General features: G+C 32.5%; 2 protein-coding genes, 3 non-coding genes and 2 pseudogenes across 7 annotated transcripts; 6 read left to right on the top strand and 1 right to left on the bottom strand.

Moving 5' to 3' along the window:
• Positions 1–6,825: 6,825 nt before the first annotated feature.
• LOC114181481 lies at positions 6,826–10,038 on the top strand (annotated as a pseudogene).
• Positions 10,039–14,013: 3,975 nt separating this feature from the next.
• LOC114165421 lies at positions 14,014–14,093 on the top strand. The gene has a single exon (XR_003599705.1). It is a non-coding gene; the product is annotated as a small nucleolar RNA snoR116 (small nucleolar RNA).
• A 4,204-nt stretch (positions 14,094–18,297) lies between these two features.
• Positions 18,298–25,553, bottom strand: LOC114176685 (ent-kaur-16-ene synthase, chloroplastic-like). Of its 3 annotated transcripts, XM_028061910.1 has the most exons (16): positions 25,380–25,553; positions 25,078–25,267; positions 23,660–23,741; positions 23,054–23,106; positions 22,347–22,632; positions 22,095–22,275; positions 21,797–22,014; positions 21,590–21,710; positions 21,225–21,322; positions 20,911–21,134; positions 20,696–20,808; positions 20,497–20,595; positions 19,710–19,925; positions 19,465–19,606; positions 19,005–19,250; positions 18,298–18,922 (listed from the first exon to the last, which is right to left on the bottom strand). In XM_028061910.1, the coding sequence occupies exons 3-16, from the start codon at positions 23,709–23,711 to the stop codon at positions 18,614–18,616; spliced, it is 2,358 nt and encodes a 785-aa protein (XP_027917711.1). In that variant the 5' UTR covers positions 23,712–23,741; positions 25,078–25,267; positions 25,380–25,553; the 3' UTR covers positions 18,298–18,613. The 3 variants fall into 3 exon arrangements, with proteins under 3 accessions (XP_027917711.1, XP_027917639.1, XP_027917791.1); XM_028061838.1 differs by having other exon boundaries at positions 25,078–25,553; XM_028061990.1 differs by lacking the exons at positions 23,660–23,741; positions 25,380–25,553 and having other exon boundaries at positions 25,078–25,369.
• Positions 25,554–28,951: 3,398 nt separating this feature from the next.
• LOC114165408 lies at positions 28,952–29,031 on the top strand. Its single transcript, XR_003599703.1, has one exon. It is a non-coding gene; the product is annotated as a small nucleolar RNA snoR116 (small nucleolar RNA).
• A 7,125-nt stretch (positions 29,032–36,156) lies between these two features.
• On the top strand, positions 36,157–39,368 carry LOC114177184 (annotated as a pseudogene).
• A 5,556-nt stretch (positions 39,369–44,924) lies between these two features.
• Positions 44,925–45,004, top strand: LOC114165414. Its single transcript, XR_003599704.1, has one exon. It is a non-coding gene; the product is annotated as a small nucleolar RNA snoR116 (small nucleolar RNA).
• Positions 45,005–66,766: 21,762 nt separating this feature from the next.
• LOC114177203 lies at positions 66,767–68,633 on the top strand. The gene is made up of 2 exons (XM_028062464.1): positions 66,767–67,271; positions 67,977–68,633. The coding sequence occupies exons 1-2, from the start codon at positions 66,979–66,981 to the stop codon at positions 68,455–68,457; spliced, it is 774 nt and encodes a 257-aa protein (XP_027918265.1). The 5' UTR covers positions 66,767–66,978; the 3' UTR covers positions 68,458–68,633.
• The last annotated feature ends 3,456 nt before the right edge of the window (positions 68,634–72,089 follow it).

Here is a 72,089-nt window from a genome sequence, read left to right on the forward strand (position 1 = left end):
ATAAATCATTTCTGGCTCCATATACCCAATTGCCAACATCTTTTTCTCAAAGATTTGTGAGATCAAGCTTGCAACAAATTATTGGGTTAAATCTCCTGAGACAACCATTCAAAATATGGCAATACAAATGTTAAAGAAATTTGAAAGTTATTAGAGTGTTATTCATGATATATTGGCAATTGCTTTAGTTTTAGATTCAAGGTACAAGATGGACATGTTAGAATATTATTTTTATAAATTGTATGATATTGATTTTGATCTAAAGCTTAGTAGGATTCGTCAAATGTGCCATGATTTGGTTTTGTAATATCAATAAAAAAGAATGAAACTTCTTCTTATAGAGCTACATCGTTGGAGTTGGGAAATGTTGTTGATAATGATGTGAATAAATTTTTAGAGTTTATGGCAAAAAAGAAAAAATCTAGAACTACAGTTATGCAAATAGAGTTGGATTATTACTTGGAAGAAGATAATTTGCCAGTTACATAAGAATTTGATATCCTATCATGGTGAAAAACAAATGGGTTAAAGTTTCCAACCCTTTAAGCAATTGCAAGGGATGTTTTAGCTATTCCAATAACAATTGTAGCTTTTGAATATGCTTTTAGTACTAGTGGTCATATATTAACTTATCACCATAGTCGACTTCATCATATTACTATAAAGGTTTTGATATGTACAAGAAGTTGGCTATGGAACTCAAACTATCTAGGTAAGTTACTCAAATTTATTAATATTTATTGTTAGTATTTTTTTATGAATTCTCATTTAATATTCTACATTTGGTGTTTTTAGGTGTTAAAAAATTAAAAGAAAAATATGTTCTCATGAGTGAAAATGGATCTTATGAAGAAGGTACATTATATTATAGTAATTAAAATTTTCAATTTCAATTATTATATCATATCTAATTTTTCATTCTTTTTATATGTGTATGTGGATCGAATGCAAATGAAACCACTGATCGTTTGTAAAATTAATAAATATTTTGGTTATTATATTGGTGGGATCTGGGACCGTATTTGGGTTCTCTGGTGCAGTGCTTGTATGCGTAAAACAGTATCAGAACCTGCAATTCTCGCTCTGGCGGGAGGCACTCGCCTAGGCGAGACATGCAAGGACTCAAATTACTACTCTACTCGAGGTTCTCACTCAGGCGAATAGGATTGGGTTTGAGCGACTCAGACACTCGCTCAGGTGATTGAGGTTCGCCTAAGCGAGATAATGATGAGGTTGCGCGTATTGAGCGCGACTTCTCGTCCAGGCAAGGGTTTTGTGGGTTTTGAGCGAACCAGGGTCTCGCTCAGGCGAGACAGCCTCGCCTAAGTGAGATGTCGTGGTCATGTGTGATGCCTTGTTTGCATTTTTAGCCCAAGCGAGTTTGAAATGGGTGTTTGGGCGAGAGATGATCTCGCCTAGGCGAGAGGATCTCGCCTAAGCGAGATAATGTGATGTGGTCACTGTTTATAGCTCGCTCAAGCGAGGTGGGTTAGCCTAAGCGAGGCTGAGGGCTTAGCTTGGGCGAGAAGTCCCTAGCTTAAGCGAGTTTATGCGAGTTAATATGTTTCTATGTGCTTGTGAGTGTGTTTTGGCTGTTTATCCTAAGGATAGGATGTATGTGCATGTGGTGTAGTGTTTGGGCTTGAAGGACTAAGTCCAATAGGGGTCTAGGATGTGCTTGGTGGTTGGACACATGATGGGCATAGAACTGGTTGAGTTCCCGTCGGCTACTAACAAGCGAGGAGTCCTTAGTATGGTGATTGCATGTGTCGGGCGCACGATTGGCAAGGAACTGTTATGTTCCCGTCGGCTACTATTGGGCGAGGAGTCCATAGTATGGTGATTGCATGTGTCGCAAGGGTCCAAGTGAGAAGACTTGGATGATTTACAAAAGACGAGGAGTTTGTAGGGCAGGACTATGAGCGGGACATGCTCATAGGGTTGGACCACGAATGAGTTAGATTCGTGGAAGCACAGTGAAGTCCCAAGATCTAGTTCATGCATATGACTCATGAAGGACTATAAGGTCATGGGTGGATGATTTGAAAAGTATGAGAATTTAGTAATGTTATTTTGGGTTGGGAAATATATTTATATTCATGTTTTGTTTATATATATTGTGTATAGCTCATCCTTTCTGTGTGTGTGTGGCAATGATCGGATAACTTGTTATCCGGGAGCAGATGATGTGACATGTAGGCCAAGAGATGCTTAGACTCGGAGCGAGGGCTAGCAGGGGATATTTTTGTATATACATATAGTTTATGTTTCTTATTTTAGCTTTGAGAATATTATGTAAACTTGTTGGGAGCCATTGACTTTTATTTCAGTTTTATGAATTATGGACTCCTGGTTTTGTGGCTTTATATATTAAAGTTTTAAATTTCCCGTGTTTTGGGAAATAGTTTATATTAAATGCGGCATTTATTGTATTTCAAATTTTATTTATTTAATATCAGTAATATTCCTTAGGGATGTTACACAGAACACACGAGGGTCCAGGACTTTCCTCCTGCTAGAGTGTCCACGTAAAGTTTGATTATGAAATAATGAAGATGATAATAATGATTATGACAATTTTCAAATACATATTCATACCCAAGTTGAGTGACATCATTGAAAACCTACAAATCAAAATAGAAAACAAACTTATAACACTAACACTCATAAATATATATTTGTGTACCTTTCCGAAGTGTGAGGATGAGACAAAAATTTTGTACCTATTGAATTTGGATAAGAGGATGAGGATATTTTTTTTTTCAAAAGAATAAGTATGGATAACGAAATTCGTCCTAGCCCGTTGCCATCCTCTTCAATAGTATCATTTATTTTCTCAATCTTTATTAAAATCTTTTTTTTTATTTCTCAAATTGTATTGGAATTAACATCATTAATTTAATTAATTAACCATAATATATAAAATATAGTGTATGTACTTAATAAATAGAAAATTCCTAAACAAAATTAAAAACTACAATCTTATTTTAAATTTTTTGAATAAACAAAACAACATATTTTTAAATATAAAAGTGAAAAAGTTGTAAAATAGAAAAAAATAAAGAATGTGCTTCTAAGAACTATTTAAAAAAAAATACAAATAAAGATATACTTTGAAACACAGTTTCATTATCAAGGAAAAAAACATGTTTACAAGCATGATTAAAAAATTCGTACTTGAAACTGAAAAAAAAAAACATCTCAATGGGACTCCCTCCTGTTTGAAAACATGACTTTTTTTAAATTTAGGCTTAAATAGTCATTTGGTCCTAGTTTTGGTCGATTTTTTTCACTTTGGTCCTACTTTTTAAATTGTTTTCAATTTGGTCCTACTTTTCGTTATATTTTTTCAATCAACTCCTTTCCGTTAACTTCGTCTAAATCATTAACGGATGTGAACAGTAACTGCCACGTGTCATTTTGTGATTTTTTTGATTTTTTTTAAAATTTTTTTAACTTTTTTTTAATTTTTTTTTAATTTTTTTATTTTAAAAAAAATGTACACGTGTCAAGCTCATATTATGCCACGTGTCATTTTTTTTATTTTGATTTTTTAATTTTTTTAATTAAAAAAAATCCACGTGTCAAGCTAATATCATACCACGTGTCAGAATTAGATTTTTATATTCAATTTGGTCCTATTATTCGTTATCTGTTTTCAATTTGGTCCTAGTTTTTTTAAAAAAATTTAGTATTTTTGTTCCTCTCCAAAGACAAAATATAATTTGTATATAAATGTTATATGAATATTCTTATTAAAATACATATTTTTATTAAATATTTTTAATTTAAAATTAGAGTTGGTTTAAAATTAAATATTTTTAACCTCTTAAAATTTTAAATTAATAGTGTTATTGCTTTTTTTCGTTTTAATTTTAAACTAAATTTAATTCTAAATTAAAATATTTAACAAAAATATGCATTTTAATATATACAAATTAAATTTTGTCTCAATTTGGAAAGGAACAAAAATGTTAAATTTTTTTAAAAAAATAGGACCAAATTGAAAACAGATAATGAATAATAGGACCAAATTGAATATAAAAATCTAATTGTGACACGTGGCATAATATGAGCTTGACACGTGTACATTTTTTTTTTAAATAAAAAAAATTTAAAAAATTTAAGAAAATTTAAAAAAAAATTAAAAAAAAAATCAAAAAAATCACAAAATGACACGTGGCAGTTACTGTTCACATCCGTTAACAATTTAGACGGAGTTAACGGAAAGGAGTTGATTGAAAAAGTATAACGAAAAGTAGGACCAAATTGAAAACAATTTAAAAAGTCGGACCAAAGTGAAAAAAGTCGACCAAAACTAGGACCAAATGACTATTTAAGCCTTAAATTTAAATTAGTAAATCTTTTAAAATAAGTTAAATATATTTTTGTCCTTCAACTTTTAATGAAAATTAAAATTAGTGTCTCTTGAAAATGTTGAACTCAATGGCAGATCATGACCAAAAGTGTTGAAGGTGCCAAAGTAATATAATTTTTAGATCATTAGTATAATGCTTCAAGATATATGAAGAAGTAGAATCTATTTTGTTTTCATCAATAATTTCCTTTTCATCACTTTTAAACAATGAATTCATTCTTTTATTCTTTATCAATATACCTTTTTTTATAAATAATATTAAAAAATAATTTATCATAATCTAATAAAAAAATTGAGACACATAATTATTAAAAGAAAAATATATTATAGTCAAGTCACAATTAAAAATCGGTTATGAAAAAGCACATAATACATTATTATTATTTTTTCTATATTCATAACAAAATAAATATACAAAAAGCTCATGAGATAAAAAAAAAATTAATTATCAAGTGAGACAAGACAAGAGACGGGAAAGGAAGAGGATAAATGAGAAATATAATGAGTTTGTGTCTAACTTTTTTTCTTTAAAAACAAAAAGAAAACATATGAGAGTGAGAGATTATTACAATTTGTGAAAAACTAAAAAGACAATGAAAAGGAAAATAAAGATTATGTTAATAAATATTTGGTTTAATTACTCTTTTAATTCATGTTTTCATTTAAAGATGTTAAGTAGGTCCTCCGGTCTTTATTAGTCTCAATTTGATCGATCCCGATTTTTTTAAAAATTGATGCAAGTTGCTCTTTAATGATCAATTTCGTTCAATTTCTTAAAACAGATCAATGATTCTTTCATTAAAATGTAAACTCTTAACAGGGATGATTTGCTTTGCTTTGTTAGTGTAATTAACATAATCTTAGTGTCAATTTTTAAACAAAAATAGAGACCAAAAGAAAAATTAAACCTAAATATTTTCATTCTTTGTTATATTTAATTTTATATTTTATTATCTATTAACATTAAATGTTGTGCTTATATAAAACAAATAAAAAGATACACAATTTAATTTTCATCAATTCCTAATATGTACTACCTAATTTAAAATTTTTAATAAATTTCAAATATATTTTTATATTACATATATATATATATATATATATAAATCAAATTTTGGAGGGGCCATGGCCCTCCCTACCCCTAAAGAGATTCGTCCATGCTTAAACAAATTTAGTCCTTTATCTTTAGAAATGTGTGAATTTAGTCTTTTAAATCAAATTTTTGTAAGTTTATTTGATGTTGCAAACACATTTATCAGCTAACATTGCAGCGAATATATGTTAAACGTCGCAAACAATCTAAAATACTATAATGAAATGTGTTTGAAATGTCAAATAAACTTAACAAAATTTGGTTAAAATGACTAAATTCACCCATTAAGAAAACTAATTTCAATTTTCACTAAAGATAAAAATATATTTAATGTATTAAAATGTGATGATAAAATGCGCCACTTATAAAAGAACCTTAATTGCGCAATAATTGTGGAGATCTTCAACGTTAACTAATTAACACTACTTTTTATAGAATTTTCAATAGAAAATTTTCTTACTTAGCATGTGAGTAGGCAAATTTCACAATTAAAACATGAAGGAATCTGTTCTGAGTATTGAAAGTGATGTCTTTTGATGACTTCTATATAAGAGAAAGCTATGATATCCATAAATTGCTTTAACTTATAAAAATGTATTTACTTTTTTTTTTTTTTTACATTTTTCTCTCGTGAAAGTTTTTCTAGAAATTTCCTTGGACTCAAACAACTAGTCTCTTTTTTTAACTAAAAAAGTTTTCATATTTCAACATCAATTTTGCATCTTCTTTCAGCTACCTATTTTCTTAGTTGAAGAATTAAAAGTAGTTCTAATAAACAATAAAATCATCGCTCACACTGACCCAGATGCAAACTGCTTTTTCTATTTGTTTTTCTTATCCAACCTTACTAAACCAATCATTTTCGAATCCAAATTATACTTGTGATGCATAATTTATTTATGCTATTATTCAGGTAAAGCCTGGGAACTTTCGTTGATAGTCCTATAAGAAACATTATTTAATAATTAAACAACTAATGAATAGTATTTCTTTGCTTTTGTTCAACATTTCTTACAAAAATAAATAAATTTTTCAGCGACTAAGTAATTGAAATAAAAATATGAATATATTTACGTTAATTCAAAATTAGTTCAATCTAAAATGTTTCATTTTAATTAATAATATATATTCTTATCTTTTTAAGTTCATCTAACTTTCTAAACTGAAAAGCTATACTTTTTTTTTTATCTTTCTTCAAATTTTATTATTCAAATGACATTTTAAGTCATGGTAGTTTTCGATCTTATCACTATTATTCTTATAGATTAAGTTATAGATTAAGTTAAAGTTGTCTCCTTTTTGTTAAAATGTTCAATGGAGTGTTTTAATTTAACAAGTTTATGTAACGTGGCTTATTCAGCTTCTACTCATAAAAAAGTAACCCACCTACTTGGAAGCTTGCCTACACTCCACAAACAGAGGGTCCCCCACAAGCTCTGTTCTTTTCCTCTTCCTGGATGACCCTGTAAACTACGAAAGGCCCTTAACCTTTCCTGTTTTGGACAACCACCATGACAGAGAGTGGCGGTGGAAACCGCCGCGGGGAACCGCTGCTGGAAATGCAGGAGAAAGAGCTTGCAAAAGCTCCATGGAGACTTAACGTGGAGGAGTTTCGTTTGCCAAACCAAACGCATGATCATCACCATCATCGTTTCTTCTCTTTTGGTGGACTTCTTCGCAAACCCAGTAAGATATCCTCTTTTTTCATTTTGTTCTGTTCAAACGCTTTATGTGGGTCTAAGAAGTGCCATTGTTGATGCCTTCAATGAGTCTTTTACTGGGTGCACAGTTTAATAAGGGAGTTATCGTAAGCCTTAAAAGTTGGCGTGTGGGATTTTAGGAAACCTGTGTTAGTGTGATTATGTTTTGTTTTTGGACCTTTTGTTGGGTCTAGTTTTGTTGTATCTTTGGGAGGTATGGTTGGTGTGTTGGTTTGTGCAAACCCAGTGTGCCTTTGTTTACTCTTTGATGCTAAAAGTGGTAATGCCTTTATTTCGTGTATTTGGCCTGTGTTGAAATCGGAGAATCCGGACTAACCTTGTACTTTGAAGTGTTTGATGGGTATTTGTTTTTCTCTTCGTGGTGATGCTTTGAGTTTTGAAAACTGAAGAAGTTGGAGAAGTGTTGTTATTGGTTTGTGTTATGTTTATCGTAGACCATGCTAGGAATCTTTGCATATAAGCAGAATTTTGTGTTGAATGCTGACCATTGGTGCTTGTATTTGATTGATTATGTGAATTTTCTTAATTTCTCTCTAATAGTCCCAATGCTATTTTGTGATTCAGGGAAGCAACGGAAAGTGGCAGAATATTACAAGCAGCAGGAGAGTCTACTTGAAGGATTTACTGAGATGGAGACTATGACTGAAACGGGTGGTTTCCCAGGAGCTCTCACCGAGGTTCATTGTTCTATGACCACGGATTAGAACTAACCAGTTTTGACAATAATCTCAGCCAAAGTTTATGACTTTACTTTCAACTTTATCATTTCAAACACGTGAAAAAAAAAATTGGTCAAATATAGTCTTAAAAATGAATTCTAAGTGTAACTTAATCTGATTTGTAAAATGAAATTTGCCCTTGATATAATTTGGTCATATTTCTAGTTTGTGTGAGATCTTCAACATGGGTTAGGCTTAAATCTACTTTCTAAGTTGGTATTGGAGTCTTAGACTACTGTGTTACTTATATTATCAGACCATCCATAAATATCAGATTTCATATTTAGATATCCAATCCTCGGTGTGGAGCATTGTGTTAGACATTTTACACTGAGACTAAATAAATATTTGATCAAGTTATAGTTACAAGTGAGTTTAAACCTTATCTTTTAAGATATAAAAATAGAACTCTACTAAATATACAAATGTTTATCAGGATGAAATGAAGCAACTACGAAGAGTGAGAGGATGGCTATGCACGTGTCAAATATATGTAACGTAGTGCTGTTTGCAGCAAAGGTTTATGCCTCAATTGCAAGCAGATCATTAGCAGTCATTGCCTCAACCATGGATTCTCTATTGGATCTCTTGTCAGGCTTCATATTATGGTTTACTGCACATGCCATGAAAAAGCCAAATCAATATCACTATCCAATTGGAAAGAAACGCATGCAACCAGTGGTAAGAAGTGATTTACACTGCTTTTTAGTGAATGCGATCTTTTAGATATAGTGCCATAATGCCCAGGTAGTGCAAATAGCAACAATTGTTTGTATAAGATAGTTGCAAAATAGTCATTGCATGATATGACTTCTGTGCAGGGTATCGTTGTTTTTGCATCAGTAATGGCAACCTTGGGATTACAGATTTTGATTGAATCTGCCCGGCAACTTATTTCCAAGGTAATTGGGATAAACTTTTGTTCTTGTTTGTTTCCATAATTATTATATCGACATAATTTAATTTCTTATATCGCACTTTCTTATTATAGTCTAAGCCTGACACGGATCCAACAAAACTCCACTGGATGATCGGGATTATGGTGGGTGTGACTATAGTGAAGTTCATTCTTACGGTCTACTGCCGAAGATTTAAAAATGAAATCGTTAGAGCGTATGCACAAGATCACTTTTTTGATGTCATTACTAATTTTGTTGGATTAGCTGCTGTTGTTTTAGCTGTTAAGTTCTACTGGTGGATTGATCCAACAGGAGCTATTATTGTGAGTTCATAACTACATCCTAATACTTCTCTTTAGTTTTCATGTTTTGTTTTCAGTTATTGGTACGTACGAACACGACTTTGCATTGCATTACACTTCTTTTTTAACGTCATTTTGTCTATGTAGAGGGACTAAATTCACATCATTTTGTTAAAGATAGATAATGTTAGATGATTGTTTGCTTGTTTCATCAAGCCCGTGAGGTTTTTTATGAGGAAAGATACGGAAAGGTACATTACCAATGAGTTGTAACACGAACTTACATAAGAGACTAGGACATCATTTTCGATAAAAAACCTTAAACGAGCTACTTCATTGAACTACTAATGATGATATCCTGAATGTGTAATGCAGATAGCATTGTATACCATTAATACATGGGCCAAGACTGTGATTGAAAATGTTGGTTCACTCATTGGAAGAACAGCACCACCTGATTTTCTGGCAAAGTTAACTTATCTCATATGGAATCACCATAAGCAGATCAAGCACATAGATACTGTTAAAGCATACACCTTAGGTGCAGATTACTTTGTGGAGGTCGACATTGTGTTGCCAGAAGACATGGTTCTCCACGAAGCACACAACATTGGTGAGACACTCCAAGAGAAGCTAGAGCAACTTCCCGAAGTTGAAAGGGCTTTTGTGCACATAGATTTTGAGTTCACTCACAAGCCAGAGCACAAGGCCACGGTGTGATATGCTGGCATAGCTTAGTTTTGCTAATTCTTCTCTTGTTTATTTTATGTAAGGCTAATAACGTAATGTTTCTTTCTGATGTTTGTAGTTTCTGATTCTTCTGAATGATATTTCCTATGTGGTTGATTTAGTGTAATGTGGGTTTAGTCCTACACTTAGTTGTCAAATTGCATTGTTTTGTTATGTCATGGGACAATGATTGCATACCTAACGTTGCTTTCTTCTTAGTTATTTTAAGTCAAAAATGGCATAAGATATTTGGATAATGATATTTCAACAAAAGTATGTGATAAGTTTTTGACAAAGGTGATGTGACGGTGGTTTTTTTAAATTTTTATTACGAAAAGGTTAGTTCACACGTACGGCAGAAAGAGAAAGGAAACTAAAATTAAATGTAAGTTAGAGAGAGAAAGTGAAGAAGATAAAAAGGGGGAAAGTGAGGCTGGGGGTTGCGAAGTGAGAAATCGGGAGAGAGAGGGAAGAAGTAAGGTCGTCGGAGTTTCTAGTTCAGTGAAAGCGAGATTCCGGCAAGCATTTCGCCATCGTTAGTGGAGGATCAGTGAAAGCGAGAAAGATAGAGAGAAAGAGGGATAAAGTGAGAACGAGAATGAGAGAGTGAGAGGAGTTAAGCATTGCAGATTAGTGGTGGATAATTGCAGTTATTGTCGCCGTTTGGGTGGGTTACTGGAGACAGGTCGTAGAAGAAGTCGTCGACGACAAGGAATTCGTCTTCCCGAGCGTACAATCGAACCTTTGCCGGAGCCCATTTAATTTATTTAACCTAGAGGTAATGTATTTCGTTTGTATTACGTAGAGGATGTGTTTGTAAAGTTGATCTCATTGGCTGTGGATGTGGTTGTTGGTGATTTTTGTTCTTTTGAGAGATATGGTTGGTGAATGAGCATTTTATGTCTGTGTTTGGTTGTCCGCTTCTAGCATTGACCATCATGTTATTGAATAACGAAGTCCAATCCAACAATTGTAACTGCATTACCTGAAGTATGTGGTCTTTGTTTCTGCACAATATTGTATAAACAAGTAACGCCGATGTGGGCAGTAACGCATGTGTATGTGGGGAGTTCAAGCACAGTTTTTTCATAACAGCTGCAGAAGATACCAAAAAACTTAACTTAAATTTACAAATCAGACAAGTATTCCTTTTCATGACCCAAGCCTGATCCAATTCCAATTCAATTATTTAAGTAGGAGTGTAGCCTCACAGTATCCCAAATAAAAACCTGTTACAAAAGACGGGAGTTAGTCGCACCTATGTGGGGACTACACTTAAACTTTTGCAATACTGCTTCCACATTGAATAAAAACTATTCTTAAGTCACTTTTTTCGAGCATTGACCATCATGTTACTCAATCACGAAGTGCAGTTGACCAATTAAAATTGAATGAAAGGAATTATGTGGTTTTTATATGTACACACAGTATAAACAGCTCACGCCGATGTGGGGAGTAAGGACGCTGTATGTGGGGAGTTGGAGCAAAGTTTTTTTAATAAAGCTGCAGGACAAGCCAAAAAACTTAATTAAAAGTGCTAAATACGTTATTCCTATTTCATTCCTTAATAAAAAAAATTACTTTGCATGACCCAAGCGTGATCCAATTCCAATTCAATTAATTTAGTGTGAGTGTAGCCTCACAGGACCCCAAGTAACAACCTGTTACAAAAGCGGGGAGTAAGTCGCAACTATGTGGGGAGTACACTTGAACTTTTCCAACACATTTGCCACATTGTATAAAACTTTGTTTAACTCTCGTTTTTGGAGCATTGACCATCATGTAACTCAATAACGAAGCCCAATGGACCAATTAAAATTGAATTAACTGAAGTATGTGGATTTTATATGTGCATTGAATTGTATAAACAGCTGACTCCGATGTGGGGAGTAAGGACGCTGTATGTGGGGAGTTGAACCAAAGTTTTTTGAACAAAGCTGCAGGACCACGCAATAAACATAATTTAAATGTGTGAAATTCGTTATTCCTATTTCATTCCTTAAGAAAAAAGTTACTAAACATGACCAAAACGTGATCCAATTCCAATTGAATTAATTAAGTGGGAGTGTGGCCTCACAGGATCCCAAGTATAAACCTGATGCAAAAGCGGGGAGTCAGTCACAAGTATGTGGGGAGTACACTTCAACTTTCCAATACTGCATCCACATTGTATAAAACTTTGTTTAACTCTCGTTTTTGGAGCATTGACCCTCATGTAACTCAATGACGAAGTCCAATAGACCAATTAAAATTGAATTAACTGAAGTATGTGGATTTTATATGTGCACTGAACTGTATAAATAGCTGACTCTGATGTGGGGAGTAAGGACGATGTATGTGGGGAGTTGAACCAAAGTTTTGTGAACAAAGCTGCAGGACAAGCCAAAAAACTTAATTTAAATATGGTAAAAACATTATTCCTATTTCATTTCTTAACAAAAATATTCCTTTGCATAAGCCAATTCCAATTCAATTAATTTAGTGGGAGTGTAGTCTCACAGGACCCCAAGTAACAACCTGTTACAAAAGCGGGGAGTAAGTCGCAACTATATGGGAGTTTAGTGTAATGTGGGTTTAGTGTAATGTGGGTTTAGTCCTACACTTAGTTGTCAAATAGCATTGTTTTGTTATGTCATGGGACAATGATTGCATACCTAACGTTGCTTTCTTCTTAGTTATTTTAAGCCAAAAATGGCATAAGATATTTATTTATACTTAGCTACCTCTGATAGATGCTTGCTATGTTATACTTCATTTTTTAATTGCCTCACAACAATTCCTTAGGTGGGTGCATGAGGGTAGGGTGTTAAAGGATGTAAATGTTAAAATGTAAAGTTCTTTAAAATAATTGCTCCTTTATGGAAAATGATATTTGATACCAATAAGAGGATGACATATTTAAGAAGAAAGTGGTAAATGTAAATAGTGGTTTGATGAGAAAGGAAGAGATGGATTTAAATATGTAAAATTAGGCTTTGATTTAAATTAGCTGTAGAGAAATTTTAGTCCTTATTTTCATATTTGTTTACTTTACCGCAATTTAGTACAAGGAATATCGAATATTGCATCCAAAATTAAATTATACGTGGAAGGAAATTCCCTTTTGATAACACAAGAACATGTACTTATGATTCGTGATACCATGGTAGAATGTAAACAGTGTTTATTAAGAAATTTGTTTAAAAAATTGAATCTCACCCACTCTTAATTGTCTAAAAATTTAAATATATTTCTTTGATAAATAACTTTTGTTAATATAATCTTGTATATATATATATATATATATATATATATATATATATATATATATATATATATATATATATATATATATATATATTCTTTTATATATAGTTAACCTATATCAAATAGATTTTGAAAATATATAATTATTCAACAGCTTGCACCTTCACAATTTCATTGTGCACCCAAATACATCTTAAAATTCTAATTTGATCCTCTTTTGCATTTTGAGATTTATAATGAACAATTCAAGAGCATTCCCCAATGTATAATTTAAAATACAAAAAATATATTTTAGAATTATATCATTGTAATATATATTTAATATTCCAGATTCTACCGAATACAAAATAAAAAATACATTCTGGATTGTACAATATAAAATATATATATTTTTATTTTTCACATGCCTATTGGTGCATAATAAATCCATGGAGGTGTAGGAAGAAATGTCGTTCAACACAATAGTCAAGTCTATTATTGTAAATTCTCAAAAAAGAAAAAAAACTACCTATAATGATAAAAAATCTTGATATATATATATATATATATATATATATATATATATATATATATATATATATAATTTTCATTCTATTTTTTAAATATTTAATAAATATGTTGATTTAGTCCTAATGTTTAGATTTTTATTTTTGAACGAATAAGTTGGTGAAGTGCAGCAAGTAATTACGTAGGGAGGCCGCAAAGAAGTGGGCCTATTATGTCATGGGCTATGCGGCCTAAAATATCGGAAGGACCCATCACACTAGAAATTAGGGTTTCGTCGTTATTCTCTGTTCCACACCCTCGCTACCTATTTAATCCCCCATTATCTTTCACTCTACGAGAGTTCAGGTCACAAGGTATTCCGAAATCCTTGCACTTTTCTCTTTCAAAGTTTTAATTGTTCGTTGATTTTATCAGTTCTGAGGCAGTGATGACTAAATTATTACCATCAAACTATAAAAGCTTATGGAGCTTGTTGATGCCATCTATTTTATCTGAGCCTTTTCTTCTTTAAATTTTGTTTTCATATTTGATTTTCGTTGCGTTGTTTACTGGTTTTGGTTTGAATTTTCAGAGGAAATCGAAGCAAGGCAACAAATTAGAGTCTCTGATTCGCCTATTCCATGGCCATGTCTCTCTCACGCCTCATCAATCCTCTCTGCTGCAGTTCTTCAACTTCAAGTTCCTCTCTCTTTTCTTCCAATAGAGCCATGCAAACTTTCTCTTTTTTGATGGAACCATTTTGTTTTCTTTTTTCGTGGTTTAATTTCGTGAGTTCGGTGAATTGAAGCTGCTGCATTGAATAAATATTTCTCAAGTTTTGGAATTGTAGTGGCAAACTTTCTCAAATGTGATTTGGGTCTGTAAATTGCTGGCTGGAACTGGAAAGTTTATTGCTTGCTTGGTTGATTCTTTGTTTGTTTTCTTCAATATGAAGAGGAAAATAGTTATATGAAGCTGTTGAATTAAAGAAAAGGCATAGATAGAAAAGTGAATTTCTTTGTTTTCTGTATACATACTCAAATGGAAATTGGGAAATGATATGAGAAAACCTAAAGGATTTGACTTTATATGTTTCCTTTCTGCTTATAACGAGTTGCAAATTAAATATTTGACTTGATGTTTTTCTCCTCTCTTTTTTTTATTTGTTTCAACGTTGGATGGCTCCTGTCTTATGTGCATACGGAACTATGCGCATCTCCTCTCTCTAATTTTTATTTCCTTTTCAACAGATTCTTTGGTGACTTCATCATATGTGAAGGAGAAAATGGAGAATACATCCTGGGTATGATATGCATGTACTTATGTTATATATTTACAGATAGAGAGAGAAAGAGAGGACACATAAGGTTAATCTAAGAGTAATTTCAAAAGAATCACTCCTTATCCTCACCTTTGATTTCTTTCAATCAAATAGTTCTATTGAGTAACTTATCTTTATCTGTTAGATTAAAAGAAATGAAAAGTGTAGTGTAAAGGAGTTACTCATGGATTGACTATGGAAGAATTACTTTTGGAATAACTTGTTCTGCAATTTTAGATTTCATTGTGATGAATAATATTGCCAAAAAATAAAATTGCAGTTGCAATAGTGGTCATGATACAGTTGAAAAGACAGCAAAAATCTTGACATTGTAACCACACTTGAAGTCTACATTGATGAAGGAAAGGAGATTTGATGATATCCATGGTGATCAAGGCTGGAATGTGTGCTCTCCATGTACTTACATCATTAAGAAAGTGTGCTTGTAGTTTGTAATTCATGTTATAGACCTTAAAGCATTAATTAGATGTAGATTGGTCTTTTGTGTGGTTTTAATCTGTTGAATGGTTTTTCAACAGGTTAAAATGTCTCTTTTAATCTGTTGAATGGCTTTTTAACAGGTTAAAAGGTTGGTTGCAGTAGTCTTAAACTACAACAAATTCAATCAGTTGATTTAGTTTTTAATGGACTGATTTCACTTAAGTCAAGTGAAATCAACCGATTGATTTGAAAATCAACCTGTTGAATTTCGTAACAGTTTGACTATAAAAGTTGTGATTTTCGAAAGAGAGGTCTGTTGATCATTTTAGAGCACGATTTGGTTCTGGAAACTTGTGGAAACTCTCTCCTTCGTGATCATAGGTGTTGCAGCTGTTGAAGATTGATCTTGGATCAATTCTTGAAGCTTTTGCCATGGTTTGAAGCTTGGAGAAAGTGGTTTGTGGTAGGCAAGGCTATGCTACCACTGAGGTTTGATCTTTCTCAAGCTTTGTGTGTGTGCCTGGTGGTTTTCCAGGTCTGCAAGAGGGTTCTTGCTGTGCTGGTGTGATTCTTGTGTGATTCAAGAGTCTTTTGTGGTGATTTTGCATATTTTGGAAGTGTAAGGGTGGATTCTTTGTAAAAATTTTAAAATAGTGCAAAGTCAAGCTCAGGTTGCCTTGACAAACTGGATGTAGCTCAGGTTTGAGTGAACCAGTGTAAAAATTTGTGGTGTCCTCTCTTCTCTAACCTTTCTCTCTTGCATTTTCATTTTAAAGTTTCAAGAACTTGTGCTTTAATCATCTTTTTCATGTTCTTGCATGTTTTCATAGCATCTGAAGCATTGAGCATGTTTGTATAATCATTTGGAACTGATCTTGATCATTCTTGAGCATTTTGTTTCTGGTTTAAAATTCAAATTCACATTTATGCATTTTTCCTAGTATTTCAGTCGACTATTTTTCAGTTTCAATCGATTGATTATACCATAACAGAATCTGTTTAGTAAAATCAATCTGTTAACTCTGTTTTTGATCGATTGAAAATGTATAGTTCAGTACTGTTTGTAAAAATAGCCTAAAGTATTAACTAGCCAATTCAACCCCCCCCCCTTCTTGGCTTTTCAACCATTTCAAAACTAACAATATGAAAAAACAAAGTTGCCCTCCTGCTTTCCAGGCCGATGGTAAACCCTACCTTTAGGGGTGCAGGAGACTATAAACTAAGGCTAACTCCACTAATAATGTATTTAACACTTAGCTCCAAAGTTGATTCCTTAAAATTTAAAAACAGTTCATCATTACATTCAATAATAAGAAAGTGAAACGGTGTTAATTGGATAAGCTCTTTTATCTAAAGCTTTGTGTGTAATTAATTTGTTTACGGAAGTATATAAAACTTATGAAGTAGCTCCTTTATTTGTTTATAAGAATTTTTTAGGTTAAAATACATTTTTGGTTCCAATTATCATCAAGTTTTTTCAAATAAGTCCTAATTTTGGTATTGTGTTCAAATAGGTCCTAATTTTCGTCAATTTTGTTCAATTGGATCATTTTTTGCTAACACCGTTTAAATCATTAACAACCATGAACAGTGACTGCGACGTGTCACTTCGTGGTTTTTTTGAATTTTTTTTGAATTTTTTTAAATGTACACGTGTCAACCCAATAGCGTGCCACGTATCACTTCGTGGTTTTTTTGAATTTTTTTGAATTTTCTTTTTGAAATTTTTTTTTAAATTTTTTTTTTAAATGTCCACGTGTCAGCCCAATAGTGTGTCACGTGTCAAAGTCAATGTTCTATATTCAATTTGGTCCCTATATTTGTTATTTTTGTTCAATTTAGTCCCAATTTTTGTTAACATTAACCAATTTGGTCCCTATAAAAAATGTGATCAAATTTAATTTTTATATCAAAGTTATAATGATGTGAATTTTAATATATTATATAAAAATATTTAATAAAAAATGTGAATTTTAATATAAAAATTGAATTTGGTTTCAATTTCGAGAGGGACCAAATTGGTTAATTTTAACAAAAATTGGGACTCAATTGAACAAAAATAACAAATATAGGGACCAAATTGAATATAGAACATTGACTTTACACGTGGCACGCTATTGGGTTGACACGTGGACATTTAAAAAAATTTAAAAAAAAATTCAAAAAAAATCACGAAGTGACACGTGGCACGCTATTGAGTTGACACGTGTACATTTAAAAAAAATTAAAAAAAATTTAAAAAAAAATTAAAAATTTAAAAAAACCACAAAATGACACGTGACAGTCACTGTTCATGGCCGTTAATGATTTAAACGGTGTTAACAAAAAAGACCCAATTGAACAAAATTGACGAAAATTGGAACCTATTTGAACACAAACCAAAATTAGAACTTATTTGAAAAAACTTGACGAAAATTATGATCAAAAAGGTATTTCAACCTATTTTTTAAATGTGGGACATGTTGGACAAATAAGTTTGTCGATTCTCACAAATCCATCTTCCATGACTCACAACTCAAGTCATATTCTGGTCTATCCACATAAATTTGTTTTTAATCTTGTATTCTTATACAAAACTCTGTCCAAATAATTTTTTTAATCTTGTATTATTGTACAGAACTGTTCATGTATTAAATATAACTATTTTTATTTAATCCTTCATTAATATAATATATTTATAGATATAAACCTAGTTTTTATTTCAAGATTTATTTTAATATTATTTTATAATATGTTTTGATGTCTACTTGTAGTATATAATACATTATGAATATAAATTTAAATTTCATTTTATGGTTTACTTTAATATTTTTCTATAATATGCTTCATTGTCTACATGTAACTAACTAATAAATAATTAATATTATGTTTTACTTATACTAAATCCTTATTTTTATAAGTTACTCAAATTAGGAATTAGAAATTGAAGAATTATAAAAACACATACAATAATTTTTCTTAATTTTTTTTTTCAAATTTATACTTTTCCGAACCACCCCAACTTTAATCACTATGCAGCTTCAAATCAAGGAGGTCAATACAAAGCAATCATAACATGATATTAAAGGGATTAAACCTAAAGACAAAAAGAATTGACCATCATAAACAAGATTAGAAGAAAGGAAAAACAAGGAAAACGAATCAGCAACAGTTGGGAAAGACTGGGGCTCTTTTTACTCAGCAGTTCTTGGTTGCATGTGTAGGTACTAAGTGGAATGGGGCATCACATTAGTAGAGCTTCAATGCTTTGACAGAACTAAGGTTCTACCGAAAATGTTCTAATAATTCATCAAAGAGATGACAGGATCATTAATCACTGCCTTTACACTAGAGTACATCTCATGTGAAGTAAATCCATCATCCTTCATGTAAAATAGATGTAAAACTTTTGTCATTTTCCAAAACAAATCCTTGCAATCTCTGGGAACTAAGCTTCCTTTTTCATGCAAAATTAACCTCAGCAGTTCTATTCTCTTTTCCTCAGCATCACCCTTCAGTTTTTCGATAGCATCTTCGGCAGTAGAAGCTCCATTGCCTTGAGTAATATGCAAAGACAGTACATTCAATTTCCCTTCCTCAGATTCTCTCTACAACAGAGATGAAAACATTAGTTGCCATAACTCATTAGTAAAAACATTAGTAAACAAGGAGCACATATGTATTATGTACCTTAAAACTGTGAATGTCATTAAAAAGACGACCACATGTACTCATGAGCTTATACAGATGATTCAATTCGTGAGTCTCAGCATCTTCATTTGAAAGCTTAGGTCCTACAAGATAGAGGGCAGGAAGTACAATTGGACCTAAGGCAAATGATATGTATGCATTTTCCATATAATCATCAATTGTTGGCACCGTCTTCGTTCGCTGCCACTCAGCTTCTTTATACATTGATTGAATCAGATCCAACCACTGTAAAAAGTAAACAAATTCAACCTATTGGTTAAGAAGTCATCTTTACTTGCAGAACTCCATGTAAATTTCATGTCATTTAAGTAACTTTTTCTTAGACAAGAGCCAAACTAATATTATTAACATAAAGAACAAGTCACTGTTAAGGTTTTTCAAGGACCATATTTCAAATGACTGCATAAAATGAAGGCACAAACAAGAAGAAATGTCTCACAATCTTGATAACATTGTTTTTCACATTACGTCCTTGTCGCTTGACTGATTTCTCTCCAATCTCACAAACTGTGCTGTGAATTGCGGAAAATATAATCTTAACTGTCTCAGAACAACAAGCAGTGTTGATATCTACATCCCACCTGCAGTTTAATTGTAATAATATCACTGTGTGTGCAGGAAATTTGTGATAGAAGTCATTTAGAAATCAAGTGATGGCCGTTTCAAATAATAATAGGAATATACTTCTCAACTAGTTGAATAAGGTCCACTAGTTCCTCTTCAGAACCTCCAACATCAAAGAAATCATCAACAACTGTTGTGAGCACCCCATTTTTTGCCCAGGATATGCGAGCATCAGAAAGTTCAGGTGTGAAAAGTGTAGCAGCACCAGAGAAGTAACAGTAGGCCAGTTTCTGCCTCGCAAATTTTAGTTGGTCTAGTCTGTACTCAACAACCCATCTGCATATGGTATTGTAGCACATTTAAATCAAACTTGAAAAAATGTGATATGACAGTTAAGGGATGTGATGTGTAGTATGGAAGTAAGGTGTGTGTTTCTTAAGTAGGTATGACAGTTTTCTGATTCACAAGGTTAATGTACTGAAGTTTTTCTGAAGGAGGAGACTCCTTGTTTGGGATCAGACGTGACTCAGTATTCGTTCTACAAATTCTGATTCAAATCATGAATTATTTCAATAAAATATTACAGTTTGTGTTCAAACATTTGAATTTAACAAAATGAATGTTCCTAAGTCGAAATGTGAGTGGATACTATCTTTATGATGCATATTTGAATAAAATTTCTTCACAATTAAGCATGAGTAGTAGCATCGACAAAAGAACCCAGATTCCTCAATGACAACAAGCCAGAAGAGAAACACTAATGAGGGAGGAAGATATACTTAAAACTCTCTGTGGTTAGCACTACCAAACCTTAAGCTATAGTGAATTGATTATGGTATTTATCTATGGATCTATGGCTAAATGCATATCTTTGAAAAATTGAGAGAAAAAGAAAAGAAAGACATGCCTGGAAAGCTGTTTCAACTCTTCAATGTGTATTGATTGACAGATATTGAAGTCTTCTACTGCTAGCTTTAGAATTTCTTGGCTTACAAGATTGCATGATCTGGATCATACTAACAATCAATAATTTGATCTCTAAAAATAGAAAGGAACAAAACAGAGATTGAGACAATTGAAACAAACTAGCAGAGAACCATCTATACCTATAGGATGATTTTGAAATTCTTGTTTCTTCTACATTGTAATACTCCATTGATCTCCTGTTTAACAATCGCTCCAAATTTGCATACAAAGGAAAATTAAGAACATCCTTGACCTAAAATACGAAAAAAACAAAAAAACTCACCATTAGAAAACATTATAAGATTGTATAAAACTAAGGAAGTAAAGTTTCTGAAAGACTAAAACAAGAAACTACCTCTTGGTCGACATAACTACGAAGCTTATCAGCATATAATCTGTAAGGGGAGGATTCCTGCTTCAGAAGCTGTTTCGTCCACAAACTCTGTCTCACCAAAATTGATTCATCAGGATGTATAATGGCTTGTGAAGCCCTATAAAGCTCTATCACAGCACTAACATCCTTCAAGTACCCTTTCAAGGACTCAGCAAATTTATCTTCAGAATATTGATAAAATGGATCTGCGACGACACAACATACAGATTAGTTTACTTGGTATTGATCCAAAAGGTAAAAACTTTGAACAGCGTGAATGTTACAAATCATCAAACCTGAAGATACATCATAGCCATTGAGACGCAAGATTCGAAATGCCATTGCACAGGTGGTGGGATCTAAGAATATATCTTCCGCTCCTTGCACCCAAAATCTGTTTATTTTTTCACAAATTATATATATATACAGAGGGATTCAAGGGATTTAAATGAGAAGTTATATGCTGAATATTTTGAATAGAATGGTATCTGAACGAATGCTTTGAGTGTTTTCAAACTTACTATCAAAGGATGTTGAATATCTTGAATAGAATGTTATCTCTATATTTTCATCACATCACATGCTTATAATTTTTTTCCCACCTCTCAAGTAACTGACATGATGTTAATAACGGATGCATGCGCACTAAATGGAGTATTACCTGTATGTATCATCCAATACACTACGAATTTCCTCTTTGAAATGATGATTAATACCCAACCTTTCAAGACTATCAATCATACAGAGTCGAGCATATATATCCAGAGGGTGAATTGTCGGAACTGATTTGACAAAAAAAAAAAAGAAATTACCCTATGAAAAATAGTAAATAGACTTAAATTAAGAGAAATACAATTTGGAAACACACCTGCATTTCCAAATTTTTCTAGTACAGATTGGAGGTAACCAAGACATTCAGCATTCTTAAGGCGCTGAAAAACAGCTGCTGTTGTAGCAGGTGAATTGAACAAAGATCCATTCTTTCTTTGATATTTCATGATTGTTTTCCAATCTTGTGAATCTTGCATTCCTTCTGAAACATATGCTTGATATTCTCTCCACCCTTCTGAATTTCTTTGTTTACCTCTGGACAATTACGCCAGAAAGAGGTCAGTTTGGGGAAGTTAAGCAAAAGGAAAAAACAAGATGTCTCTACTAAATTCTACCTTTGGAGTTCTATTTCTCTCTTTTGGATCATTGTATTCAAGATCGTAGCTTCAATTGGAAGATTAATGCCCAAATTTTGTGCATATTCTATCAAAGAAGGAAAATTGATACCAAATCCTATGGGAAGGTGCTGCTTCTCATCCTGGATTGAGGCAATGTTTGACTGAATAAAGTGAAGACCTGGAGGAATATCAGGAAACATGATTTATACAGCAGCAGAGAAAGAAAGGGTTAGGAGAAGAGTAAAGTACCCCTGTTAATTTGATCTTCTCCGACACCCCATTGCTTTAGAGCAAGGATGGATGCTAAGGTAGATAAGAGAGCATCATTCATCAGTAATGGATGGCGATCAGGAAGACCCCAAGAACCATCTAAGTGTTGATTAGCCAACAACCAATTTAAGCACTGAGGGAAAAGTGGGGTCTGATGAGAAGCTGGAGAGGTTATCATTGCCACCCAAGCTGTATCATATGAAGAAATCGAAAGTTCAACCTTGTTGAACAATTTCCTGATTCTGTCTTTTGACTCCCCAAGGCACTGCATGCAATAAAACATACATTTTATTCCCTCAAAGTCTCAAAAATCGTCTACTACTACAAGTGTGGTTACAATGTCAAGATTTTTGCTGTCTTTTCAACTGTATCATGACCACTATTGCAACTGCAATTTTATTTTTTGGCAATATTATTCATCACAATGAAATCTACAATTGCAGAACAAGTTATTCCAAAAGTAATTCTTCCATAGTCAATCCATGAGTAACTCCTTTACACTACACTTTTCATTTCTTTTAATCTAACAGATAAAGATAAGTTACTCAATAGAACTATTTGATTGAAAGAAATCAAAGGTGTGGATAAGGAGTGATTCTTTTGAAATTACTCTTAGATTAACCTTATGTGTCCTCTCTTTCTCTCTCTATCTGTAAATATACAACATAAGTACATGCATGTCATACCCAGGATGTATTCTCCATTTTCTCCTTCACATATGATGAAGTCACCAAAGAATCTGTTGAAAAGGAAATAAAAATTAGAGAGAGGAGATGCGCATAGTTCCGTATGCACATAAGACAGGAGCCATCCAACGTTGAAACAAATAAAAAAAAAAGAGAGGAGAAAAACATCAAGTCAAATATTTAATTTGCAACTCGTTATAAGCAGAAAGGAAACATATACAGTCAAATCCTTTAGGTTTTGTCATATCATTTCTCAATTTCCATTTGAGTATGTATACAGAAAACAAAGAAATTCACTTTTCTATCTATGCCTTTTCTTTAATTCAACAGCTTCATATAACTATTTTCCTCTTCATACTGAAGAAAACAAACAAAGAATCAACCAAGCAAGCAATAAACTTCCAAGTTCCAGCCAGCAATTTACAGACCCAAATCACATTTGAGAAAGTTTGCCACTACAATTCCAAAACTTGAGAAATATTTATTCAATTCAGCAGCTTCAATTCACCGAACTCACGAAATTAAACCACGAAAAAAGAAAACAAAATGGTTCCATCAAAAAAGAGAAAGTTTGCATGGCTCTATTGGAAGAAAAGAGAGAGGAACCTGAAGTTGAAGAACTGCAGCAGAGAGGATTGATGAGGCGTGAGAGAGACATGGCATACAGTGAGTGAAAGGAATGGTGTCGCTGTTCCAAACACCAAAGTGGGGGCATATAGTCAAAAAATCAAATACATGTCACTAAAAAATCAAATTCGACAAAATTCAGCAAGATCAACCTCCATACACATTATTAGTCACTCAAATAACCGAGTCACTCAAATCAGGGCTTGTACAACAACATAACACCTAGGGATGTCAAAACGGGCCAACCCGACCCGTTTTGACCCGGCCCGATTTTGGCCCGATTTATACGGGCCGGGCCGGGCTGGCCCTCAAGGGTGAAACGGGTTACACTTTTGAACCCGGCCCGCAAGCTGGCGGGCTGGCGGGCTGGCCCGCGGGCTTTTTTCCATATGTTACATTTTCAGTCCAAAATCAGATTTCAACAAAATTATTGCAACAAAAACAACCCTGCAGTATATAATATAACTGATCACAAAACAAACAACCCTACAATATATATAAATGACATTTTGCTCTCTGCAAGTCATCAAGACACTGTTGCAACATCAATAACAAGTCTGAATTAGAGTACTTTAGGCATGGAGCATTACCAAAGTGCAAACAGTTACATAAAAAAAAACAGAAGCATTAATTATGGATGAGAGGTTGTATAATTTGTTTGGCAACATGTGCTGCAGAAGCATCTAAACCCTCCAAATCAATAGGAGCATCTTCTGAAATCTCCCCATCATCAAACCCCGGTAGAGATGCCTCAAACAAATTAGAGTTCAGAACAGTTAAAAAGGAGGTGGCATTATAGTTCTACATCAAATATACTGCAGTGTATAAGCAAATTTCAGTTTAAGTTAATGCCAAACAACTCAATCCCAGCTTTGCAAACACGGCACATACAACTTTGCAACTTGGTACTTTCTATCATATAATTCAATCATTAATGAAGAACATATTTTTGTCTCAAGGATGATAGAACAATATGAAACAGTGGCAGTATTTATTTGATCACAGTGCAACGATGAAATACATGTTCTCCACATATCTCCAACATGATTACAGATAAACAGACAAACAAAGAAAACAACCACAACTATCAGCCTATCACACAGTCAGATAAAAAATAGTAACACTAGAAAAACAAGAAAAAAAGAAATGAACATCACCACCACACCAAAACGGCAGCAACTACGAAATTGAAATTGGGGGAAAATTTAACCAACAACAGCACAACAATTATGATTCACAGAATGGGTCCAATCCAAACAAGGACAAATCGCAGCAACAACAACCACACATACACCATAACTTCCAATTACAGGAAACCAATTTTAGGGTTACGAAAATCATAAATTTAGGTTACAAATTGAAAGAAAATGGAACCAGAACGCAAATTACAAACAAACCTGTGTTCGTGGTGGTCGTGGCTGTCGAAATCGTTCGTCAATCGCAGTCCGATGGTGGCGCTGCTGCCCCTGCCAGCGACGTGGTGGATGTCACGGTGGAGGAGAAAGGAGACGCCGTGAATGGCCTGCACTCTGCCTTCGTGTTTCTTGGCCAGCGACGTGGGTGGAGGAGAAACGAGGGTGCTCTCTTCTGGTTTCCCAAAACGCGGGTGGTGGAGGAGGAGGAGAAGAGAGTGTGAGAGGAATGAAGGAATAAGTCTGGCAGTGGCAACGATAATAATGGAGAAAGAAAACCCTAATACCTTTTAAGCCTTGTCTGGGTTTTGGAATTTGGATGAAAGTGACAACGATAATAATGGAGTTTGCCGCCACTACTTGTCTCGGTGAAACTAGGTTTTTGTTAACAATGAAATTGGGTTTGATTGGGCTTGCCCAAACACAATGCGTCCACTTCAGAATTCGCACATGGTTTGTGCTTCTTGTACCCCATCATTGTCAAGTGCACACCATATTAATATCAAAAAGGCTAAAATATCCTTTCTTAGTGCACAACACTCCTGTTGCCTCCGCCGCAGTGAAAAGAAGAAGACAGAGAGATCTCTGCAGAGAAAGAAGAGAAAAACATAATACTATGCAAAAATAAATAAATAAATAAAAGAACTTATTCTAGATCTTTTTTTTGAAAACGAATTTTTTAAAATCTTAAAAATTAAACACTCCACCCACATCCTACTGCTACACTGCACGTGTTTTTTTTTATTCATTAACTTATACGGCCCGCGGGCTGGCCCGTTTTGGCCCGTGGGCTGGCCCGACGGGCCAGCGGGCTTGACGGGCCGGGCTGTCATGGGTTGGCGGGCTGAAATTCTTGGCCTGGCCCATGCTTTTTCAGGCGGGCTGGCGGGCCGGCCCGTCGGGCCTGGCCCATTTTGCCATCCCTAATAACACCATCAATAGACATATGAATATGGAATTCCTTAAAAAGATAGTAAATAATTCATCAAAACAGCAAGGGTGGTGAATAACAGAAAATCAAAACAGCAAGGGTGGTGAATAATTCATCAAAACAGCAACACAATTACACCATTATACAACAGTCCAGTCCAACACATGGTTACCTGAATATTGCTCCAATCCAAATAAGCGGCAGCAGCTACGCAAATTGAAACTGGGGAAGATTTAACGATGAACATCCATTAACGGCAGCAGCAACAACAATTACGATTCATGATTCACAGAATGGGTCGTGGTGGTCGGAAATTACAAAATCAGAAATTTAGGATTATCAAAATTGGGAATTTAGGTTACAAATCGGGTGAAATGGAACCATAACTCAAATTTGGAACATACTTGTCTTCGCGGTGGTCGTGGCGGTCGGAATCGTCTGCCAATCGCAGTCCGACGGTGGCTCCGCTGTTTTCGCGGTGGTCGTGGACGCTGTTTTCTCCAAATAGCGAACGCCGTGGTGGATGTCAAGGTGGAGGAGAAGAGAAGCGGGTATGGTTAGCGATGACGACGTGGTGGCCTGTGTGTTTTGCGGTGGCCAGCGGCGACGTAGCCAGGGCAGACAATGGAAATCGGAGAGAGAGAGTGCGCGGAGGGAGAGATTGGGTGGGTGGGTGGGGAGCGCAAACAGAGAGACAGTGAGTGAGGGGTGGCCTGTGTGTTTGGCGGTGGCCAGCGGCGACGTAGCGAGCGCAGGAAATCGGAGAGAGAGAGTGCGCGGAGGGAGAGATTGGGTGGGTGGGTGGGGAGCGCAAACAGAGAGACAGTGAGTGAGGGTGAGGGAGAGGGATGCTGAAATATGCACGTGGGTGGGATATTTTTAATTAACTGGTACGGGCCGCGGGCTGGCCCGTTTTGGCCCACGGGTTGGCCCGACGGGCCAGCGGGCTTGACGGGCCGGGCTGTATGGGGTTGGCGGATTGAATTTCTTGACCCGACCCATGTTTTTTTTGTCGGGCTGGTGGGCCGACCCGTCGGGCCCAGCCCATTTTGACACCCCTACATATATATATATATATATATATATATATATATATATATATATATATATATATATATATATATATATATAACTCTTGGAACAAAGCGAAGTGCATGTGTTGGGTTGTGTGCTGTTGTTTTCTCTTATATAATTAACTACTAATTAATTATAGAGGATAGAAGGTGTTTAAGATACACTTAGTCAAACATTTTCTAAACTCATTTACTCTTACGGATTTCATTAATAATAGATTTAATTACATCTTTTATCATTCAACTTGTTTTGTTTCTACAACTTCCCACAACACTGATAACTGTGTAAAATAATATTGGGCACATTTTCACAAACAGTGCAGAAAAAGGAAAACATTGGTGAACAAGAGGACAAAGATCATTTACTAATGTTGATAAAGAAAAATAAAAATCAAATTGATGCCACTAGTTGATGACATGCATTGGTGCAGTAATAAACCACGCTTTTCAAGATAGTTTCTAGGAGCATTGGTATGTTCAATTTATATTCTTCTTTACCCTTCCCCTATATTTAAATAAATTAATATTTTATTATAATATAATATTTTATTAGAAATAATTGATGTAAGATGTATCTTATTTGTAGAAGTGTCAAAAAAAACTTTTTCCATTTCTTGAAATGAATCTTTGTTCGAAATATAATAGTTGGGGACACTTAAAACATTTTAGTTCAGTATAACTCAATTAAATCCAAATATAACTGATACTTTATCTCTAGATGTTAGATGTGCTTAAAAAAGTTACTTCTAAGCCAAACTACTTCAGAAGTAAACAGAATTAGTATATAAAATTAGTTATAATTCAATTAATGATTTTTTTCAAAATCAAAGTTATCACTTAAATGATAATTTTAAAATTTTAGAATGGTCACGTAATTGAAAAATTTGTTTATTTTGATGACTAACACTTACGTGATATTAATTGTCTAAAAATTTAAATATATTTCTTTGATAAATAACTTTTGTTAATATAATCTTGTATAAATATATATATATATATATATATATATATATATATATATATATTCTTTTATATATAGTTAACCTATATCAAATAGATTTTGAAAATATATAATTATTCAACAGCTTGCACCTTCACAATTTCATTGTGCACCCAAATACATCTTAAAATTCTAATTTGATCCTCTTTTGCATTTTGAGATTTATAATGAACAATTCAAAAGCATTCCCCAATGTATAATTTAAAATACAAAAAATATATTTTAGAATTATATCATTGTAATATATATTTTATATTCCAGATTCTACCGAATACAAAATAAAAAATACATTCTGGATTGTACAATATAAAATATATATATTTTTATTTTTCACATGCCTATTGGTGCATAATAAATCCATGGAGGTGTAGGAAGAAATGTCGTTCAACACAATAGTCAAGTCTATTATTGTAAATTCTCAAAAAAGAAAAAAAACTACCTATAATGATAAAAAATCTTGATATATATATATATATATATATATGTATATATATATATATATATATATATAATTTTCATTCTATTTTTTAAATATTTAATAAATATGTTGATTTAGTCCTAATGTTTAGATTTTTATTTTTGAACGAATAAGTTGGTGAAGTGCAGCAAGTAATTACGTAGGGAGGCCGCAAAGAAGTGGGCCTATTATGTCATGGGCTATGCGGCCTAAAATATCGGAAGGACCCATCACACTAGAAATTAGGGTTTCGTCGTTATTCTCTGTTCCACACCCTCGCTACCTATTTAATCTCCCATTATCTTTCACTCTACGAGAGTTCAGGTCACAAGGTATTCCGAAATCCTTGCACTTTTCTCTTTCAAAGTTTTAATTGTTCGTTGATTTTATCAGTTCTGAGGCAGTGATGACTAAATTATTACCATCAAACTATGAAAGCTTATGGAGCTTGTTGATGCCATCTATTTTATCTGAGCCTTTTCTTCTTTAAATTTTGTTTTCATATTTGATTTTCGTTGCGTTGTTTACTGGTTTTGGTTTGAATTTTCGAAGGAAATCGAAGCAAGGCAACAAATTAGAGTCTCTGATTCGCCTATTCCATGGCCATGTCTCTCTCACGCCTCATCAATCCTCTCTGCTGCAGTTCTTCAACTTCAGGTTCCTCTCTCTTTTCTTCCAATAGAGCCATGCAAACTTTCTCTTTTTTGATGGAACCATTTTGTTTTCTTTTTTCGTGGTTTAATTTCGTGAGTTCGGTGAATTGAAGCTGCTGCATTGAATAAATATTTCTCAAGTTTTGGAATTGTAGTGGCAAACTTTCTCAAATGTGATTTGGGTCTGTAAATTGCTGGCTGGAACTGGAAAGTTTATTGCTTGCTTGGTTGATTCTTTGTTTGTTTTCTTCAATATGAAGAGGAAAATAGTTATATGAAGCTGTTGAATTAAAGAAAAGGCATAGATAGAAAAGTGAATTTCTTTGTTTTCTGTATACATACTCAAATGGAAATTGGGAAATGATATGAGAAAACCTAAAGGATTTGACTTTATATGTTTCCTTTCTGCTTATAACGAGTTGCAAATTAAATATTTGACTTGATGTTTTTCTCCTCTCTTTTTTTTATTTGTTTCAACGTTGGATGGCTCCTGTCTTATGTGCATACGGAACTATGCGCATCTCCTCTCTCTAATTTTTATTTCCTTTTCAACAGATTCTTTGGTGACTTCATCATATGTGAAGGAGAAAATGGAGAATACATCCTGGGTATGATATGCATGTACTTATGTTATATATTTACAGATAGAGAGAGAAAGAGAGGACACATAAGGTTAATCTAAGAGTAATTTCAAAAGAATCACTCCTTATCCTCACCTTTGATTTCTTTCAATCAAATAGTTCTATTGAGTAACTTATCTTTATCTGTTAGATTAAAAGAAATGAAAAGTGTAGTGTAAAGGAGTTACTCATGGATTGACTATGGAAGAATTACTTTTGGAATAACTTGTTCTGCAATTTTAGATTTCATTGTGATGAATAATATTGCCAAAAAATAAAATTGCAGTTGCAATAGTGGTCATGATACAGTTGAAAAGACAGCAAAAATCTTGACATTGTAACCACACTTGAAGTCTACATTGATGAAGGAAAGGAGATTTGATGATATCCATGGTGATCAAGGCTGGAATGTGTGCTCTCCATGTACTTACATCATTAAGAAAGTGTGCTTGTAGTTTGTAATTCATGTTGTAGACCTTAAAGCATTAATTAGATGTAGATTGGTCTTTTGTGTGGTTTTAATCTGTTGAATGGTTTTTCAACAGGTTAAAATGTCTCTTTTAATCTGTTGAATGGCTTTTTAACAGGTTAAAAGGTTGGTTGCAGTAGTCTTAAACTACAACAAATTCAATCAGTTGATTTAGTTTTTAATGGACTGATTTCACTTAAGTCAAGTGAAATCAACCGATTGATTTGAAAATCAACCTGTTGAATTTCGTAACAGTTTGACTATAAAAGTTGTGATTTTCGAAAGAGAGGTCTGTTGATCATTTTAGAGCACGATTTGGTTCTGGAAACTTGTGGAAACTCTCTCCTTCGTGATCATAGGTGTTGCAGCTGTTGAAGATTGATCTTGGATCAATTCTTGAAGCTTTTGCCATGGTTTGAAGCTTGGAGAAAGTGGTTTGTGGTAGGCAAGGCTATGCTACCACTGAGGTTTGATCTTTCTCAAGCTTTGTGTGTGTGCCTGGTGGTTTTCCAGGTCTGCAAGAGGGTTCTTGCTGTGCTGGTGTGATTCTTGTGTGATTCAAGAGTCTTTTGTGGTGATTTTGCATATTTTGGAAGTGTAAGGGTGGATTCTTTGTAAAAATTTTAAAATAGTGCAAAGTCAAGCTCAGGTTGCCTTGACAAACTGGATGTAGCTCAGGTTTGAGTGAACCAGTGTAAAAATTTGTGGTGTCCTCTCTTCTCTAACCTTTCTCTCTTGCATTTTCATTTTAAAGTTTCAAGAACTTGTGCTTTAATCATCTTTTTCATGTTCTTGCATGTTTTCATAGCATCTGAAGCATTGAGCATGTTTGTATAATCATTTGGAACTGATCTTGATCATTCTTGAGCATTTTGTTTCTGGTTTAAAATTCAAATTCACATTTATGCATTTTTCCTAGTATTTCAGTCGACTATTTTTCAGTTTCAATCGATTGATTATACCATAACAGAATCTGTTTAGTAAAATCAATCTGTTAACTCTGTTTTTGATCGATTGAAAATGTATAGTTCAGTACTGTTTGCATCCTAACTTGGTGATCTATTTGATTCAATTAAATGAGGTTTTTAGCTTGTAAAAATAGCCTAAAGTATTAACTAGCCAATTCAACCCCCCCCCTTCTTGGCTTTTCAACCATTTCAAAACTAACAATATGAAAAAACAAAGTTGCCCTCCTGCTTTCCAGGCCGATGGTAAACCCTACCTTTAGGGGTGCAGGAGACGACTTCGAGCCCAACAAGGCAAAGAGGGAAGGTGGCCAAAAAAGCTGCCATTTTAGCCTTTGCCAAGTACTCAGATTCATACTTGAGGGCATCGTCAGCCACCCACGAGTATAGGGTATCAAAGCCCTTCGCAAGGCGTCCGACTACGGTAGTCTTACCCTTTTAAGCACAAGTCACCACCTTCTTCCTCGAAGGAAGAGGTATGAACACGATCCCCAATGAGGCCATTAGAGAAAGAATGACAGAAGGGATTGTGGTGAGGAATCCCACTTGTTAGAAGAAGAAGAGGTCTCAACAGAAGAGTCCTCAACAGAAGAGTCCTCACCTATATGGGTAATCTCCATGTCTAGTAGGGACCTATGCACATCACTTCCAGAAGATGAATCAGATGACACATGCCTAGGGAAAAGAGAAGAACGGAACGAAGACGCAAAAGCGAGGGAGCGAAAGACGCAGGTGAGGAGACAAAGGCGAAAGTCAGAAGACGTGAGAAAGGCATGAAAAGAAACTTGGAAAAGTGAATAAGATGACAGAGCACTCAATATTTAGATGACTCGAATTGCCAAAATGCTTCATTGGGGACGTTTCGCTCCAACAGCTTCCAATGTTCCTCAGTCACGTATCCCCCAATACGATTGCGCCATGTCACCTTCGCTAGAAAATGTTGTAGTTTCGCCAAAAGGGGTCAACCTTGAGCCCAATTTAACATTCTCTCGTAGGGAAGGGCTAACCTCAAGCCCAGACCAGACCAACCCGATGCAATCACCAACAGCTCAGCCTAAGAAAACCAGCTTACTAAGACAACCAGATTGTTTGTCAGACAACCTAGTATAAGGAGGTTGACCCACCAACAAAGCTTGAGGTCGACGATGAGACCTGATGTGATCACGATCAACACCACATCATTGCATATCAAACTTTCGAGTTAGGGGGCTTATGTGCATGTATGACCCAATTATCCATAATGGGCCTAATGGATATGAGTCAAAAAAGGGGTCCATTAAACATGATTGAATATTTGTTATGATCTCCCCTCGTTAAAAGGGATCACACATTAACGAACAATATCTTGAAAATTTGGATATGCCTTAATGACATGTAAATGAATATTATTATGACCCAACCATCTTAATTACAAAATCAACAAGTAAACCCTATATATGTTAGCATTACTCTGTCACTCAAGATCATCTTCGAACACATTGCATCACTTGCATACAATAACACCCGTAACTCTTACTGATTTGAGCATTAGAGAGTTTTCTACAAGTCGATTCCCCCTCCCTAGAGCAACCACGCGGAACACACGAGGGTCTAGGACTTTCTTCCTGCTAAAGTGTCCACGTAAAGTTTGACCATGAAATAATGAAGATGATAATAATGATTATAAAAATTTTCAAATACATATTCATACCCAAGTTGAGTGACATCATTGAAAATCTACAAATCAAAATAGAAAACAAACTTATAACACTAACACTTACAAATATATATTTGTTTACCTTTCCTAAGTGTGAGGATGAGACAAAAATTTCGTACCTATTGAATTTGGATAAGAGGATGAGAATGATATTTTTTTTCAAAAGAATAAGTATGGATAACGAAATTTGTCCTACCCTATTGCCATCCTCTTCAATAGTATCATTTATTTTCTCAATTTTTATTAAAATTTTATTTGTTTTTATTTCTCAAATTGTATTGAATTAACATCATTAATTTAACTAATTAACCATAATATATAAAATATAGTGTATGTACTTATAAAATAAATACAAAATTCCTAAACAAAATTAAAAACTACAATCTTATTTTAGATTTTTTGAATAAACAAAACAACATATTTTTAAATATAAAAGTGAAAAAGTTGTAAAATAGAAAAAATAAAAAATGTGCTTCTAAGAATTATTTTAAAAAAAATACAAATAAAGATATACTTTGAAACACGGTTTCATTATCAAGGGAAAAAACATGTGTACAAGCATGATTAAAAAAATCTTACTTGAAACTTTGAAAAAAAAACATCTTACTGTTTGAAAACATAACTTATTTTTAAATTTAAATTAGTAAATTTTTAAAATAAAGTTAAATATATTTTTTATCCTTCAACTTTTAATAAAAATTGAATTTAGTCCTTCTTGAAAATGTTGAACTCAATGGCAGATCTTGACCAAAAGTGTTGAAGGTACCAAAGTAATATAATTTTGAGATCATAGTATAATGCTTCAAAATATGTGAAGAAGTATAATCTATTTTGTTTTCATCAATAATTTCCTTTTCATCACTTTAAACAATGAATTCATTCTTTTATTCTTTATAAATATATCTTTTTTTGTAAATAATATTAAAAAATAATTTATCATAATCTAATAAAAAAATTGAGACACATAATTATTAAAAGAAAAATATGGTATAGTCAAGTCATAATTAAAAATCAGTTATGAAAAAACACATAATACATTATTATTATTTTTTCTATATTCATAAAAAATAATGAATATACAAAAAACTCATGAGATAAAAAAAATGTTTTCATTATCAAGTGAGACAAGAGACGGGAAAGGAAGAGGATAAATGAGAAATATAATCAGTTTGTGTCTAACTTTTTTTTCTTTAAAAACAAAAAGAAAACATATGAGAGTGAGAGATTATTACAATTTGTGAAAAACTAAAAAGATAATGAAAAGGAAAATAAAGATTATGTTAATAAATATTTGGTTTAATTACTCTTTTAATTCATGTTTTCATTTAAAGATGTTAAGTAGATCCTATAGTCTTGATTAGTCTCAATTTGATCCATCCCGATTTTTTAAAAACTGATGCAATTTGCTCTTTAACGATCAATTCCGTTCAATTTCTTGAAACAGATCAATGATTTTTTCATTAAAATTTAAACTCTTAATATGAATGATTTGCTTTGTTAGTGTAATTAGCATAATCTTAGTGCCAATTTTTAAACAAAAATAGGGACCAAAAGAAAAATTAAACCTAAATATTTTCATTCTTTATTATATTTAATTTTATATTTTATTATCTATTAACATTAAATGTTGTGCTTATATAAAACAAATAAAAAGATACACAATTTAATTTTCATCAATTCTTAATATATACTACCTACAATTTAAAAATTTTAATAAATTTCAAATATATTTTTATATTACACACATATACATACACACACACACACACACACATATATATATATATATATATATATATATATAATTAAAAAAAATCAAATTTTGGAGGAGCCATGGTCCCTCCCTACCCTTAAAGACATTCGTCCATGTTTAAACAAATTTAGTCCCTTATTTTTAGAAATGTGTGAATTTAATCTTTTAAATCGATTTTTTTTAAGTTTATTTGACATTACAAATACATTTCTCAACTAACATTGCAGCGAATATGTGTTAAACGTTGCAAACAAACTAAATACTATAATGAAATGTGTTTGAAACGTCAAATAAACTTAATAAAATTTTGTTAAAATAACTAAATTCATCCATCTACAAAATTGAGAGACTAGATTGGTTCAAGATTTTTAAGAAAACTAATTTCAATTTTCACTGAAATTTAAATACCGAAAACATATTTAACAGCTTAAAATGTGATGATAAGATGCGCCACTTATAAAAGAACCTTAATTGCGCAATAATCGTGGAGATCTTCAACGTTAACTAATTAACACTACTTTTTATAGAATTTTCAATAGAAAATTTTCTTACTTAGCATGTGAGTAGGCAAATTTCACAATTAAAACATGAAGGAATCTGTTCTGAGTATTGAAAGTGATGTCTTTTGATGACTTCTATATAAGAGAAAGCTATGATATCCATAAATTGCTTTAACTTATAAAAATGTATTTACTTTTTTTTTTTTTTTACATTTTTCTCTCGTGAAAGTTTTTCTAGAAATTTCCTTGGACTCAAACAACTAGTCTCTTTTTTTAACTAAAAAAGTTTTCATATTTCAACATCAATTTTGCATCTTCTTTCAGCTACCTATTTTCTTAGTTGAAGAATTAAAAGTAGTTCTAATAAACAATAAAATCATCGCTCACACTGACCCAGATGCAAACTGCTTTTTCTATTTGTTTTTCTTATCCAACCTTACTAAACCAATCATTTTCGAATCCAAATTATACTTGTGATGCATAATTTATTTATGCTATTATTCAGGTAAAGCCTGGGAACTTTCGTTGATAGTCCTATAAGAAACATTATTTAATAATTAAACAACTAATGAATAGTATTTCTTTGCTTTTGTTCAACATTTCTTACAAAAATAAATAAATTTTTCAGCGACTAAGTAATTGAAATAAAAATATGAATATATTTACGTTAATTCAAAATTAGTTCAATCTAAAATGTTTCATTTTAATTAATAATATATATTCTTATCTTTTTAAGTTCATCTAACTTTCTAAACTGAAAAGCTATACTTTTTTTTTTATCTTTCTTCAAATTTTATTATTCAAATGACATTTTAAGTCATGGTAGTTTTCGATCTTATCACTATTATTCTTATAGATTAAGTTATAGATTAAGTTAAAGTTGTCTCCTTTTTGTTAAAATGTTCAATGGAGTGTTTTAATTTAACAAGTTTATGTAACGTGGCTTATTCAGCTTCTACTCATAAAAAAGTAACCCACCTACTTGGAAGCTTGCCTACACTCCACAAACAGAGGGTCCCCCACAAGCTCTGTTCTTTTCCTCTTCCTGGATGACCCTGTAAACTACGAAAGGCCCTTAACCTTTCCTGTTTTGGACAACCACCATGACAGAGAGTGGCGGTGGAAACCGCCGCGGGGAACCGCTGCTGGAAATGCAGGAGAAAGAGCTTGCAAAAGCTCCATGGAGACTTAACGTGGAGGAGTTTCGTTTGCCAAACCAAACGCATGATCATCACCATCATCGTTTCTTCTCTTTTGGTGGACTTCTTCGCAAACCCAGTAAGATATCCTCTTTTTTCATTTTGTTCTGTTCAAACGCTTTATGTGGGTCTAAGAAGTGCCATTGTTGATGCCTTCAATGAGTCTTTTACTGGGTGCACAGTTTAATAAGGGAGTTATCGTAAGCCTTAAAAGTTGGCGTGTGGGATTTTAGGAAACCTGTGTTAGTGTGATTATGTTTTGTTTTTGGACCTTTTGTTGGGTCTAGTTTTGTTGTATCTTTGGGAGGTATGGTTGGTGTGTTGGTTTGTGCAAACCCAGTGTGCCTTTGTTTACTCTTTGATGCTAAAAGTGGTAATGCCTTTATTTCGTGTATTTGGCCTGTGTTGAAATCGGAGAATCCGGACTAACCTTGTACTTTGAAGTGTTTGATGGGTATTTGTTTTTCTCTTCGTGGTGATGCTTTGAGTTTTGAAAACTGAAGAAGTTGGAGAAGTGTTGTTATTGGTTTGTGTTATGTTTATCGTAGACCATGCTAGGAATCTTTGCATATAAGCAGAATTTTGTGTTGAATGCTGACCATTGGTGCTTGTATTTGATTGATTATGTGAATTTTCTTAATTTCTCTCTAATAGTCCCAATGCTATTTTGTGATTCAGGGAAGCAACGGAAAGTGGCAGAATATTACAAGCAGCAGGAGAGTCTACTTGAAGGATTTACTGAGATGGAGACTATGACTGAAACGGGTGGTTTCCCAGGAGCTCTCACCGAGGTTCATTGTTCTATGACCACGGATTAGAACTAACCAGTTTTGACAATAATCTCAGCCAAAGTTTATGACTTTACTTTCAACTTTATCATTTCAAACACGTGAAAAAAAAAATTGGTCAAATATAGTCTTAAAAATGAATTCTAAGTGTAACTTAATCTGATTTGTAAAATGAAATTTGCCCTTGATATAATTTGGTCATATTTCTAGTTTGTGTGAGATCTTCAACATGGGTTAGGCTTAAATCTACTTTCTAAGTTGGTATTGGAGTCTTAGACTACTGTGTTACTTATATTATCAGACCATCCATAAATATCAGATTTCATATTTAGATATCCAATCCTCGGTGTGGAGCATTGTGTTAGACATTTTACACTGAGACTAAATAAATATTTGATCAAGTTATAGTTACAAGTGAGTTTAAACCTTATCTTTTAAGATATAAAAATAGAACTCTACTAAATATACAAATGTTTATCAGGATGAAATGAAGCAACTACGAAGAGTGAGAGGATGGCTATGCACGTGTCAAATATATGTAACGTAGTGCTGTTTGCAGCAAAGGTTTATGCCTCAATTGCAAGCAGATCATTAGCAGTCATTGCCTCAACCATGGATTCTCTATTGGATCTCTTGTCAGGCTTCATATTATGGTTTACTGCACATGCCATGAAAAAGCCAAATCAATATCACTATCCAATTGGAAAGAAACGCATGCAACCAGTGGTAAGAAGTGATTTACACTGCTTTTTAGTGAATGCGATCTTTTAGATATAGTGCCATAATGCCCAGGTAGTGCAAATAGCAACAATTGTTTGTATAAGATAGTTGCAAAATAGTCATTGCATGATATGACTTCTGTGCAGGGTATCGTTGTTTTTGCATCAGTAATGGCAACCTTGGGATTACAGATTTTGATTGAATCTGCCCGGCAACTTATTTCCAAGGTAATTGGGATAAACTTTTGTTCTTGTTTGTTTCCATAATTATTATATCGACATAATTTAATTTCTTATATCGCACTTTCTTATTATAGTCTAAGCCTGACACGGATCCAACAAAACTCCACTGGATGATCGGGATTATGGTGGGTGTGACTATAGTGAAGTTCATTCTTACGGTCTACTGCCGAAGATTTAAAAATGAAATCGTTAGAGCGTATGCACAAGATCACTTTTTTGATGTCATTACTAATTTTGTTGGATTAGCTGCTGTTGTTTTAGCTGTTAAGTTCTACTGGTGGATTGATCCAACAGGAGCTATTATTGTGAGTTCATAACTACATCCTAATACTTCTCTTTAGTTTTCATGTTTTGTTTTCAGTTATTGGTACGTACGAACACGACTTTGCATTGCATTACACTTCTTTTTTAACGTCATTTTGTCTATGTAGAGGGACTAAATTCACATCATTTTGTTAAAGATAGATAATGTTAGATGATTGTTTGCTTGTTTCATCAAGCCCGTGAGGTTTTTTATGAGGAAAGATACGGAAAGGTACATTACCAATGAGTTGTAACACGAACTTACATAAGAGACTAGGACATCATTTTCGATAAAAAACCTTAAACGAGCTACTTCATTGAACTACTAATGATGATATCCTGAATGTGTAATGCAGATAGCATTGTATACCATTAATACATGGGCCAAGACTGTGATTGAAAATGTTGGTTCACTCATTGGAAGAACAGCACCACCTGATTTTCTGGCAAAGTTAACTTATCTCATATGGAATCACCATAAGCAGATCAAGCACATAGATACTGTTAAAGCATACACCTTAGGTGCAGATTACTTTGTGGAGGTCGACATTGTGTTGCCAGAAGACATGGTTCTCCACGAAGCACACAACATTGGTGAGACACTCCAAGAGAAGCTAGAGCAACTTCCCGAAGTTGAAAGGGCTTTTGTGCACATAGATTTTGAGTTCACTCACAAGCCAGAGCACAAGGCCACGGTGTGATATGCTGGCATAGCTTAGTTTTGCTAATTCTTCTCTTGTTTATTTTATGTAAGGCTAATAACGTAATGTTTCTTTCTGATGTTTGTAGTTTCTGATTCTTCTGAATGATATTTCCTATGTGGTTGATTTAGTGTAATGTGGGTTTAGTCCTACACTTAGTTGTCAAATTGCATTGTTTTGTTATGTCATGGGACAATGATTGCATACCTAACGTTGCTTTCTTCTTAGTTATTTTAAGTCAAAAATGGCATAAGATATTTGGATAATGATATTTCAACAAAAGTATGTGATAAGTTTTTGACAAAGGTGATGTGACGGTGGTTTTTTTAAATTTTTATTACGAAAAGGTTAGTTCACACGTACGGCAGAAAGAGAAAGGAAACTAAAATTAAATGTAAGTTAGAGAGAGAAAGTGAAGAAGATAAAAAGGGGGAAAGTGAGGCTGGGGGTTGCGAAGTGAGAAATCGGGAGAGAGAGGGAAGAAGTAAGGTCGTCGGAGTTTCTAGTTCAGTGAAAGCGAGATTCCGGCAAGCATTTCGCCATCGTTAGTGGAGGATCAGTGAAAGCGAGAAAGATAGAGAGAAAGAGGGATAAAGTGAGAACGAGAATGAGAGAGTGAGAGGAGTTAAGCATTGCAGATTAGTGGTGGATAATTGCAGTTATTGTCGCCGTTTGGGTGGGTTACTGGAGACAGGTCGTAGAAGAAGTCGTCGACGACAAGGAATTCGTCTTCCCGAGCGTACAATCGAACCTTTGCCGGAGCCCATTTAATTTATTTAACCTAGAGGTAATGTATTTCGTTCGTATTACGTAGAGGATGTGTTTGTAAAGTTGATCTCATTGGCTGTGGATGTGGTTGTTGGTGATTTTTGTTCTTTTGAGAGATATGGTTGGTGAATGAGCATTTTATGTCTGTGTTTGGTTGTCCGCTTCTAGCACTGACCATCATGTTATTGAATAACGAAGTCCAATCCAACAATTGTAACTGCATTACCTGAAGTATGTGGTCTTTGTTTCTGCACAATATTGTATAAACAAGTAACGCCGATGTGGGCAGTAACGCATGTGTATGTGGGGAGTTCAAGCACAGTTTTTTCATAACAGCTGCAGAAGATACCAAAAAACTTAACTTAAATTTACAAATCAGACAAGTATTCCTTTTCATGACCCAAGCCTGATCCAATTCCAATTCAATTATTTAAGTAGGAGTGTAGCCTCACAGTATCCCAAATAAAAACCTGTTACAAAAGACGGGAGTTAGTCGCACCTATGTGGGGACTACACTTAAACTTTTGCAATACTGCTTCCGCATTGAATAAAAACTATTCTTAAGTCACTTTTTTCGAGCATTGACCATCATGTTACTCAATCACGAAGTGCAGTTGACCAATTAAAATTGAATGAAAGGAATTATGTGGTTTTTATATGTACACACAGTATAAACAGCTCACGCCGATGTGGGGAGTAAGGACGTTGTATGTGGGGAGTTGGAGCAAAGTTTTTTTAATAAAGCTGCAGGACAAGCCAAAAAACTTAATTAAAAGTGCTAAATACGTTATTCCTATTTCATTCCTTAATAAAAAAAATTACTTTGCATGACCCAAGCGTGATCCAATTCCAATTCAATTAATTTAGTGTGAGTGTAGCCTCACAGGACCCCAAGTAACAACCTGTTACAAAAGCGGGGAGTAAGTCGCAACTATGTGGGGAGTACACTTGAACTTTTCCAACACATTTGCCACATTGTATAAAACTTTGTTTAACTCTCGTTTTTGGAGCATTGACCATCATGTAACTCAATAACGAAGCCCAATGGACCAATTAAAATTGAATTAACTGAAGTATGTGGATTTTATATGTGCATTGAATTGTATAAACAGCTGACTCCGATGTGGGGAGTAAGGACGCTGTATGTGGGGAGTTGAACCAAAGTTTTTTGAACAAAGCTGCAGGACCACGCAATAAACATAATTTAAATGTGTGAAATCCGTTATTCCTATTTCATTCCTTAAGAAAAAAGTTACTAAACATGACCCAAACGTGATCCAATTCCAATTGAATTAATTAAGTGGGAGTGTGGCCTCACAGGATCCCAAGTATAAACCTGATGCAAAAGCGGGGAGTCAGTCACAAGTATGTGGGGAGTACACTTCAACTTTCCAATACTGCATCCACATTGTATAAAACTTTGTTTAACTCTCGTTTTTGGAGCATTGACCCTCATGTAACTCAATGACGAAGTCCAATGGACCAATTAAAATTGAATTAACTGAAGTATGTGGATTTTATATGTGCACTGAACTGTATAAATAGCTGACTCTGATGTGGGGAGTAAGGACGATGTATGTGGGGAGTTGAACCAAAGTTTTGTGAACAAAGCTGCAGGACAAGCCAAAAAACTTAATTTAAATATGGTAAAAACATTATTCCTATTTCATTTCTTAACAAAAATATTCCTTTGCATAAGCCAATTCCAATTCAATTAATTTAGTGGGAGTGTAGTCTCACAGGACCCCAAGTAACAACCTGTTACAAAAGCGGGGAGTAAGTCGCAACTATATGGGAGTACACTTGAACTTTTGTAATGCTGCTTCCACATTGAATAAAAACTATTCTTAAATTGCCTTTATCGAGCATTGACCATCATGTAACTCAATCACGAAGTGCAGTTGACCAATTAAAATTGAATGAAAGGAATTATGTGGTTTTTATATGTACACACAACTGTATAAACAGCTCACGCCGATCTGGGGAGTAAGTACTCTGTATGTGGGGAGTTGAATCAAATTGTTTTGAACAAAGCTGCAGGACAAACCAATTAACTTAATTAAAATGTGGTAAATACATTATTCGTATTTCATTCCTTAAGAAAAATATTCGTTTGCATAACCCAATTCCAATTCAATTAATTAAGTGGGAGTGTAGCCTCACAAGACCCAAAGTAAAAACCTGTTACAAAAGCGGGGAGTTAGTCGCCCCTATGTGGGGAGTACACTCCAACTTTTTCAATACTGCTTCCACATTGAATAAAAACTCTTGTTAAATCGCCTTATTCGAGCATTCACCATGATGTAACTCAATGACGAAGTCAATCACGAAGTCCAGTGCACCAATTAATATTGCATTCACTAAATTTTGTTCTTTTTCAACTACACAAACCGGTAAAAAACATTTGACGCAGATATGGGGACTTATGCATACATATGTGGGGAGTAAAGGGAAACTTTTTTAACAAAGCTGCAGAAAAAGCGAACACAATTAATATAATATGTGTAAACAGATCATTCGTCTTTGATTTAGCCCAACAAATATTCCTTTCTATTATCCAATCCTAATTCAAGTAATTTGGTGGGAGTGTAGACTTACTAGAGCCAAAATTCAAACCTCTAATGGTAAGTGGGGAGTTAAGTGCACCTACGTGGGGAGTGGAGTTCAACTTAATCAGTACTGCTTGCATATTCTATACAACTTTATTTAAATCTCCTTATTGGAGCATAAACAATTATGCAAATTATTGACGAAGTCCACACCGCCAATTAACACTGCATTCACTGAATTTTGTGCTTTTTCAACTGCACAATAATGTGTAAAACATGTCACGCAGATGTGAGGACTTATGCATATATATATATATATATATATATATATATATATATATGGGGAGTTTGGGCAAACTTTTCTAAGAAAGCTGGAAAAAAAACCTAATACAATGATTTTAAATTTAGTAAATACATCATTAATATTCGATTCAGTCAGACATATATTCCTTACAATTATTCAATTCCAACCCAATTAATTTGTCGGTACTGTAGCCAAAGAAGAACCAAAATAAAAACCTCAAACCAAAGCGGGGAGTTAGGACAAATTATGTGGGGAGTAGAGTTCATGATTATGATTACTGCATATGGATTGTCAAATGATCATTCATTTGACAATGATCATCCTTTTACGATCAATCATCATTCATTCAATAACACACAACACCGAATGGGAAAAATGGGTTCTCAAAAATTCAGTAAACATTAACGATAACACCACCAAATAACTTTTCCCCAACTCCATCAAAAACGAACATTTACAAAACCAACTTGTTCGCAAAATAAGTCAAAACTTGACGAAAACGAGATTAACTTCATCATCAACCAACACAGTACGCAAATGTCAAATGAGACCAAAAGAAACTTACAATGCAATGGACACGACCACCAAATGGTTGTCGCCGACCAAGGAAGGTGGACCCAGAGTTCGCAAAACACTACCAACTCCAAAAGTTTCGTCTTCTGGATGATAGGGAGAGTCTTCGCTTTCACTGATAACTATCCTCCACTAACGACGGCGAAATGCTTGCCGGAATCTCGGTTTCACTGAACCAGAAACTCCGACGACCTTACTTCCTCCCTCTCTCTCTCGATTTCTCACTTCACAACCCCCCGGCCTCACTTTCCCCCTTTCTCTCTTCTTCACTTTCTCTCTCTAACTTACATTTAATTTCAGTTTCCTTTCTCTTTCTGTCGCACGTGTGAACTAACCTTTTCGTAATAAAAATTAAAAGAAATCGCTGCCACATCACCTTTGTAAAAAATTTGTCAAATACTTTCGTTGAAATATCATTATCCAAGATATTTATTCTTAGCTACCTCTGATAGTTGCTTGCTATGTTATACTTCATTTTTTAATTGCCTCACAACAATTCCTTAGGTGGGTGCATGAGGGTAGGGTGTTAAAGGATGTAAATGTTAAAATGTAAAGTTCTTTAAAATAATTGTTCCTTTATGGAAAATGATATTTCATACCAATTAGAGGATGACATATTTAAGAAGAAAGTGGTAAATGTAAATAGTGATCTGATGAGAAAGGAAGAGATGGATTTAAATATGTAAAATTAGGCTTTGATTTAAATTAGCTGTAGAGAAATTTTAGTCCTTATTTTCATATTTGTTTACTTTACGGCAGTTTAGTACAAGGAATATTGAATATTGCATCCAAAATTAAATTATACGTGGAAGGAAATTCCCTTTTGATAACACAAGAACATGTACTTATGATTCGTGATACCATGATAGAATGTAAACAATGTTTATTAAGAAATTTGTTTAAAAATTGAATCTCACCCACTCTTAATTATCTAAACATTTAAATATATTTTTTTGATAAATTAGCTTTTGTTAATATAATCTTTTATATATATATATATATATATCGGTGAAAATTAAATAATTAGCAAGTCAATCCAGTTGGTTCAAGAAAAGTACGTCAACCATCTTCGTTCAAAAATAACAACGTTCAAAAATAATAAACTAAACATTAGGACTAAATCAACATATTTATTAAATATTTAAAAAATAGAATGAAAATTTTACATGTATAATTTTATACAAACCAATTTTGGAAATTTAGAAAACAATTTGATTTCACCCTTTAATTAAGAATCTGGTATGTAACTTTAAGATTTAAGCCATTATAAAGGCGAACATGGTGGAATGAGTTGAAGTGCAGCAAGTAATTACATAGGGACTGTGCTGGCCGCAAAGAAGTGGGCCTATTATGTCATGGGCCTAAAATATCGGAAGGACCCATCACACTAGAAATTAGGGTTTCGCCGTTATTCTCTGTTCCACACCCTCGCTACCTATTTAATCCCCCATTATCTTTCACTCTACAACAGTTCAGATCACAAGGTATTCCGAAACCCGTCTTTTCTCTATAATCTTTGCACTTTTCTCTTTCAAAATTTTAATTGTTCGTTGATTTCATCAGTTCTGAGGCAGTGATGACTAAATTATTACCATCAAACTATGAAAGCTTATGGAGCTTGTTGATGCCATCTATTTTATCTGAGCCTTTTCTTCTTTAAATTTTGTTTTCATATTTGATTTTCATTGCGTTGTGTACTAGTTTTGGTTTGAATTTTCGGAGGAAATCGAAGCAAGGCAACAAATTAGAGTCTCTGATTCGCCTATTCCATGGCGTTATCAGTGCTGTACGTTGCCGACAACGATTTGGAGCTGATATTCTGGCATTGGCCCTTAATTTTTTCATAGGCTTGTGCATTCAAATGTTCCTACATCTCAAATTCCCTTTTGTTTGTCTTCTTCAGTAATTTTTGTTAGTTTTTTTTTTTCTGGTAGGTTTGCTTAAGAATTTAAATTAGTTATTTTTAAAGGTTTTTTTGTTATTTTTGGTAGGTTTGGTTAACAATTTAAATTATTTTTTGGTAAGATAAATTTTTATTTAAGAAAACATTAATTCTTAAATTGGCAAAGATATTATCGTTTGGATTGTCTTTCTTACGGAATAGAAAATTTTTAGAATTTAAATTTATGGAATAGAAAAGTTTTAGTTTAAATCCTATGAAACATAAAACTTTTAAAACCAACTGATTTATGGAGCATAAAGCATAGAAAATATCTTATAGAAGATGTATGAATGGTATTTAAGAATTGTTTTATACTTAATTTACTTATTTTTTGAATTTCTTTAATAAAAGTATATAACAAATCATCTCGTTTTTTTAGAATAAATCTTTAACAAAAATAAAATTCTCATCTCGATTTTGACCTCAGATCATTTCTATTTTGACCTCAAATCATCTCAATTTTTTAGAATGGATCCTATAACAAAAGTTTCATCAGATGGACGTCACAATTTATTTCCTTTCCTTCCTGTTAGCAGGAATGCATTGTCTGGTAGGATTAAGTCTATAATTTATTGGAGGGGATGACAATGGACATTATTATGTGTGCAAATGTATTCTATACTCAGAATGCATTTGCAAGCTCTTGGCATTTCAAGGTGTGCTATTGAGTTTTTCTGTGCTTATAGTTAGAAAGCTTACAAATTATTCAACAAAACTTATACATAATTACAAATAATTACAAATAGTTACAGAGAGAACCACAATTATATATACAGAGAGAACTACAAATAAATTGATTTTTTAACTCCTATAACTAAACATTTGCATCACCATCTTCCTCCTAGATTTCTCCAAACCTACATCCTCATTTGTCACACCATTAAGTTGATCATTGTAAAAGAAAAAAGACAAAAATAACATAAATCACAAAACAACACAAGGTATACTAATAAGCCAAAAAATAAAATAAAAAGAAAAATATCATATCATCACAATTCATCCTACATTAACACACCAAGCATTCATGAAGACATATGCTACACAAAGTGAAAAACTCGACTCAATTAGCTAGATAATGTATGGTAGTCTTTGCTATTCTATAGAATCATTGCTAATGGGTTTTATCCTATCACTCGCAAGGTTAGTCCTTCTCCCGTCTTAGGCCAAGGTAAAGCTTCTAAACTAGGACCTCTTGCTACTTTCACCATACAACCCATTTTACTTTAGATAAGTCTGAATGGTTATTAGATATTCAGGATAACTTCCATCTCATGATCCCTACATAAATGCATACACTAATGAATTATGGTCGCTGCAATGTGCCCAAAGGTGTATTAGATTCCTAAACTCCCTCTTTGAGCTTTGATTGAGTTGTTTGACATTCTTGAATTATCCTTACTTTAGCGGTCAATATCAGCACAAACCAAAACAAGCAATGATTCAAAGTTCAAATTTTTACAACACCCAAATTACAACCGAGAAATAGAACAAAACACAACATATAAAAGCTAAAATTAGCTTCCTTCACCTCAAAGAAAACCCTAGGTTCTTCCACACCTTCCCACGTCTTCAACCCCCTCAAAACATAACTACACTACAAGACCAAATCATAAAATATCAACATGCAAGGACAAATTTGGGTTGAAGTTGGATCACATGCAACACAGACAACCTAAGGCAACAAAATATTTCAACTTTGAGTCTAAAAGAGGAGGTAGAATCGTAACTTATTCTACTCATGATTTTAATCGGTGGGCTTTGCAATGTTTTTTGCGATGATTGCAAAGGTAGCCTCTAGTCAAAGAGAAGATGAAATTTGAGTAAGTTCTTTAAGAGAGAAGACAAAGACTAAAGGGAGAAGACAATTTGAGGAAGATGAGCATTGCGTCTCTATTTTCTAAGGTGAGCTGTTTTTGTTTTTATTTTAACAAGGTTTTTACAATAGTCTTTTTCTTTAAAATTGGAAATCAAGACATGTAGTTTGGCCATAGGATTCTTGAAGTGTAATAATTAGCTTAATCATTATTACATTCACATTTAAAATTTATTTCTTCAAATCTCATGGATTGTAACCATTTAACAACTTTTCATTCTCCATGGTCATGCCACTTCACCTATAAATGAGATGTCAAACCTCTCTTGTAATCACTTTTGAATAGTGAATACACATTGAATTTTTGAGACAACTTTGAAAAGTCTCCTATTGTTTTTATTTTATCTAATAAAGCTTTTGCAAGTTGTGAATCCTCTTGCACTTGCCTTTTGGGATTCTTCACAAATGTTCTGCGTTCATCATCTTCCTTTCCTTAATCCATTTTCTATTTTCTTTTGTTATTTGTTATTGTTTCTACACTATTTTTTTTTTGCCAAATGAACACCATGGGACATGCTTCCACTGCCAAACATTATTCTTTCATAAACTTTGATTTTTCCAACACTTGTGTTAATGAACATTCTCTCATCTCATAAGAATCAAATCACAAGTAACTTTATGAAAAAAAAAATTTAAAGAGATATAAGGTTAGTTTACTTTATATAAGGATTTTTTATTACTTGAATCGTTTTTATTTTTATTAAAATTGTTTGATAATATGTTTATTTAAGTTAGCATTACAAAATAAAAAATAAAAATTACTAATAGATTACCAATGATAAAAAATCAGTTAGTAAGATGCTCGTTAGTAAGTTTTGCTAGTGAGAAAAATTCGTCGATAATTACTAGTAGCCAAAATCCATCAGTAATTATCTATTAGTGATCACTGACGAATTTTGGTCGTCGATTATTATCGTCGTTAAATGTCACAATTTCTTTTTATTCTTCCTCCTTTCATCATTCTCATCCTCTTCTCCTTTTCCTCCCCCTATTCATCCTTTTTTTTTTCTTTCTCTTCTATTCTTCTTTTCACTCATCTCCGATTAGTTTATATGACTTTGGTGTGAGATTTGATACCCATTTTACCCACACATTATAAAAACATTCAATTATTGATGAATTTAAAAAAATCAATTATTGATAGAATAACCAATAAGTTTTTAAAAAATCACTAACAAATTCCCAATAAATTTTTAGAAAAAATCAATTATCAATAAGGTTACTACAAAATTGTTAAAGCTTAAAGTAAAAACTTTGATGCCCATTTTATCAACAAAACTTATCGACAAAAATATCTATCAAAAACAAAAATTCTAAATTACAAACAAATTTTATCGACAAATCTGATACCGACGAATACTTTTGTCAATGATTAATACTATAATTTACTGACAGATTCATTGTCGATAAATATTTCTATCCGTAATCCATCAATAAATTTTATTTTATTAATAATTTCTTTTGTCGATAAATATTGTGTTGATAATTTAACATTTCTTATATACTTTTATAAATTATATCATTCTCTCGTAAATTTTTTGTCATCATTAAAGAACAATAAAGTATTATTATATTTAGTCTATATAACCAACAAGAAAAAAAATTGTATTATGTAGTACGTAGTATCTAGAAAAGGAATGTGCTCTTTCAATGAAGAAAATATGCCATATTACGTAGGATCTAGAAAATGAATGTACTCCCTCCTGGTATTGTCTCTTGAAAAGAAGTTAGAACCTTGAAGAATATCCATTTGAGAATTCCTTTTTCTACCATTTTATTTTGAACTCTAAGACTATGAGTGTTAAAGTGGGTCAACCTGACTCATCATGGATTGAGCTAAAAATGGATCAATTCAATCTGGTTCACTTTTTGGTGAGTCAAAAATTTTGTAATTTGATCTGATCCATCACGGGTTGATAAGTTGGTGGATTGACTAACTTATGAATGCTTTGTTTTTCTTTTTGCAATTTATTTTATATATTTATTGCATTAGAATGAGAAGAAAGTGACTTAATTTATTTTTTATAGTAGTGAAATCAAAGTGTTGGCCTAATTCTCGAAATATTATTATAAAGATAATAGTTAAAGATTAAAGTATCAACGTATATAACTTGAAAAACAAATTAATTAAACATTCCAACTATTCTAATATTATGAGCAACATTCTAACATTTAAAAATATGAAATTGTGAATCTATATAACTAGAAGTAGCAAATAATTATAACAAAAAAAAGTGTAAGAAAATATTAATGGGTTAAGTTAGTCGAGTTGAGTTCAACTCACTTTTAAAATAAGTTGAATTTTTCTCAACCTAACCTAATTCGAATCCGTGGTGAACTTATGAATTGAAATCCATTTTGACATTTCTATCCAAGACCCTTATGTAACATTATCGAATATAACTAAAATAACAACTGCGTTGACTCAGCTACTTTAAAGTAAAATAAAGTATTTTAATTAATTTTTAAATAAATAAAAAATGTGTGTCCTTTAAACTAATATTATTTATTTATTATATACAAATTTTATATCGGTCTAGTCAATATTAACACTTTGTGTCGTGGGTAACTTATTTATTTCGATTCGAGTTACCATCCAAAATATTAAATTATTTTAATTAAATAATAGCTCATATAATTTATAAAATGACTCTAATGTAATAATATCTAATGATTATTAAATTATAAATATATTAAAGTGATGAAAATTATTTTAGTGATATTAAAATTAATTTCCTGTTTTTTTTTTTTTTACATCATGATTCAATTTTGAATTATTTAGATAAAATGTTTAAAGGTTAAATAGTTTAGAAAATTATCAGAAAAAGATAATTAGTATACTTTTTTAAGTTACATTTGTTCGATGATAACGTAAATTTTTCTTGAAGCACATTAGAAAGAATCCGGATAACGTTTTGAATCCTTCAATAGAAAGAATAATTTATAAGCATTACATTATAATAAAAAATATATTATCTAGAATGTCACGGCATAGTTTTGTTGTATGTTAAATTTTGAAAGATTACATATCTTGACATTAAATTATTTTCTGATCACTATTATAAAAATGATATCTAGCTACCGAATTTAGTCACCGAAACAACGATCGATTGGTTTGTTAGTGATATTGGTTCATATAGCGACTGAAATAGTGATCGCAAATATTAGTGACAACAATCCAGTCGTTAAATCAGTGGTTATGAACAATAGAATAAAAGTGTTTGTTTTAGTCACCGACTAAAGTAATTCATTAGCAATAGTAACATTTTAGCCGGATATTAATAATTTAAATAAAATAAAAATAATATTAATAATAATTCGTCAATAAATAAAAAACCTCATTCCCAAACTGCGGGAACGTTTCAAATTTTATTAACGCGTCATAAATCAAATACATAAGTTCAAAAACAACTATTACAAAATTCATGGTCTAATTGAAATTAGCGGTTTATAAAATATCAAATATATATAAAAATTTCCCATGCTAGCCCCTCTCTAGCTCTAAGCACTACAAGAAAATGTCTTATTAGTAACCAATTTTAGTGACTAAAAGTTGTTAATCACTATAGTGACCAATTTAGATACCAATTTACAAAATTAAAATTTATTGGTTACTAAAATAGTCACTAATATAAATAAAAAATTATAATTGGTTACTAAATTTGTCACTAATTAATTAGAGAGCAATTTAGTAACTAAGTTATTTTGGTAGCCAAAACTTAGGTAGCTAATTTTTAGTAACCAGTTTTTTTTGGTAGCCAAAACTATGGTAGCTAATCTTAAAAACCAATTTAGTGACCAATTATATTTTTTTATTCATAATAGTAACTGTTTTAGTAACCAATAATTTTTTTACTTTGTAAACTTGTATTTAAATTAGTAATTATAGTAACTAACAACTTTTGGTCACTAAAATTGGTTACTAATGAAGCATTTTGTTGTAGTGAAGCGTCATCAGCTCCACTTGAAACATCATTCATTCATGTGTAATGAGTTACACAATCATCGCCAAACACAAGTAGACATGGTGAGCTTACAGAATAAACAATATAATGTGAACACATAATCGTCGAAGAACCTCCATCCTCCGACTCTAGAAAACATGGCCACTACCATGTCTATCCATGTTCTACATCCTCAGATGATGACCTTAAGATAACTCTTGCTGCCACAAGCCACAACTCGTGGTTCCACATCTACAAGCCACAACTCGTAGATTACATGTACATGACTATCATGTTACAAATCCATAACGCCAGGTAGAGTTCCCAATACAAACCGCAATTCGCATTCTCAACACAAGATTCATAACAACAATGGCCACTACCCGTGATTGCCTAATCAAGTGGAGCGAACCCATACGAGCCACAACTCGCATACTCACACCGGTTTTCCAATATCACTAGGCCACTACCCGAGATCGCCACATGTTTACCCTCTATTCTGAGTCACAACTCAAGGAATGCTTCAACAAGTTCGATACTCAAGGTATCATCCCAAGCAACGTAGACCACACACAAATCCATTGGAACAACCCATGTCCCCTGCGTTATTGCCTGGCGTTGCCTACGAGCCGCTAAGCGAAATTTGGTTACAGACCACTTGGCACCACCTCGTGCCGTCAGGCACCACACCAATAACGTCAATGCTACTGGGTTTTGGCATTTTAGAGCATGTTCCAAAGAACCTAAACACCCCACACACATTCTAGAACACCAATTACTCATTTGTGTAATGTTACATGCCTCATAATACCCCATCCAATCTTATATACATCCATCCCTAATTTGTTTACCTATGGTATTAACTTTTCTCTTTCTCTTTTTTTCAATTTTTTGTAACACTAAATAATTGTTTATGTCATGTCTATGAAATACAAATTATTCTTGTTCCATGTGAGACTCTAAAATCTAATTGTTCCTTTCTCATGGTGAGACTATAGAATCTAATTGTTCCTTTTTCATGGTGAGACTCTAGTAATATCTATTTGAAACATTAATTATTTATCTTAGATTTTATGTTGTATCAATTTTATTTTAGTTTGATCTTTTCACGAAAATAGTCGAGTGAACTTCTTTATTTAACGAATAATTTTCTATTGCAGGACTAATATTCTTTATGGTTGCTCATGTTTAAAAACAAGGAAAGGAATTGGAGATTGCTATTTGATGAATAATTGCATGCTAATATTTTTTACATAGTTACTCATGTTTAAAAACAAGATAATAATTATAATTGCATGCAGTTTCATTTTCTTTCCATTAGATGTTAATATTTTTCTTTAATGTCATCCTAATTCATCATTTTCGTATTTACTTTAACTCAAGTACACCAATCTTGAATCTTTATATCTATTACCTTACTATTGTAGGTGAGTTTAGAGTTGATTAAAATTGATTTTATTTGTTGCTATTGTTTGGCATTGTAGATATATTCATGATGTTAATTATTATATTTCAATATGTTACAGTATAATTTGATGAAGGGGATTGAGGTACATGGAGAAGAAATTGAAAAATAACTTGTCCCTTGGGGGAAATACTTTAAATTTGTGTTGGAATACAATTGAATCATTCAAAGGGTATACACGGTACATCAATGACAAAAAGAGAGGTGGTGAAACAATTTGTTCAAAGTCAAGATGAAGATGCACAAAAAAGAACACTTAATTTAGTAATAGAGTTATAAATGATCATATGTATTATATTTGGATTCATCAGTATATATTTATAGTGTATTTTTTTTTGTCATTTAAAATGTAATTGATACTTTATATTTTAATATTTATATTTGATGTACATTTATTTTCTTTGTTTTTTATTTTAACACTTTTTAATTTTTTGTCTATTTATTATGATATGGAAGGAATGTGACAATTAAATATTGACATAATTTCTAATGATAATTATAAAAAATAATTCATAATTATAAAAATAATTCATAATTATCCTAAAATATTTGAAATAATAACGACATATTAAAATATTGTCACAAATATAATAGTAATTAGAGTAGTAAGAGTGGCAATTAATTGATATTGTTATTATATATAAAATATATATATTAGTGACTACTAATTTATCGTATATGTGTGATAGTGTATTTTTGTCACTATTACATCAAATTACTATAGTGACAATTATTTTTACCATAATATAATTTAATTTTAGTGATAGTGTATTTTTGTCACTATTATAAAAAATTATTAGTGATAATTATTTTTGCCACAATATAATTTAATTTTAGTGATATATAAAAATATTGTCTCAAGTACAATAGTGACAAAGGTATTAGTGACATCTTAATTATTGTCACAAGATGGTATTAGTGACATATTTATAATTTTTAGTGATGAATATTAGTATCATTATAGATACTTTTTCTTGTAGTGTGAGTAAGTTCATTTTATACCATTTTTTTAAAGCAATATGTTTTCTGTTAGGAACAAGGCAATAAAGGAAAGAATAAAGGAGAGAAAAATAGACACAGAGAATTTAACGTGGTTCGGCTACAATGTGTATGCCTACGTCCACGACTACACTAGGAAGTATTTGTATTTTTGGTGTATCTTAAAGCTTTACATAGAGTCTCTTATATAGTAAAATAGAGAACCACAACTCACTATTCTAAGCGATGTGGGACTAAATCAAGTACCATAATTCTAACAATTCTCCCACTTGGGGTTTGATTTACATTACCACCTAGTGTAGTGCCTTCATCATCAATCTTCTCGAAGGCCAGTTGAGGCAATGCAAAGCCTCAACTTAGTTGTTGTGATAGTCTTGGTTAACATATCAGCTGGATTCTCTGCACCTGGAATCTTCAACAAAATCAAATCTCCATCATTTATCAAGTTTCTGATAAAATGATACTTCAATTCAATGTGTTTACATCTGGAGTGAAGAATTGGATTTTTAGCAAGACAAATGGCACTTTGACTGTCACTGAACAATGAAGGTTCATCTTGCCCTTTTCCTAATTCTTTTAGAAGATTCTTCAACCATATCATCTCTTTTGCTGTTTCTGAGATAGCTATATATTCAGCTTCAGTGGTTGAAAGGGAGACTCTTCCTTGAAGTTTGGACTTCCAACTGATAGCTGTGCCACCCAACGTAAAAATATAACCTGTTGTGCTCTTTCTACCATCCAAATCACCTCCCAAATCTGCATCAGAAAACCCCTGTAAAGTGAGATTACTTCTTTTAAAGGACAAATGCATCTTTGAAGTGCCCTTCAAATATCTCAATATCCACTTCACTCCTTCCCAATGCTCCTTTCCGGGATTGGATAGAAACCTGCTCACAACTCCCACTGCATGTGTTATATCAGGTCTGGTGCAAACCATAGCATACATCAAGCTCCCTACTGCAGATGCATATGGCACTTTAGACATGTGATTTTCTTCTTCCTCTGTCTGAGAAGATTGCCTTTTGAGAACTTTAAGTGAGTTCCCAAAGGTGTATTCCTGGTTTTAGCATTTCTAACATTGAACCTGCTAAGCAATTTTTCAATATATTTTTCCTGAGATAAATTTAGAATACCTTTAGATCTATCCCTGGAAATTCTCATACCAAGAATTTGCTTGGCTGGACCAAGATCCTTCATTTCAAAATTTTCTGACAATTATTTCTTCAACCTGTCAATTTCTGCCATATTAGCACCAACAATCAACATGTCATCAACATACAAGGCAAGAATGATATAACTATCAATATATTTCTTCACATAACAACAATGATCTTCTTCACATCTGTGAAATCCTGAGTTTCTCATAAACTCATTAAACTTCTTATACCATTGTCGCGGTGCTTGTTTCAACCCATACAAACTTTTATGAAGCTTGCATACAAGATTCTCTTTGCCTTGTACTTCAAAACCTTTTGGTTGTGCCATAAAGATTTCTTCCTCAAGATCTCCATGTAGGAATGCAGTTTTCACATCTAACTGCTCCAGATGAAGATTTTCTGCAGCTACTATACTCAAGATAACTCTGATGGTAGTCATCTTGACAACAGGAGAGAAAATTTCTGTGAAGTCAATTCCTTGTCTCTGTTGGAACCCTTTCACTACGAGTCTGGCCTTATATCGTTTGCTGCCATCTGGTTCTTCTTTTAACCGATAGACCCACCTGTTTTGCAAAACCTTCTTTCCTTCTGGAAGCTTGGTTAAAGACCATGTCTTATTCTTCTGAAGAGACTTTATCTCATCTTCCATTGCTAGCTCCCACTTAATAGATTCACCTCCCTGCATAGCCTCAGCAAAATGCTCTGGCTCACCAGCATCAGTCAACAACAAGTAATGCAATGAAGGGGAGTACCTTTGTGGTGCTACAATGGTTCTGCTAGACCTTCTAGTCGGTAATTCAGGAGTTACTGACTCTACTATCTGTTCAGGTTCTGACCCAAACTCTGACTCGGGCTCTGACTCAGGCTCTACATCTGTATTCTGCCTTCTGTTGGCTACATCACTTTCTGAAACTTCTTCTAATGATACCTGCTCTGGCTTTTTATTTGCATTTGCAAATTCTGCAGTCTTGTCCTTATAGAACATGTTTTCATTAAAAGTAACATTTCTACTTCTGATAATTTTCTTGTTTTGGTCATCCCAAAACATGTAGCCATACATGTCAGATCCATAGCCAATGAAATAGCATCGCTTTGCCTTAGGGTCCAATTTATCTCTACTATTAGAGTTCAACAAAATATATGAAGCACAACCAAAAACTTTCAGATGTGAAAGGTTTACCTCATTTCCAGACCATACTTCTTCAGGTAACTAATAGCCTAAAGGAACTGATGGTCCTCTGTTTATGAGATAGGCTGCTGTGCTTATTGCATCTGCCCAAAATACCTTGGGTAATCCTGACTGGATTCTCATACATCTTGCTCTCTCATTCAAGGTTCTGTTCATTCTTTCTGCCACACCGTTTTGTTCTGGTGTTCTTGGAATCGTCTTGATCATTCTGATCCCATTCTCTGAACAAAACTCCATGAATTGATTACTGTCATATTCTCCACCATTATCAGACTTCAAACATTTAATCTTTAAACCTGTTTGAGTCTCAACCTCCTGTTTCCACCTTTTAAACACAGAAAACACATCAGATTTATTTTTAAGAAAATAAACCCATACCTTTCTTGTAGAGTCATCAATGAAGGTTACGTAATACTGTGAACCTCCAAGAGATTTCACTGGAGCTGGCCCCCAAACATCTGTATGCACTAGTGCTAGTCTTTCAACTTTAGACGACTTACTTGTTTTGGAGAAGCTAACCTTTTTCTGCTTTCCAAAGATACAATGTTCGCAAGGTCCAACGTCAACATGTTTCAAGTTAGGTATTTTACCTTTAGAGACCATGAGCTTCATTCCTTTCTCACTCATATGCCCAAGTCTCTGATGCCATAAAGAGGAACTGTTGCCAACTTCTGCAATTGATATCATATCCTCATCTGCAATCATGTAAAGAGATCCTTGCTTCTTCCCACGAGCAACAACAAGATTACCTTTCATTACTTTCCAGTGTCCATCTCCAAAGGTGGTGTAATGCCCCTCATCATCCAACTGCCCTATAGATATTAAGTTTCTCTTTAAGGCTGGAATATGTCTGACATTCTTCAAAGTCCACACACTTCCATTAGAGGTTCTGATATTGATATCACCTCTTCCTATAATATCAAGAGATTTCCCATCTGCAAGGTAGACCTTCCCAAACTTTCCTGGAACATAGTTAGATAATAGTTCTAAAGAAGGTGTAGTATGAAATGACGCACTTGAGTCCATAATCCATGAATCAATAGAACAATCTAGACTACATAATAGTGCATCTTCAATTTCATCAGTTGCTGCATTTGCTGATTGATCACTATCTTGCCTCTTGTTGTTGTTCTTCCTTGGAGCCCTACATTGATTTGTAAAGTGACCCCTTTTCTGACAATTCCAACAAGTGATATCATTCCGGAATTTTGGTTTTGATTTCTCTCTAGACTTTGATCTGCCTCGACCTTGATTACGACCTTTCTGGCTACTTCTTCCTCTAGTTTCAGTACTCAATGCTGAACCGGAACTAGAACTGGAAGATTCCCCTGAACTTTTCCTGCGAACATCTTCGCTTAAGATCAAGTCACGGATGTTATCAAGCTTCAACTTACTATTACTTGCAGAATTACTAACTGCAGTAACAGTTGCACTCCAACTTTCCGGAAGAGATGATAATAAAATTAATGCTTTCACCTCATCATCAAATGTTATCTGCACTGATGTCAACTGCGCAATAATTGTATTAAATTCACTAATATGATTAGTAATCGAGTTACCTTCACCCATTTTTAGGTTGACTAGTCTGCGAATCAAATACACTTTATTGGCTGCAGATGGCTTCTCATACATATTTGACAATGCCTTCATCAAATCTACGGTTGTGTTCTCGTTCATGATGTTGAACGCAACATTCTTGGCTAATGTCAATCGGATCACACCGAGTGTCTGCCGATCTAACAAATCCCATTCCGCCTGCTCCATGTCAGTTGGCTTCTGCCCTGTTAAGGGTAGATACAACTTCTTCTGATACAGGTAGTCCTCTATCTGCATCTTCCAGAACCCGAAGTCACTGCCATCAAACTTCTCAATCCTCACCTTCCCTTCTTCCAATGCCATTGCTCTTGCTGCTTTGACGAAAGCTCCTGCTGCTTTTGACCAAAGCTCCTGCTGCCTTTGACCAAAGCTTCTGCTGCCTTTGACTAAAGCTTCTGCTGCCTTTGACCAAAGCTCCCACTACTTCTCTAAACTGAGATCCCCAAGAAGAAAAAAATAGAAACCAAATCTTTTCTGATGTGGAAGATCAGACAATGCTGCAACCACAGAGCATACTAAGAAAAATGGCTCTGATACCAATTGTTAGGAACAAGGCAATAAAGGAAAGAATAAAGGAGAGAAAAATAGACACAGAGAATTTAACGTGGTTCGGCTACAATGTGTATGCCTACGTCCACGACTACACTAGGAAGTATTTGTATTTTTTGGTGTATCTTAAAGCTTTACATAGAGTCTCTTATATAGTAAAATAGAGAACCACAACTCACTATTCTAAGCGATGTGGGACTAAATCAAGCACCATAATTCTAACAATTTTCCTCTTGTATGTGACTTTTCTACGCTTTAAACATATCTCTATCTGTTAGAGATCATAAAATTATATTCTAATTGTTGATCAAACTCTTCTTTGGATATTCATCACTAAAAGATGTTGCATATATATTACTTATTGTGCTGTCTTTTTTGTAAAAGATCAAGCGGATGACCTGACTTAGATGTTTTCATTGTTACAGATAATTGAGTTGATCTTCATTGAAAGTGATATTACAGCTCGCTTCAGTTATGATTCAACTATTGAAGATTTTAAGTCATTGAAATAACGTAGAGGAGCACCCTGACTAAAAGGTAACTTTTTTTTTGTTAATATATTATTATGAGTGCTTGTTTTGAATAAAAAAAATTATGTGAAGAAATGAAAAAAAAAATTAAAACAAATAATTTATACATAACAAATATAATTTGACCCCTCTAAAATTTTTGTTCAAGTTCCGCCATTGAAGCTAACCCTAGAAGTCATTAATCAATGAACCTAAAACATGGACTTATGCTAACAATGAGAACAATTATATTGATTTAATATTATTTTCCAACTTGAATGAAGGGAAATACAATTGTAAAAATATAAGCAAATTTCCCTAACAAATTTATATGTATATTAACATTGTAAATGCATAAATAAATATAATGTATGTTTAATAGACAAGAAGTTATGAGCTTGCTATGATTGGTTAGATGAAGTTATAACATCATATGTTTTCGTCTGTTACACTCCTTTGTAGGTCCTTATGTACATCTTTAATCTGATTCCATACTGAGTCTATTCATACCTCAAACAATCTCTCCCTTTAGCAATTGACCACTAGGAATCGAACTCGTGACTTGACTCTGATATCAATTGTTAGGATCGAACGCTTACTACTAGGTCAAAAGTTATAGTTATTAGTCAGGACACAACTATTTTTACCTAACTGCAACAATTTCTCCCTTAACAATTGTCGTGCTAGGAATCCGAACAATACCTTCATCCTTTATTCATTCCTACTCTAAACATATAAAGGTCCTTACGTATATTTCACCCAAACTTGCATAGCTTTTACTCTGTTCAGTCTTATACTTAATATCTAACTCTTGTTTCGTCTATCTCTTAGTTTATCCATTGGCTTAGCCAAAATTTATATTTCTTTCACTGCACTAAAAGCTATGGCCTACTCTTAGTGTAAAACAAATCCTTACGGTCTATACTGAATGAGAATATGTCATGTAAGAAATTTTATAATGACATGATTAAAGTTATAGCGAGTTAAATTTTTCTTTTTTCTTTTTTTTTTAAGTTTTCATGGTATATTCTAGGTAAAAACGAGAATATTTCATAAAAAAATAATATAATAGTAAGAAAAATATATTAGGTAAAGTTCATGTGAATTTTATTCATGAGGGTACCTGTTCTTAAAACTAGCAGGATTGTCATGATCTCACATTTGAAGAATATTTTTATATTCATAACTATTTTACTTGTTTAAGAAAAACATCTATAGGAAAGTGTTGAATTTGACCATTTCCCATTCATTTAGCTAAAAAAAAGAAGATACACGAAATCCTATGTGGGAATGGATATTTAGCCTTTTGGGTACCATGAAACTCATTCATGTTTTGACTCTGTCTAATTTAGACCTAAAAAAGTAGCAATTATGTTTCATGATGTGTATGAACTTTACAAGAATTTTGTGCTTCAAATTTTATATCCACCTGTCCTCATTGATTTGTTGATCCACAGAACACGAAACCATTAGCTTTGAACATTTGAATTATTTTAATTTCTAGCACAAAAGTATCAAAGTCAAAAAATCTAATTGGAAGAATTTTTCCACCTTTGAATAGGAGTGAATAAAATACAAAAAGACAATAAAATACAAAATGACTATAAAATAACTCAAAAGTATTTGTAGTTGGTGGTTTTGACGATTATAACAAAATGTCATCCGTTTTAATTTTTTAACGAAAAATATAATATAAAGAAGGATTAAATATTGGTTAGTCCTTTAAATTTCTATAAAAATTTAAATTAGTTTATCTTTAAAATTTTGAACTAATTTAATTTTTTATTTTTAAAAAATATATAAATTTAGTTTTTTTAATTAAATTTTGTTAAATTTATTTAATGTTTCATCATGAAACATATTTAAAATGTCAAATAAACTTAATAAAATTTAATTGAAAAAATTAAATTCACATAATATTTATATAATGATAAAAAATTAAATTAGACCAAAATTTTGTAAAATGATCAATTCACATTTAATCTAAAAGAAATAAAAAGAAATGTATTTTATAAAAACTTAAAAACTGTAGGAAGTAAAGTAACGAATTCTTCTATTCTCCATAACAAAAGTAAAAATTACCTAAATTAGTATCGCAATTTGAATATTAAAGGTTAGGATGACGACATCCTAATAAGAAAAGAAAAAGGAGTAAAACTTAAGAAATGTTTAGATGGTAAATTTTCTTCTTAAGATTTCAAAAATAGTTTTCCTTTTTTTATATTTTAAATTGATTCACTTATCTTCTTTTTTTTATTTCCATTTAACGTATTCACTTTTATGTCGAGGCTCAGATTCGCTTCAAGACAGCCTCGATAGCCTTTTGAGTTAAAAAAGAAGAAGTGAAATGACACTTAATATATATATATATATATATATATATATATATATATATATATATATATATATTTTTTTTTTTTTAATTTGACATGCTTTTAGAAATAGAAGTATTTTCAAATCTTCAAACATACATATCTTAAACTTCATTTTTTTTATTTCTTTAAGAGAAAAAAAAAATGATTCAGAGTAAAGACCTACATATTTTTGGTTCTCCAAGCACGAAAAGGATTTACCTAAGTTTGAAAATGTTAACATTTTATGCCATGCTTTGATCACAATATTAGATTATACATTGACAAATAGGAATGGACAAAAAATTTAATTTTCATGATATAATCTATTTTTTCTCTGATCCAATCCATTTAATATCTATAATATTATAAATTCAATCTATTTAAAATCTATTTTATTGGATCTGAATTTCAATATAATCTGCATTTTATATATTTTATGGATTGGATATCCATTCCCTAAATCTAGATTTTCAAAATGGATAATCCAAAATATGCAATCCAAATTTTCAATTTATATTTTTTGTCAGGTAGGTCGAGACAGACTAACCCAAATTTAGTCATATTTGACTGAGCCAGTGTGACCGTATACGAAATTTGGCCGAATTCGGCCGAATTCAATCAAGTTGGTCCCGATCAAAATTTGGCCCAGCAGGTCCTAGGCCAAATTTGGAAGTATTCGATCGAGTTGACCCCTACCTAAATTTGACTGCATTGGGCTGAGTCGACCCAAACAAAATTTGACCGTATTCGGCCGAGGCGACAGCGACAAAAATTTGGCCGTATTCAGCCTAATTGGCTCCGATCAAAATTCAGTTGAATTTAATCGAGGTGGCCCCGATCGAGATTTGGCCGAATCGGCCTTGACCCAAATTTGGCTGTATTCAGCTGAGACGACCTATGACAAAATTTGGTCGTATTTGAATGAGTTTATCACGATCGAAATTTGGCCATATTCAACCGAGTTGGTCACGACCGAAATTCGGCTAAATTCAGTCGAGTCGGCTTCGGTCAAAATTCAATTTTGTTGGCCTCGATTGAAATTTGACATAGTTGGTCCTGGTAAGAATTTTGTCGTATTCGGCAGAGTTGATCGCGATTGAAATTTTTTCGTATTTATGTGAGTCGATCCTGACCTAAATTTCGTCGAATTCAGTCGAGTTGGCCATGACCAAAATTTAGTCGAGTCGGTCGTAGCCCAAATTTAGTCATATTTGGTCGAGTAAGCCCTAGACGAAATTTCATTGTATTTAGCTGAGTCGGTCGTGATAGAAAATTGGTCTTATTCAACCGAGTCAGCCCCAACCGATGAATTTAGTGGAGTCAATCCTGACTGAAATTTGACTGATCAGGCCCTCGCCCAAATGTGGCCGTATTTGGCCAAGTCGGCTCTGACCAAAATTTGGTCGTATTACGCAAAATCGGCTTTGGTCGAAATTCAGACGAATCCAGTGATGTTGATCTCGACTGAACTTTTGTCGAGTCGGCCTTGGCCCGAATTTGATCACGTCGTCCTCGATTGACATTCGTTCGAATTTAGCCGAGTCGACTCTAGCCAAAATTCGGCCGAGTCGATCCCAACCAAAATTCGGCCGAATTTGACCAAGTCAAGCTCAACCAAAATTCGCCTTGGCCCCGACTGAAAGTCAGCTGAGTTTGTCCCATGCTGAAATTTGTCTCGTTGGCCCCAACAAAAATCTACCAAATTCTATGGTATTTGTCTTATGGACACAAGTTCTAGAAAATTCAATTTAAATTTATTTTATGAAAAATAGATTTTGGATGTTGAACTTATCCCAATATTGGATCTGGATTTAAACTTGATCCAAATATTTGGATGTAGATTTTTAAAAAATTCAATCTATTTTTTCTGAAAAAATGAATTTAGATCGAAAATCTAATCCAATTATTTGGATCCAAAATAAATATGGATTGAATCATTAAAAATCCAATCCATGGTCACCCCAATAAAACAATTAATTAAAATTTGTATTACATTGGTCTTTTTGGTCTTTTAAGGAGACTCTGTGAAAAAATATAACCAAAAACAACTCATATTAGATATTGTCATAATCTCCTATCTAAAACAAATAATAAATTTATAAATATTTTTTTTATAATTTAGTCAATCTTCACATCTTTACTAAATATAAATTTTAAACTCCATAGATTCTCAATCTTTGAACTCACCCTAAAGTTTAGTATCAACCCTAATTGTTCATTTAATAAGGGTAAAATGGTTTTTGGGTAGAAAGAAACGTGTTGCTTCTTTTGTACGTGTGACCCGCACACTTAAAATAAGACAATTACAATAATAACGTACGTTTATCACGTGTTATATTAATTCAACATATCTTAAAATGTGTTAATTATTGAATTGTCCAGCCACATATATATAAAAGTAAAGTTTAGACGTAAATTGGTTGGTTTAATAACATACTTTGTGAATCACGTTTAGAGATTTTGAGGTTGGTTAGGTTTAACTTACGTGGCTGTGCACATAGTTTATCGTGGTCTTTTATTATTTTTATTTGTTGATGTATCTCTCGTTAACTAAATGTGGAGCGGTTGCATTAAAAAAAAGTATTATTTTTAATGAGAAAAATAAATACTAAACATTTAATATTTAGAGGGGTAATATATTGATATGATTTACGCTTTAACTCTACTACATCTTTCATTCTCGTGGATTTCGTCGTTCATTAATAAGAAATTATTAAGCTCAAGAGATAAATGACAAACTGGTGTATAAATATATACTAAGATTAAAACCACGAGACCGATAAATATAAAGCTGAATGATTATATTATTTTTGCAAAAATAGTTAATACTTATTTGAATTCATTAGAAAACCTCCCAATCTTTGCTCGAATCGAATATCAGAATATATGCATAACTAAACGATTTCGTGTACATTTTGGTTTACTAATATATGATTGATAAGATATAGCACAGGGGCTTTCATCAATTTGGTATTACTTTAATTAAAATTATTATCTTATTTTAATTTTAACATATATTAACGGATTAAATGATTATAAAACAATATAAATTTTGTAAGTATAACTTATACAATAATGTTTTGAAAAGAATAATAAATTTTAGCTAGTCTAAATTAACAATCCTCATAATTCCTAATTTTACTAATTTGTTTTCCTTATAATATATATATATATATATATATATATATATATTTTATATATACTTATTTATTTTTAATTTTTCATTAATTAAATTCTTTTTTCTGTGATACTTTTAAATGGATAGTACATCATTATAAAAAATAGTAAATAATTTTGTGAAAAGGAAAAATTAGTACGCGGGCAATACTTTCCTGTATTTAGTAAAAATAAATTGAATTTACATTTAGTTTATTTGTATTAAATAAAAGGCCAATATATCTTATAAGCTACTCTTACCAAATATACTCTAAGACATATTCTTTTGTTTAGTACTCTAGAATAAAATTTATGTAATTTGTTAAGGCAAAGAAAGGTCACAATTGATAATTTTATTATTTAAAAAGTTATACTACAAATAAAAATTTTATTAATCGGATTTCTTTTACAAAAATTACTATTTTTCTAAAACTTTTTTCTTTTTAAAAAAACCTTTTCTTCCTTTTCACTAGATTGTTGACCTTATTTGTTGGAGAATCAAAAACTATATAAGAGATTACTGTAGAGAGCTCTCAATATACATCTAATAGATTATAATTTAAAATAGAATAAGTTTATCTTTTATTTCTTTTTGAGTTAGTGTTGTAATATCCCGGTTGGATATTACTAATTTTTATAAAATAAAAGTAAAAAATAACTACAAAACCTCATTTATTATAATGTCATTTCCAAAATGCGAGAAAAATTTAAAACATTTATTAACTTGTCTGGATATAAAACTTCAAGTTCCAATACCAAAAATATAATTCCATAAACCAACAAAAGTACTATTCTCAAATACATAAAAAATCAAACAATAATAAAAATTCCATAAAATAATCACCCAAGCTAGTCCTTCTCCGGCTCTATGCCTTACCAGCATCACCTGCAACACCATCTGCTCTCATATAACGCATTACACGATCGTGGCCAAACACAAGTAAATAAGGTAAGCTAACATATAAACACACACACACACACACATCGCTGGTTGATTTTGCGTCGGATATTGAATAGGCATGTCAAAGCAGGATAGACCCATCGGGCTGGTCCTCCAAGCTGTTAACAAAGGGCAGGTTGAGTTGAAGTTTCCAACCTGCCAATCCGCTATGGCCCGACCCGCCTAATCCGTCAAATTGGCGAGCCAAAGACAGGTCAGCTCGTCTTGGCTTGGTAGCCCTTTTTTTTTAAATTTTTATGTTTACAAATTAAAAATAATTAAAAAAAAGTAAATAAACATTTTATATTATATATACAAAATTTTTTATATATAAAAAAATTTTATAAAAAAAAAGTAACAGGTCAGCCCACTGGCTCAGTTTGAAGCGGGCGCGAGTTGTATTGTTTAACTTGTTTTTTAGTGGCGGGCCAGTTCAACTCGACCTATTTTGCCACTCCTAATGTTGAATGGTGAACTGTATGAGATGAAAGGCATGATAAAACTTTATAAAAATAAATAAGCTTATATCCTTATGTTTGTTTGTTGTTTGTGGTTGTCCACTACTATGATATTATGTTATACATTAGCATATGTGAGAGATGAGTAGAATGAGAGATTGCTTAGAAGAATTGTAATGTGTAGTAGTGTTGTAGTTTCATATATACATATGTTTGTCTTGTTATATTCCTCCTAGTACTCGAGAGAAATTTAGTCTTTATCAAATTTTCTTTAATTAAACGAAAAATTGTAAATACAATAAATATATATATATATATATATATATATATATATATATAATATGTGATTATTTATACTTAATACCTTACTCAAATACTCTAGTTTAGTAGTGTGATTTTATTAATTTTGAGTGTTACATAATTGTTATCAATTTATTATTATTTAACATTAAATAAAAGAAAAAATATGTTTTTTCTTAAATCAAATTCTTTATAATATAATATGTTTTAATACTTTGATTTCCTGTTTTGTACAAATATCATCTAATCAATATTTTGATGGGTCAGAATAGGTGTATAAATATAATTATTATCCACAAAAAATAAAGATAAAACACAAATTTTATAAGTATCAAGAATATATGTTAGTATGAACTTTTACGTTGAAGGGACACTACGAGTATATACCTACATTCACTCTTATTTTTCCTATCTTAAATATAGGATATATATATATATATATATATATATATATATATATATATATATATATATATATATATATATATATATATATATATTTGATTGCAATGAAACTTTATTTTATGAGAATGCTATTATAAGAAAATGGCTAATAAATAAAAATCAAGTTGGAGAAAAATAAATAAATAGAACATATCCAAAATTAATTATTGAAGAAAGAATATGGATCATGTGTAAACGTAGAAACTAAAATTTCGAAAATAAAAGAGCACCAAAACTGTGGATCTAAAATTACAACTTAGTCTAAATTTTAAAATAAAATAAACTCAAAATTATCAAATAAGGTATGAATGTATATAACTAGGCAGAACAGTACATTTTTAACACATATTTTTACTAATTAAAATTTATTAAAAACAATAGATATCGTTGAGTAAAAACAACCCAAATGTATAAATTCCAAAAACATAAATAATGTGTCAATACCCACGTGCCATTCCAATATATCCTTTTTGAAATAAATTATTAGATTATTACAAAATACGAGGGTGAAAGCTCAAAATCGGCAACATTTGTATTCATCTAAATTTCATGGCTACGTTGGAAGCCACAAACTCCAAAGCAAACATCGAAATTAACAACAGCCTCAATTTGCATCATCAAACTCTCACACACACAAATCCCTCTTCTCTCTCAAACACACACAAATCTCTGTTCTTTCTAACACAGAGACAAATGAAAAGCTAACAATATCTTTAGCAACAAAACCATTGAGAATTACTCAAAGCCATGGCTTTTCTCCTTCCCAACCTTCAACCTTCCCTCTTAGCCCAATCCAAATCCAAAGACAAATCAAACCTTCACCAAAACCAAACTCTCTCACCTCAAAAACCCACTTCTCACTTCCCCCTATCTTCTTCCTCTCTCCATGCTTCCACTGCACAAGTTGCACAGCTCAGCACAACACAAGACAATAAGCACCCAAAGGATGAATTCTACCTCAACCTTGGTCTTGCTGTCAGGACCATACGTGAGGACCTTCCTTTGATCTTCATCAAAGACCTTAACTATGACATTTATAGGTATCTTTCTCACCCCATGTGCCCTTCTCTTCACTTTCTTTGGTCTCTGCTGGTTTTTTCCCCCACTTTTAGACACGATTCAAATAGAGTACTCATCCCTTTGTAAATATAATTGTCAATTGAAATTTTCTTTCGTTCTTCATATTGCTCGTTAAATTTGGTTTTGGTTAGCCACATAAAATGCTAAATTTGAAGGATTCTTGAGAAAGGATGAAAGAAGTAATCTCAGTTGCTAACAAAAAATCATCATTTAATTTTGTGTGGATGTATATAACAAACCCTAAATGCATTTTTATATACCATTGCAAAGACAACCATGCTTGTTTACTCTCACTTTTTTCATTTTCTAGAATTGGATACAATTAATGTGGTTTTCTTCCCTTGTTTTTTATATATATTGAGTAGCTTGTTAGAGAAAAAAAAAAGCAGGGGATTAAAACTGAACAGTGAAGCATTTTGCAATATTAGTTGAAGGGCAAAAGGTCCAACAAAATGTATACATCAGAAAAGTTATCACAATTATATATACTGCATGCTTGGAAGGGGGGTTCCTTGTCAAAACTTTTATGGAATTCCAAAAGTAATCCAAATATATAGCTAAAACTGTTATAGGTGTAATGTGATGTATCTGAGTTATATCCTTTTTCTTCTATTGAATGTTATTACTATTTTAAGGAGGTTTTCACTAAGATTTGGTAATTTCAGGGATGACATAACATTCATGGACCCCATGAACACATTTACAGGGATTGATAATTACAAATTGATCTTCTGGGCATTGAGGTTTCACGGCAAAATCTTGTTTCATGAGATTGCACTTGATGTGTACAGGGTGTGGCAGCCTTCAGAGAATGTGATATTGGTGAGGTGGAACCTTAGGGGAGTGCCAAGGGTTCCATGGGAAGCCAAAGGAGAGTTTCAGGGCACTTCAAGGTACAAATTGGACAGAAATGGCAAAATTTATGAACACAAAGTTGATAACTTGGCATTCAATTTCCCACAGAACATTAAACCAGTTTCAGTTTTGGATTTGGTAAGAGCAAGCCCTGCAAGTCCAAATCCTACATATTTGTGGGGTCCTGTTGACTCCTACTCTTCATGGATAGCCTTTTACAAGGCTGTTAGGGAGACATTGGATCAAGAAGGGAGTTTGCTCCTACAAGATGGTTTAGCTACATGTTCATAGCTAGGTATAAATATGATGAATATTTGTTCTGCTGCATAAAGTGGTTTATCTTCAAGGAAAAGAGTGTATATAGATAGGCAGGGATGAAAAAAATGAAAACTTTGTTGTTTGGAGGAAATGGGGATTCATATGTTTTGTTAGCTTATACAAATGATGATATATATCTATTGCAGTTATCGTCTGAAATTCTAATTTCTTTTGGACTATTATTGGTCTGATGCATACACCAGATTTCATTCTCCACGTGAACGTAGACCACACTCGGTTGCTTTTAATTGACAAAGAACTCGTATACCTACTTTTGACAATAATAAAACCTAAAGCAGTATCCACATTTTTGGAATTGTGTATAAAATATTATAACAATTGAGTGTTTTCATCTCAGTTGTAAACATAATGTTTGAACGAAGAGTGTGCATTTGTAACCTAGAAGTGAAAAATGTTACTTGGGCTCAACAAATGTAATGAGTGGAATGGCTATGATAGTCCTCAACACATCAAAATGTAAGTCATGTTAGTCCCAAGGACATAAAAAAGTGTTTTTTTAGTACATGAAGTGATTTGAAGTTAGTGAGAACGTTCGAACAGTGGATATTTTCTTGTAACAAAATGTAATTAAAAGTAACTCTATCATTTACATTCGTTTTAACTTCGGCGAATATGGTCTGCGGAGGATTTTTAAACGATGGGGCAGAGTACAAGATATTTTTCATTTGTAGACAAATGGGTCCTAGTTAATCTTCACAGATATTGTAAGAATAAAGGTAGGATTGGAAATGTGACTGAAAGGGGGTCAAAACAAGGGTATAAACGAGTCCGGAAAAATAGTTTGGTGTAAGAAGGAACAGAGCACTACGTACCACAAGGGGTGATGGAGAAGAAAAGAGAGCTACGTATAAGGGTAGTTTACCATATCTTTATGTTTCCAAAAATGATATGAAAAGGCTATTAGTAGGGATGACAACTAGGCGGAGCGGGGACAAGTTTCGCTATTCCATATTCATCTTGTAGAAAAAATTAATCCTCATTCCCATCCTCATACCCAAACTTAACAGGTATCAAACTTTTGTCTCGTTCGCATTCCCACCATTAGGTAACAAGTATAATCTCATTCTCATACCTGTTTTCTTAATACTTCACTATTAATTTTAATTAATTTTTATAAAATAATAAAAAATTACAGTAAAGTAAACATAATATTATCAAATATTCAATATTAGGAAGATGATTATTTTTTCAATATCAAATACTTTGAAATAAATTATAATTGTTTACATTTTAAATTAGAATACCAAATAAAATTCAATGAGAATCAAAACATTTATTAAATTTGCAAACATTAATCAAACCTGTTGATAAAATTTAAAAATATTTTTTTTAAAATATAAAAGGAAAACAAATATTCAAATTAAAATATATTTTAAATATTTGTTTACTTCAATTTTTTAAATTCTAATGAATCTTTTTTTATACACTAATAAAAGTTATTATACATCACTTGATCAAAATAACGCAAAGAACAAATAATAAAATTTTAACATAGATCTTGTATCTTTTGAACTCCAATATATGTTGGATGGTGATAAAAAAATATTCATGGCAATTACATTAAATTTTATATTATAGTAAATAAAAGTTATTTATACAATTATAGTAAAAAAATTACAGTATGATTGATAATTAGTTAGAAAATAAAAAATAATTAGATAAAATATATCGAAATAGTATTGTACATGATGAAAATAAATAACAAATAAAAATATTAAAAAATTAGCAAATGTGTGTCTTATAAACAATTTGAGAGACTATTAAAAGAAATCGCACGAAGGAAAAAATAAATGTATAATTAAGGGTATGATAAGATGAAAAATACCTTAGAGATCTAAGAAATCTTTTCAAATATCAACATATACTCAATGGTTGAGAACTAAAAAAAATTGTTTTAGCAAAACAAAAAAAATTCTTCCAATGAAACAAAAGTTAATAATAAGTAAATAATTTTTTTATATTACCTAATAAATGGAAGGTTTATACTATTAAACACTTAAATTGAGAATATTAAACATTCTCGCGTGAAAGAAAAATATACAATAAAAAAATATTAAAAAAATAATAAAAATATTCAAATGTGAGACATAAAAAATTTTTAATTGACACACATCATTTTAACATAATTACATAAAAGTTATGATAAAATGAAAAATATATTGGATGTAAATGAGTTTCATGACAAACCAAATAATTAGAAGAAATAAAAAATAGAAAGTATATATATATATATATATATATAGTTACTTAATTAATTATGAATATTTTAATAATTTAAATAGAGACGGAGATATGATGGGGATAATGTACATCCACATACCCATCCCCATACCCAGTTGAGAAAGTCAAGGATTCCCCATACCCATACCTAGTTAATGCGAGGATTCTTCGTCCAAACGGGGACAAGTTCGGACAAACCCACGAGGGAGAGTTTATTTGTTGTCTCTAGGTATTAGGAGAGAAGAGAAAAAGGCCGAGTATCCACTCACACGAAGACATCCAAAAAAGGGAAAAGGTTGCTACAATAGAATTTAGGTAAGAATCTTACGCAAATCTTAAAACTTAAACTATGGAAAGTATAGAACTCCAACTATAGAATAATCAAAGTAAAGAATAATATGCTAAGAAACATATGTTCAAATATCATCTTGATCCAATGGTTAACGAAACAGAAATCCTATTTTTCCCAAATGACCCAAACTAGGAAAAACTGGGTGGCACTCGGCATTGTGAAAGTGGTGTCTGATAGTATATGAGAATACTAAACTCCCTCTTTAAGCTTTGATTGAATAATTTAACATCTCTTAAGTTAATCTTACTTAAAAAACCTCTTAATACTTAGAAATTTCAGGTTTTTAACTCAAGTAGTATTAGATTACGCAGTTAACCTATGTTTTAATGCTTCCTTAAACTCAATTGCATATAAGTTACATATTTAAATGCTAGTCTCCACTAAAAGATCAATTCCACCATCTAGGATCACCAAGCATGCCACAACACCATTTATCACAACTTTAATATATCAAATAATACAATACCAAGGCTTAACAAATTTAACACATCATCTAATCAACACAAATCAGATTAATCAATAATCACCAGCTCAATATCACACATAATTTTATTCACAACAAACAATTAGAACAAAGCTCAACATGTAAAAGTTAAAATTAGCTTCCATCACCTAACAAGACAGCTCAAGACTACTTTAAGATCCCAAACCATCTTTAAACTCATAGGATGTTCTATCTACATATAGAAACACCACAAGAATGATCATACCATACCATTATTATCATTGATCAAAAGAGACTCACATTGATGACTCTAAAGACACATGTAGACAAAGAAAATCAAGGACAAACCGATTAAGCCAGAAAACAAAGGAAGAAAACCAATTTACTCAATAGGGAGAAATTGATCGGTTAACCTTGTAGAACTTGATGTCCTGATCATAGAGGCGGTCTCTAATAGTCAAACAAATGAGCCAGCAGATAAGAAACTTGGAGAGATGGGAGAAAACCCTATAAAAGTGATTTATAGAGAGACGATTATTTTATATAAAATGAAATTCAACTATAAGA

This window comes from Vigna unguiculata, chromosome 1 (genome assembly GCF_004118075.2).
Source record: "Vigna unguiculata cultivar IT97K-499-35 chromosome 1, ASM411807v1, whole genome shotgun sequence".
Taxonomy (NCBI): domain Eukaryota; kingdom Viridiplantae; phylum Streptophyta; class Magnoliopsida; order Fabales; family Fabaceae; genus Vigna; species Vigna unguiculata.

What these genes read in the sequence shown, in the direction of transcription:
- LOC114177203 (XM_028062464.1), top strand. Translation starts at nt 66,979, where the DNA reads ATGGCTTTTCTCCTTCCCAACCTTCAACCTTCCCTCTTAGCCCAATCC. An exon ending in CTTAACTATGACATTTATAG is followed by an intron (nt 67,272 to 67,976) that starts GTATCTTTCTCA and finishes TGGTAATTTCAG; the next exon opens with GGATGACATAACATTCATGG.
- LOC114176685 (XM_028061910.1), bottom strand. Translation starts at nt 23,711, where the DNA reads ATGTCTCTCTCACGCCTCATCAATCCTCTCTGCTGCAGTTCTTCAACT. An exon ending in AGAAAAATTTGGAAATGCAG is followed by an intron (nt 21,711 to 21,796) that starts GTGTGTTTCCAA and finishes TTGTCAAATCAG; the next exon opens with TTCCGACAATTCACCCTCTG. An exon ending in GAGTTGAAACAGCTTTCCAG is followed by an intron (nt 19,926 to 20,496) that starts GCATGTCTTTCT and finishes TACCATATGCAG; the next exon opens with ATGGGTTGTTGAGTACAGAC.